The sequence below is a fragment of the Phragmites australis genome, chromosome 18 (assembly GCF_958298935.1).
Source record: "Phragmites australis chromosome 18, lpPhrAust1.1, whole genome shotgun sequence".
NCBI classification, from domain to species: Eukaryota; Viridiplantae; Streptophyta; class Magnoliopsida; order Poales; family Poaceae; genus Phragmites; species Phragmites australis.
The window spans coordinates 18,059,032-18,131,120 of NC_084938.1; the positions used below are offsets into that span (position 1 = coordinate 18,059,032).

Genomic DNA, 72,089 nt, shown 5'->3' on the forward strand with positions numbered 1-72,089 from the left:
GTGTCTATGTGGGCGTCTTACTGACTACTCTTATCTTCGCCTTTTTTGTTGCGTTTGTTACGTTCTTCTTGCCCCCTCATGAGCGTACCAAACTGACTGCTCAATCTGTTGAGTGTTTTTCTAGGTTACAATGCTGAGCATAGGGGTTATCGGTGTTGCGATCCTATTGCTCGTTGGATGCGTATTTCTCAGGATGTTGCTTTTGATGACTCTCGTCCCTTCTATCCCCGTGCATCCCCTTCCACTTCTTCATCCTCCTTGGTTGAACCACTGCCTTTTCCCACTTTTCCTACCACAACCATCATCATTTTGCCTTCTTTTCCCCAGCAACATGTGGCGCCTCCTCTTGTTGCGCCTTCTTAGGTGCCTACATCTTTATGGCCTTAAGCAAGCCCTTCGTGCCTGGTTTGAGGGTTTTTGTTCTGTGATCATCGGTACTAGTTTTTCTGATAGTGCTCATGATCCTGGACTCTTTTTCCACACTTCGTCTCGTGGTCGGATTCTTCTCTTATATGTTAAGGATATGATCATTACAAGAGATAATTCTGAGTATATTGCCTTTATGAAGGCTCGCCTCAATGAGCAATTCCTTATGTTTGATCTAGGTCCTCTTCGTTACTTTCTTGGGATTGAGATTTTTTTCTACACCTAAGGGTTTCTTTCTATCCTAAGAGAAATATATTCATGATCTTCTTTATCGTGCTACTCTCACTGATGAGCACACTATTGAGACTCTCATGGAGCTGAACATTAATCTTCAGTCCACTGATGGTGAGTTTTGCGGATCCCACACGCTATCATCATCTTGTTAGGAGTTTTTTTTTTATCTTGGTGTCACTCGTCCTGACATTTCTCATGTAGTGCACATTCTTAGTCAGTTCGTCTCTACTCCCACTCAATCCTATTATAGTCATCTTCTTGGCGTTTTGCGCTATCTTCGTGGGACTATCTCTCGCCGTCTTTTCTTTTCACGTTCTAGCTCTTTACAGCTTTGTGCATATTCTAATTCTACTTAGGCTAATAATCCCTTTGATCGCCAGTCTCTTTCTGCCTATAGTGTTTTCCTTGGTGGTTCTCTCATTGCTTGGAAGATTAAGAAGCAGATCGCAGTTTCTTGTTCCAGTGTAGAGGCTGAGTTGCGAGTCATGGCTTTGTTGACAACGGAGCTTGGTTACGGTGGTTACTTGAGGATTTTGGCATTTCATCTTCTGCACCTACTCCTCTTTTCTCCAACAATACATGTGCTATCAGTATTGCTCGAGATTCGGTGAAGCATGAGCTCACCAAGCAATTGGAGTTGATGCTTCTTACACACACAGACATAGGTACAGGATGAGGTTATTGATCTTTAGTATGTTCATTCAGAGCTTCGGTTGGCTGATTTCTTCACAAAGGAAAAGAGTACAACTAAGCATAGGTTATATCTCTCCAAACTTAGTATTGTTGATCCCCTATGAGTTTAGGGGGGGCGTTAGAGATATATATTGCATTCTTTTATAATATTCCCATGCTATAAGGAGTTTTTTGCATATTACTCACATGTACATGTATATATACTAGCCTATTGCCTCTAGGAAATACAGGTTGATATTCTTAATAGTACAATGTTCCATTCTCAGATAATTGATGCCAAACTCCAATATACAATGTTCACTAGTATTTACTATGATGTGAAAAATAGAACGGAAATAACCATGCCAACAAATCTACTAATGTCCTTTTCAGATGACCATCCTAGATATTAGAAGTGTAGTTTTGTGACACGTTATGCAAATGGAAGTCTGCTATTCTGAATCTTTTGTTTAAACGTTGGTTTTGTGATAGTTTTGGCTAAGGTGGTGTAGTTTTGTGGAAATTACTCTTTTTAATATGTCGGTGACCAAATTTGAATATGTTTGTCTGCACAGCCACAAGGCCACAGTCATGAGTTTAATGGAGGTAGTTTTATATCCATGTATAATTGCAAACAACGTCAAGACATTATAGTATTAACTCCAAAACAAATGATTTCTTATGTTTTTTCAAGATTGTATAAGTTGCCAGAAGAAATTTCTTGAGTATAGCAAGTGTTGTCATTAGATTAAACATGCCAAGGCCAATTGAACTGCATCTCTGTTTATGATCATCCATGCAGCATAGTTAGAATCTATCAGGCTAGAGGTATAAAGCATCACAGAAGTACTTTTGTAGGCATTTCAACAGAAAATCTTTGGCTTCTGGAGAGAGATGTTCTGGTATAGGTGGGTGTGAGTTTGTTGTCCCAACATAATACAGAACAGAAACCTGAAAAGATTTAGTGACTATTAAGAATAAGTAATGTCTATAACTTAGGATAAACAGATGCTGCAATTTACCTCTTGATATTCTTGGCCCCACGGGGGTTTGCCCGTTGCCATTTCAATTACAGTGCACCCAACACTCCAGATATCAGCAGAACTGCAACAATGGATAGTAAGTATCGACTAAAAAGATAAAAAAAAAGTTGGGGATGCAGCATGAAGTGTCCTGAGATATTGTTCACAATTTGCCTTAACTATCACCATGCATGGAAGAAATTAGCAGGAGACATATCTACTGAAAACCGTTGGCTAGGTGTAATCATGCAAATACTTTTAAGCAACAAACTAACATGGAAAAATACAGACAACATAAATATTCATGGAAATGTTTCCTTTACATCAAGGAAACTACAAGTGTAGTTCAAATACAAAGAAAACATCTTGGTAAATAGTAGTCTGTTAGTAAGAAACAGTACTTCTGATTGCTGCTTTTCTGTTTGTCAAATACCTCTCAAATTTTTAAAAAACAGATATTTGATTAACACAATGCAATGCCCACAGATTGCCTTTCATCGTCTGTGCAGCGGTTGCAGTTGTCTAAGGGTCTGTTTGTTTTTTATTATGATTGTGGATTATAGCTTTTAAAAGTTAGAATAAAAAACAAACAGTTAGATTCCATAATCGGTAATGCTCTGCTCCAAACGTCCGAAGGATAAACAAAAAATCTGACACCGGATGTTAAATGCAACATACAAAAATAACTGTGGCAACAAATTTCCATAACGTCTGAAATATTACATTTGAACATATGAAACATTAGAGATGCGAAAATATAGGAATTAACTCAAATAGATTTTTTTTGGGTCTGAATTTGTGTGCTATTTTGATGCATGAATTGAGTGCAACAAACAAAAATAACTTCTTCAACAAATTTCTATTACGTCTAAAACATTAAATTTGAACATCTGAAACATTGGAGATACAAAATATAGGAATTAACTCAATTGATAATTTTTTCGGGTCCAGATCTGTGTGTTATTTTGGTGCATTTTTTGATGTTGCAAACATTGATTTTAGATGTTGCATACGTCAGTTTTCGATGCTGCAACGGGTAGTTGAAGCGTCCGATCTATCAGATGTTCGGGTGCTAGAATCGCCCTTCCATAATTATAATCCACAATCACAATCAAGATTGTGGAATAATCCAGAATCAAGAGAAAAGGTGCTATTTTGGATTGTGAGGGCTATAGATATGAGAATGGCCTACAATTATAGCAAAATTACCCGCAAATGCCACTGGGTACAAAAGCGCCTACCTTCCACCCGATCCCCGCCCCCCTCGGCCCATTCGGCTCTCAGGCGATTCCCATCGCAGGCAGCCACGTCTCTTAGGGTTCGCCCCGCCGGTCCTCCTTCCCGTCGCCGTCTAGCAGTCCACACCGTCAAGCCTAGTCATCCAACAGACCATGCCATTGTAGCATCTAGGCCTCTAGATAACTGATAAGTGTTTCGATGATTAATGACAACCATATCATTGTGACTAACAATTTGTTTTGAAGAGAATAAAAAATTTAGTATATAATGATTTTTGGGTACTCTTGGTCTCTAAAGCGATAAAATGGTCGATCAAAGGACATGTGCATCAACATTAAGGATCTTCTAGTTCTAAGTGTCATAAAGAAGATGAAGGACACTTAGAGTAGTATAGGTTTCCTTTCTTAGTCTTTTGACCATACTATAAAGAAGGGCTAAGAGTAGTAGCTTGACCTAGTTGAGTCTAGACTTGGTTTGATGCACATTTGTGAAATTCTGGCACTATGTAGCTTATAGAAGTCCATGGTTAAGATGTTGAGAAATTAGAGCTCAAGGGAAAGTTTGAGTTGGAGGAGCTTAGAAAAACTTGTCTCACCGGATGATCTGGTGGTTGTGTTGTTGATCTCATTGGAGCATTATTTGCACAAGTCAGAAAAACACTTCTATGTTCACCGGATGCTCCGATGATCAAGGCCAGGGTTTCACCGGATAATTTTTTAGTTGACACGTGTACAAAATTTTTAGAAGTGTTACACCAAATGGTCCAGTGTTAGTGTGTTTAAACCACCAGACTAATTTCAGAACAAAAAAAATTTTCAGGGAAAATGAAGTTGAACTCACCGGATTATCCGGTGATGTGAAGATGTACTCACCGGACTAATTCTTGCAGAGAAGCTTTTCCGGTGACCAAAGAGATTTGTACTCACAGATTATCTAGTGATTAAAGGTTGAGATCACCGGACTAATTTCTGCAGAGAGGTTTCTTCGGGCAGTTTGAAGTGGTCTACTCACCAGATGGTCCGGTAATAGATATGTATGAGCACCAGAGTATTTTCAGCAGAGAGGCTTGCAAAGTGAAGTTTGGCTTGGTTCAACTGACAGGATGGTCCAGTGTCAGTGTATTGATCACAGGATGCTTGTTGCCGGACTAATTCTTAGCAGTAATGGCTAATGGCAGCTGGCACTTGGGTATGAAAATTGTACTCATCGGATTGTCCGGTATAAGTAATTATATACTCACTGGACCATCCAGTGATAACAGAAAAAGTTGGTGGTTAAGCAACGACTATAATTTGGATCTCTAGCCTATTTATACCCCTCCAATTGGTTTCATTCCCGGCTCTTACGACCCAAAGAAGTTCATACACTATGTGTGTCATCAAGAAGCAAGAGAGAGCACTTGAGTTGATTTCTAGGTCCCTAATTGAAGATTAAGGACACCGTTAGTAATTGGAGAGTAGCAAGTGTGCATCTAGCTATAGTTTAGGCTTGATCTTGGTCAAGTGAAGCTATTGGCTTGTTACTCTTTGTGGTTGGTAACATCTAGCCGGTCTTGGTGATTGGAGGTGTTCTCGGTGAGCTCTTGGAGTTCTTGTGGGAGACCCGAGAAGAGCTTGCACTTGGTTTGATGCCCGCTAATTCGGAGATGGAGAAGTGGCAATCATGAGGGAGCACTTGAGTCTTAGTGACTCGAGGGGGAGCGATATCCTTAGTGGATGCTCCAACGAGGACTAGGGGGAGTGCCAACTCCTCGATACTTCAAAAAAAATCCGGTGTTCTCTTGTCCATCTCTTTACATTCCCGTATTTACTTTGAGCATTTACTTTCGCACATGCCTTTGTTTCCGTATTTCTCCTTGTGTTTTTTTATTGTTTGCTTTGGTTCCCTTTCCTTAGCTTGATCGTGTAGTTGCATCTCTTTGCTTCTAGGTTAAGGTTGCTTCTTGTTCTAAAAATCAGAAGAAGTTGTTTTTAATTGCCCAATTCAACTCCCCTCTTGGACCATTCGATTATTTCAATTGGTATCAGAGCCTTATGCTCTTGATAGGCTTAAAATCCTAGAGCAATAGCCCCGGAGAGCGGAAGTAGCATACCAAAGTTCGAGGGAAAGAACTTCGCCTATTTGAAAGTTCGCATGGCGAGCTATCTTAAGGCTATTTCCCCTTAAGTTTGGCTAGCTGCCTCCATTAGGTTTGATCAACCTTTTACCGAACAACAAGTTAGATGGAATGCTAAGGCTAAAAATGCTATATTTGAGGGAATTAGTGAAGAGGTTTTCTCTGGAGTTAGGAGCAATGAATTCGCTCATAAAATTTGGACCGCTCTTTGTGAAATTCATAAGGGTTCTAGGAGAATTCATGAAGAAAGATATCATGTGCATATGAATGCTCTTAATCAATTCAAGATGCTTCTAAATGATTTATGCAATGATATGTATTCTCGCATGAATATGCTTATTGAAGAAATTAATTCTCTTGAACTCACTCAATTGTCCGAAGGAGATGTTCTTCGTAGGACCTTGATGGTGCTTCCAAAGCCACAATACAATATTGTCATCTCTCTTCTTCATGTAAGGGACATCAATGACATGACCGTCACTGACGCCATTGGGAAAATATGTGCTCATGAGATGTTCTTGTTTGGAGAACAAGAATCCTCATCCAAGAAGAATCTTGCTCTCAAGGCAAAGATGGTTGACAAGAAGAAGAATAAGATGAAGCTTCCATCATCAAGTGAAGGCGATGAAGATGATTATGATGATGAAGATGATGATGATGACTCCGACACCGAGTTGCTCTTCTCATGAGAAGAACCACAAGAAAATGATATCTAAGTTCAACAAGAAGGGCTTCAACTATGATTCCAAGAAAAACAAATCTCATCCAAGAAAATTTGACAAGTTCGATGGCGGAGAAAAGAAGAAGTGCTACAATTGTGGTAATCTTAGCCACATATCATATGATTGCTCTCATCCCGACAAGAGAAACAAGAACAAGTCCAAAAAGATCGATGCAATTGAGGATGGGGACAAGCACAAGAAGAAGGATCAAGACAAGAGGAAGAAAAAGCTCTTCAACAAGAAGGTTGTAGTCCGCAAGGCCTACATTGTTGGTGAATGGGTCTCTGGCGAAAGCTCAAGTGATGATTCAAGTGATGATGAATACAACAACTTGGCAGGCCTCACCATCACCAATGATGATCCACCTCTACCTCCACCACCTATGTGCCTCATGGTAAAAAGTAACAACAAGGTGAGTAGTGAGGAAGATGATAGTAGTGATAATGATGGTCTTTCTTCTAATGATCTATCTAAGCTCATGAATGACTATGCTACTATCATTAAGAAACAAAAGGCTAAACTAAAGGCTCTTTAAAATGCTAATTCTATGCTTAGTTCTAGCCATGATGAGTTGCTTGCTAAATACAATGAAGTTTTTAAGAAACATGATGAAGTAGTTGCATCTAGTAAGTCTCTTAAGGCTAGTAACAAGAAGTTAAAACTTGAGTAAGTTGACTTGAAATGCAAATATCAAGAACTTGAGTTAGCTTATGATGCCATTGATCCTAGCATGAATGAATTGACTACTATTGATGTTGTTAAGGTCAATGCATCTACTTCTTGTGATGATCTTCTTGATATAGCTTGCTCCTCTTCATGTGATAATATATCATCTTCTAAGACTAACCATGCAAGGGAGCAAGAGCTTGAAAATGAGATTGCAAATCTCAAGTCATGTGTGACCCAGTTGACTAAGGAGGAGTACAAGCACAAGGAAATTCTCATGAAGAATGCATTGTAATACAACAAGAGAGGCCTTGGATACTTCCCCAACCCGGTGGAAAAGGTCATCAAGACACCAGAGATCAAGAATTGCTTCATCAAGGAAGTTGGTTCATATTGCCAACATTGCCAAGTCACCGGTCACCACACGAGGGAGTGTCCAATTCCTACTAAACCCTTTCCTACTTTGCCTTCTGCATACAAGTTTACTTTTAATAATCATCATTTCTTATTGCATAAGCTTAAGAGTGGTAAAATTATGGCAAAATTCATTGGAACTCAAGCTAAGGGCAAGCTTCCTAGGCAACTTTAGGTGCCTAAAGCTCTTGTGTCTCACATGAAAGGTACCAAACTTGGTTGGGTACCTAAACAAAAAGCTTGATCCATGTGTGTAGGTGAACTACAAAGTCAGTGGAAAGCATTTGGTGCTTGACAGTGGATGTACACAATATATGACCAGTAATATAAAGATATTCACCTCAATAGAAGATGGTGTGGGCGATTATGACAAAGTCACATTTGGTGAGAATTCTAAGGCAAATATGGTAGATTTTGGTAAGATAGCTATCTCCAATGATCTCTCTATTCCCAATATTCTTTTAGTAGAGTCGCTTAGCTTTAATTTGCTTTCCGTAGCTCAACTATGTGATTTAGGCTTCACATGCTTATTTAGTGATGTTGATGTTATCATAACTAGCAAGAAGCATACTGATCTAATCTTTAAGGACTTTAGACATGGATATATCTATCTTGTGGACTTCTCCTCTAATGAAGCAAGCTTGACTACATGCCTCTTCATCAAGACATCTATGGGTTGGCTTTAGCATCGTCGACTTGCACACATTGGAATGAGCTAACTCAAGAAGGTGTTCAAGAATGGAATGGTAGTTAGTTTGAAGGATGTTGTATTCGAGAAAGACAAGTTGTGTAGCGCTTACCAAGCGGGGAAACAAGCTGCAAGCTCTCATCCATACAAGTCCATGATGTCTACATCAAGACCCTTAGAGCTACTACACATGGACCTTTTCGGGTCAACTACCTACAAAAGTCTTGGTGGTAATTTCTATTACCTTGTCATTGTTGATGATTATACAAGATACACTTGGACTTTCTTTCTAGATGACAAGAGCAAGACCGTTAGGATCTTCAAGAAGTTCGCAAAGAGAGTTCAAAATGAGTTTGAGGCCACAATTGTGAAGATCCGGAGTGACAACGGAACGGAGTTCAAGAATACTCAAGTGGATGACTATTGTGATGATAGAGGCATCAAGTATGAGTTCTCATCAACCTACACTCCTCAACAAAATGGCATGGTGGAGAGGAAAAATAAGACCTTGATCACTCTTGCAAGAGCAATGTTGGATAAGTATGGTACGCCGGAAAAGTTTTGGACGGAAGTAATCAACACAGCGTGTCATACATCAAATAGATTATATCTCCACCGACTATTGAAGAAGACACCATATGAGATTCTCATTGGGAGGAAACCCAATATCTCCTACTTCCGGGTGTTCGGGTATAAGTGTTTTATCTACAAGAAAAGAGAATGCCTAGGCAAGTTTGAAAAACGTTGTGATATTGATTTTCTTGTTGGTTATGCATCTAACTCCAAAGCATATCGACTATTCAACAATACCACCAGTTTTGTTGAAGAAACATGTGATGTGGAGTTTGATAAATCTAATGGCTCCCAAGGGGAAGGTGTTTCTTGTAATGATGTAAGTGATGAACACTTGAGAGATGCAATGAAGAATATGGCAATTGGGGATATCAAGCCTAAGGAGGAGGATGAAGATATACCTTACACTTCCAATCCACACATCTCCATGGCACCCCAAGATGATGTAGATGAGGACAAGGATGATCAACTACTTCCATCACATGATGTCCATATCTCTTAAGAGGAAGCTCAAGATGTTGCACCGCTACAAGATACACCTCAAGAACCACAAGTGAAGCATACGTATATTTCCAAGGATCACCCCATTAACTTGATCATTGAGAGTCCATCTAGGGGAGTACAAACTCGCTCTCATCAATATGCTTCATTTTGTGAACATTACTCGTTTATCTCTTGTTTAGAACCCACACACATAGATGAGGCTCTTAAGGATCCGGATTAGGTGATAGCAATGCAAGAAGAACTCAACAATTTCACCCGCAATGAAGTATGGGTTCTTGAAGAGAGGCCTCAAGACAAGAATGTGATTGGAACCAAGTGGGTGTTCCGCAACAAGCAAGATGAACATGGTATGGTGGTACGCAACAAGGCAAGACTCGTCGCTTAAGGATTTGCACAAGTAGAAGGTTTGGATTTTGGCGAAACATTCGCTCCCGTGGCAAGGCTTCAGGCCATCCGTATCCTTCTTGCATTTGCTTCACATCATAACATCAAGCTTTATCTAATAGATGTGAAGAGTGCATTCTTAAATGGCTTTATTAATGAACTTATTTATGTTGAACAACCCCCAGTTTTGAAGATCTTAGATATTCTAATCATGTATATAGGTTGCACAAGGCACTTTATGGACACAAGCAAACCCCAAGAGCTTGGTATGAACGCCTACATGACTTCCTCATCAATCAAGGATTCAAGATCAGAAGGGTGGACACTACATTGTTCACAAAGATCATTGACAAAGAGATTTTCTTATGTCAAATTTATGTTGATGATATAATTTTTGGTTCAACTAACAAAGAGTTTTGCATGAAATTTGGTGACATGATATCTAGTGAGTTCGAGATGTCGATGATTGGCGAGCTCAACTACTTCCTTAGATTTCAAATCAAGCAATTGAAGGAATGGACGTTCATCCATCAAGAGAAGCACACGAGGTACATCCTCAAGAAGTTCAAGATGGGTGATTGCAAGCCAATCAAGACTCCAATGCCTACGAATAGACATCTCGACTTGGATGAAATGGGTAAACCAGTTGACCAAAAGCTTTACCGTTCTATGATTGGGTCACTTCTTTACCTCATCGCATCTAGGCCCGATATTATGTTTAGTGTATGCACGTGTGCTCTCTTTCAAGCTAATCCTAAGGAATAGCATCTTAGCGTAGTTAAAAGAATCCTTAGATAGCAAAAGTATACACCTAGCATAGGCTTGTGGTACCCAAAAGGTGCTAGTTTCCTACTCTTGGATTACTCGGATTCGGACTTTGCCGGATGCCGTGTGGATCTTAAGAGTACTTCGGGTGGGTGCCACTTGCTAGGACGATCCCTAGTTTCATGGAGTTCTAAAAAGCAAAACTCGGTAGCTTTGTCCACCGCGGAAGCTGAATACATAGCCGCCGGAGAATGTTGTGCTCAAATCTTTTATATGAAGCAAACCTTGTTAGACTTTGGTGTTCATCTAGAGAAGGTTCCACTCCTTTGTGATAATGAGAGTGCCATAAAAATTGCAAACAATCTCGTTCAACACTCTCGCACAAAGCACATTGATATTTGCCATCACTTCCTTAGAGACAATGTAGCTAATGGTGATATCTCTCTTAGTGGTGTAAGATCAGAAGATCAATTGGCGGATCTTCACAAAACCTCTAGATGAAGCCACCTTTTGTAGATTGCGAAGTGAGTTGAACGTGATAGATGCTTCTAACATCATGTGATGCCTTGTCATATAGATGCATTCACAATAGGTGCTTGTCTAACCTTCTCAAGATAGTGGTAAACATGAGTTTTACTTGAGATTATGGTCCCCTAGTTTCTCTCAAGGCATGTTGATGGGTTTACCATGAAGAAGCTTGAGAAGAGAAGTAATATGACAAGATAGATTTATCTTATGCTATGCATTCACATGTCATATAGCATGCACTCATGTTTACTTTCATGCATATGTTTTGCATTGTATGAGTTTTGGCAGTAGAGAGATCACAAAGGAGGATATCACTATTTGATATTGTTGTTTGCTCTCGATGTGAACACACATATCTGTAAGTGTGATTAGAAAGATATAAGTGTTCAATGCCTATTGAGTCATGTCCTAGAGAATTTAAAGTCTTAATTTTGGCAAATATTTGAAAATGAACACCGCTCTTCTTCCTGGTCTACACTATGCTGACAGTAAGAAAATTACTTAGTTAGACCCATCTCATACTAGACTTGTGGTTGTACTATAAACACAGAAAGGTCACCTCACGAACTGATCCTTAGATTTGAGCAAGGCTACCACTTTCCAAACCATACATCCCATCATACCACATGCTCAAATCCCTATACCATGTTGCTACAAAAATTATTCCATCATATTTTATCATTATTGCATAGGACCATTATCAAGTTTGTGGAACAGTTATCACGATTACCGTCCAAAGCAAAGCTAAGCATCATCTACATATTCATAACCCAAAACCATACTATGGCGACAAGGATGATAAGGGAAAAACTATGTTAAAGACTAACACTTAGGATTCCTAACATATTATGAGCATGCATATTTATTAAACAATTTTTTTGTAAAACTGGGATAAAAATGATCAAGAACACAACTTGTCTTCACTGAACTCAGTTGGGTCTTCAAAATCTTGATCCTGCAGACCTTCTAGCTCCTCATAAACGTTGGTGTCTACTCGCAACATACGCAAAAAAAAAAAAACAACATATAACCACCAAGATCCAAGAAAAACCAAATATCACACAACAAACATCATCATCATAAGATTACACTATTATGGACAATTAGGTGAAAGAACAGGTCAGAACGGAGCTACAATTTACAAGTTATGATGTTCTAAAGATTAAAATAGGACTAAAAATTATCTATAGATGAAATTATGTTGCTAAGAATTTTCTAGGATTTTTCCAAAGCCATCTATGATTTTCTGAGATTTTTCTGGAATTTTCTAGCATTTATTTGAATTATAAAACTATTTAAAACTATTAAACAGAATTAAATAAACCTATAAAACATTATTAAACATTTTCAAAAATCAATTACCTAATTATTATTATTTTTTTAGAATTATTTTTCTACTAAAAACTATTACTTGCGTAATATTTAAGCTTTATGACATTGGCAAAATAGATAAAAAAAAAGAATTAAAAAGAATAACAAAAGCTGATTGGGTTGCTGACTGGGCTGCTAATGCTGATGTGGCTTGACACATAAGCAAAAAAGGCTGACGTGGCCGGGTGATTGGGCAAGTGAGGTGGTGGACCGGCTGACTGAGTTTATGTAAGCCATGTGTCGCGCTTGGGGTGTCCGACGAAGGGGTATGAGAGGGTTCTAATCTGCACCGTTGGCTATAGATCGAACGGCTCACCTTGCTTCGTCTTCTCCCGATCGAAGATGACAACATCGACGGTTTCCCAGGCAGCGGCAACTCGTTGGAAAACTGTCGGAGTCACGTTGCCAGCCTCCTGCAACTCCAGCGAGCGGTGGAACCCAGACTCCGACACCTTACGAACTCGGTTAGGCTACGTGTAGTCGGTGGTGGTGCGCGGTTGAAGCTAGCGACGGTGGACAGTGGCTTGGAGCTTCAGCTCTCGTCGGCAAGGGGCTCTGGGCGTCGATTTCTCAGCAAAAAGCTATGAAAAAGGCTCTGGATGATCTGAGGGGACGTCTAGGGGCACACATATATAAGCAGATGGCTCTCTCATCTCCTATTCAAGTTGGATTTTAAAAGGGGTGACAATAGCAGTCTAAACTCGATTCTGACGTTCCAAACTAGCTCGAGCTTCCATCTTTTGGGCAAAACCTCGCGGAAGGCTTCAGGATTCTTCCTTCCTTTGATCTGTGGCTCATCTCTATCTCTATCTCGCGGATTGGATTGAGATTTCGAGCGACCGGTGGTTGAACGGAAGTGTCCACGTCGGTTTTGTCTCAGGCGCTGGCAAAAATGGCTCGGGCTTTAGCTTCTAGATCCTTCGGTGATCTCATCTGGCAATTGGGTGGTTGTTCTTCGGCTTGGACATGGCGGCATTGACGCGCACGGCGGCCGGTGGCTTGCTGCTGTGTTACGCTGAGCTGAAACCGAGAGGGAGAGAATATAAGAGAGAGCGGGTTGGGCCTTGTCAGGTGAGCTGGGCTGCGGACAAGAAAAAGGAGAAGAGAGGGAAGGGAGATGGTGGTGGGCTGGGTTGGCTGGATCAGGCCAAAACTGATAGAGGGAGAGAAAGAGAGATGGCTTCAAAACTATTTTCTCTCATGTATATACACATGTATATATATAATACAATGCATATATACTACTTATACAAATACATTAGCTCACATAATCAAGCAATCAAAAATATATGCATATATATATATTATTTTTATTTGAATTTTTTTTTATTTCTATGGTTTTAAGAACTTGGGCTGTTACAAAACCTACCCCCCCCCCCCCTTTCAAGGAATCTCGTCCTCGAGATTCAGGCTGATCTCCAAACAAGTAAGGAAACTCTACCTTTAGCTCTTCCTCTTGTTCCTAGGTTGCTTCGTCTTCAGTATGCTGATTCACTGAACTTTGCACATACGTATAACCTTCCTCCGAGTCACACGCTCTGCCGTTTCCAGAATCTTAACCGGGTATTCCAAATATGTCAAATCCTCTTGTGGTTCCACTTCTTCCAAAGGTAAATGTTCCTCTGGTGCTCGCAAACACTTCTTCAGTTGCGATATGTGGAACACATTGTGCACATCTTCCAGCTTAGGTGGCAACTCCAACTGGTAGGCCACTTCTCCACGTCTGGCAGTCACTCTAAACGGTCCAATGTACCTGGGTGCAAACTTACCTCTAACCTTAAAACGATGAAGTCTTCTTAAAGGCGAGACCTTGAGATACACATAATCTCCAACCTTGAAGGTTAACTCTCGGTGTCGATTGTCCGCATAACTCTTCTATCTGGATTGGGCTGTCTTTAACTTTTCTCGTATTGCCCTGACTTGTTCCTCAGCTTCCTTGAGTATTTTTGGTCCAAACACTTGACCTTCTCCAGTTTCACTCCAATGTAGAGGTGTTCTACACTTCCTTCCATATAATACCTCGAACGAGGTCATCTGTAAACTGGACTGATAACTATTGTTATACGAAAACTCTGCATATTACAAGTTCTTATCCCAACTGTTGTGATCCTGAAGAGCACATGCTCGCAACATATCCTCAAGTATCTGATTTATTCTTTCTGTCTGTCCATCCTGTTTGATGAATATTTTTACTCATGTCTAGTGAGATGAGCACATTTGTGCTACTCAGGAAGCAAGGAAGAGGAAGAGAAAATTGTTTCATACATGTGACGTGCAATACTTAGCAAGTTGAACTAGTTGGAGTCCTGCATGTACATGAGCTCATCAAATACTCATTTACAACGGACTGTCTATGAAGAAAACGAATACGCAGCCAACTCCGGGTCATCTGGACCGTGTACGTCGACTAAAACGAATACATGGCCAACTCCCAAAAGATAAGAAGGCCTGGGGATAAAGCGAGCGCAATAGCAGTGGAGGTTGATCTTGGACCCGCATAGCAGAGCTAGATCACGTATGGATACGCTGCACGTATACACCGGGGACTTCAAGTTGTACATGCATGTGGCCAAACAACAGGACCATGCATACTCGGGAAGCAAGGAAGAGGAAGAGAAAATTGTTTCGTACTTGTGACATACAGTACTTAGCAAGTTGAGCTAGTTAGAGTACTGCATGTACATGAGCTCACCAAATACTCGTTTACAACGGACTGTCTACGAAGAAATGAATACACAGCCAACCTCCGCATCGTCTGGATTGTGTACGTCGACTAAAACGAATATGCAGCCAACTCCCAAAAGATAAGAAGGCCTGGGGATCAAGCGAGCGTAACAGCAGCAGACGTCGATCTTGGACCCGCACAGCACCAGGAGAGCTAGCTCACATATGGATACGCTGCACATATACACCGGGGACTTCAAGTTGTACATGCATGTGGCCAAACAACATGACCATGCATACTCGGGAAGCAAGGAAGAGGAAGAGAAAATTGTTTCATACTTGTGACGTGCAGCACTTAGCAAGTTGAGCTAGTTGGAGTCCTGTATGTACATGAGCTCACCAAATACTCGTTTACAACGGACTGTCTATGAAGAAAATGAATACACGGCCAACCTCCGCGTCGTCTGGATCGTGTACGTTGACTAAAATGAATACGCGACCAACTCCCAAAAGATAAGAAGGACTGGGGATCAAGCGAGCGCAACAGTAGCGGAGGTCGATCTTGGACCCGCACAGCACCAGGGGAGCTAACTCACGTATGGATACGTTGCATGTATACACCAGGGACTTCAAGTTGTACATGCATGTGGCCAAACAACAGGACTGTGCATACGTATTCAGGCACTTAATCAAATGCCTGTTGTTAACAGCTTGGTTACTAGAGATAAGGATCACGTTGTTGGAGATAAACTCAAATCGATTTAAGCAAGCCTTCACGTACGTGTCTATCTGAACCGATGTGGAGCTGCCTTGGCCTATATAAAGGACCGAACACATACGCAGAGGGGATGCAATCATCCCAGCTGCCGGAGGCCCTGCTGCCTTTCTCATCCACACGCAGACGCAAACTCAATCATCCCAGCTGTCGGCAGGGTTCACGTTACCGACCGGAACCGCGATAACCGAAAAACCGCGGTAACCGCGATAACCGGTCAAAAATTCAAAAAAAATCAGAGAAAATTCATTCGGCAAATTTTGAATTTTTGCGAAAAAATCGTGTTTTTGCCCTCTCGGTAACCGCTCGGTTTTGGTCGGTTACCAAGCGATTTTGTCGCATTTTTGATTTGGTCGGTTACCGAGCGGTTTGGGTCGGTAACCGCTCGGTTTTCTTGATTTATCGAGCGGTTTTATCGAATTTCAGCGCAGTTCAACAAAAAACCTAAAAAAGGGTTCAATCTTGTAAAATCAATAACTAATTCATCTGAGCTTCAAATCAAGTGAAACAAATTTTTTTGGCTTCCTTGTAACATGATCTACATGATAAAAGTATTTATACTCATAAAAAAGTTCAAAATTTTCTATGAGAAATTTTATTTGTTAAACCAAGTTAAGTGCATAGTTTACTCTTTTCTAATCCAAAAATCATGAAACTAATTTTGTTAGTCTTCTTACATGATCCTATATCTTTTAAAAATATATGAACTCATGAATTAGTTATTGTAACATGCATGATTGTGTAAATGTGTTACGACTAGATTAATTCATAACTGACCCATCACACCTCAAAAATTAGTGAAACCACTTTCATTAGCTTATTTATATTATGATTTACGTAGAAAAAATAATAGTAGACATGAAAAATTTAATTACAGTGCTATTTCTTAACATATTCACTTTATGCTTGTGAACTTTGTAAAAATCATAGAGAATTTAATAAAACTCTAAATAAAGTGAAATCAATTTTAAAGATTCTCTTAAAATACGTTTTATACAAGAAAAATATGTGTTTGCATGTTACACTTTTTTTTAACGTGAGTTAATAATTGAGCCGCACGCTTCAATTTTTTTCATTTTTTTCAAACTTTCTCCCTATAGAATATGATGCAACGACATTATTTTTGAAAAAAAAATTTCACAGAAGGTCTTAGAATTGTGTCTAGTTGTTTTTAAGATTTTTTTTGAATTTGTTTTAAATATTTTATTTTTTCGAATTTTTTGAATTCAAATTTCGGTTACCGTTCGGTTTCTGAAACCTGACCGGACCGGGAAGGTCGGTAACCGCGATTTTTGAGCGGTTACCGACGGTTTTTTGAACCCTGGCTGTCGGAGGCCCTGCTGCCTTTCCCATCCACACGTAGACGCAAACGCCGACGCCCAGCCACTGGATGCCTTGCTGCTCTTCCCATCTACACGCGCACAAGCACATCCTCTCCCTCACGCCATACACACATGTCCATCCATCCATATGAGAGAAGCACATCCATATTGAAAGGAAGATCCCACACGAGTTCATCGACTGGAAATCGTCATTTCCAAGAGGAACACCGTCGGCAACACCAACTCAGCTTCGTCAAGCCACCGTCACCAACGATGATGTCCTCCGTGAAAACCATGATTTATGGTGAGTAGAAATCATCGAGATAAAAAACAACGGTACTTGCATGCACAGTGATGGGATCTACGGATCACCTGAGCCATTTAATTACTGCAAGGATGAGATCCCACTGCCATCGATGACATACCATCCGATATTTTTGCTAGTGTAAAGATACAGTTTGGCCTTGTGCATGTGCGTGGGAGCGATATTTCCTATAAAGCAAGCATCATCTATGTGAGAGTGCTAGCCGCAAGGCTGAGGCATGCAGATTCAAAATATATACATCGACATCGTGGCCGGGTGTCGAGGTGATCAAGTAGACCTGAAACACCATCATCTATACAAGCGTCCGCGACCAATGAGGCCGGACAACACTATGGCTAAATGCCGATGAGGCTGCAGCCACCCTCATTGATTCACACATCTATGACCGACGAGGCTAGACGAAATTATGGCCAAGTGCCGACGAGGCAAGGTCACTATAGTATCAACACATTCAAAACGGACAGGAACAGATGCACCATTGTTGGGCACCGACGAGGCAAAAGCAACCATACATCCATGTCCGATGATGGAGGCATACATGACTGGGAACCAACGAGGCAAAAGTCATCCCCTTCATCGTGACACCCGCTCCATATAGCAAACGTGACAGTTGTATACCATGACCGGGTTTCGGCGAAACAAAAGCCACCCGTACCACATCCGCAAACACCAATTATTGAATCTGCATCAACCTCTATTCCTATGGCGAGCGATACAAATTCAAAGACGACGGCCCCAGCGCAGCTTAATCGGAGGTGTTCTGCAGGCTTGCCCTGCAGATGTAATTAACCAGACGTGCCTAACCAGGCCCCGGGAATCGGCGAACTACATAATCTCTCCAATCAGATGATCTCCATAAGCATCGACGTAGAAGATAGGATAGGCAAACTGTCGCGGACTCATGTACTCTATATATTCAAAAAAAGAATTAATGAAATACATGTTCCGTGTACACTTTTGTTCCTTGTCTTTTTTTTTTGTTTCCATGAACACTCAAAGAGAAACCAATGGCAGAAAGTTAGTATTTATATGTCATGTATATGTTGTGTATGTGATGAGCAAGAGATAGAGGTTAGATAGGTTAGCATTCTACCTAAAGAGCTGCAACGAGCTTACGACTACCATTCAACGCGAAAAGCATGATATATATACATATATATGTACACATATAGGGTTGAAAATGGTAACGAAAATTTCCGATTTACCGGGGGCCGTTTTCGAAAACTGCCGACCGTATATTTTGAAATCGGTAATTTTCGGAATCGGTATCGGTATCGGTAAAATGTTCCGGAAACGATAGCGGAATCGGTTTGAGTCAATTCCGACCGTTTAGTCGGTTTTCCGATTTTTACCGGAAATTACCGGTATGGGCTTTCGGTATTTACCGAAATATATTAGCCCATCAGCAGCCCACTTCACTTCAGTATATGGGTCTTCGGTTCTTAGATCCAGGCGTCACCAAACGGGCTCACGGCCACGGCCCACAGTCTGACACCCTCAGTCCCTCACGGGCTCACGGCCTCATGGGCTCACGGCCTCACGGAGTCACGGTCACGCACCTTGCACTCACGCAGTCACGCAGCGCCGGCTCAGGCTCAGGTCTCTGGAGGATTCACGATTCAGCGTGCGCCGCACCGCCGCCAGCCGCCAGCCGCCAACTCCCGACGCCGGCGACGCAACCTCCTCCGGCCGGCGCAACTTCCAGCCGGCGTCTCCTCCGCCCAGCAGATCTTCCAGCCAGCGTCGAGTCCACCCGGCACATCTTCTCCGCCCGGACCCAGCACTGGATCTAGCCTCTAGCGTCGAGTCCACCCGGCAAGTCTTCTCCGCCCGCCGGCCGACGTCTTCTCCGGCCATCGCCCGATGTCTTCTCCACCCGGCATGTCTTCTCTGCGCCGACACGTCTTCTCTGCTCGCCGGCCGATGTAGTCTCCGCCAGCCGACCGACATCTACTCCACCCGGCAGGTCGTCTCCGCCCGCCGGCCGACGTCTTCTCTGGGCTGGCCGTCGCCCGGCGTCTCCTCCGCGCGGACGTCTTCTCCGCCCGTCACCCGGCGTCTCCTCTGCGCTGAGTCGCCGACATCTTCTCCGCCCGCAGCCTGTTCCAGCTAGCGCCGCTTCCAGCCGGTGCTGCCACCTGCGCACAGAGCCACAAACCGACACACAGACCGGCGCTTCGACCAGTGCGCAGACGGGCTCTGTGACCGGGTGTCTCTCCCTCAGGCCGGTGTCTCCGCAGAGGCGCAGACCGGTGCCCAGCACAGTAGGCAGCACACCTTCTCCTCCATATCATATCTGCGATGAAACCACCTACCGGAGAAGTAACTTCTCGACAGCGCACGGTTATGGATCCGCCCCCATCTCGTGATGCTACCGCCACTTCGTCTCAGAATTCGCTTGTAGGTAATAATCATTTTAGCATTTACAAGCACAATTGCAGTTTCATTTTATAGTTCTAGTGTGATGAGAACAAGCTAAATTGCAAAGGGTATTTGACAAATTGTGAAACTAGGCTGATAATAGGTATTTGACAAATTATGAAATAATTTTGTTGAAATACAAATGTGATAGCTATGTGATGACATTCTCCGTGTAAAATTTTGTTTTATCAACTCAAATGTTTGGTTGTGATAGGATAAAATAACATAGTGCATTTTATAGTTCATATGCTTTGCTGATTTTCATTTGTCTATCAATGAATGATAGGAACTCAAAACAAAGTGGTGTCAGCTACAAGTGCAAGTGCGAGTACAAGTGCAGTGGGTGCAAGTGCTGATGATATCATTGATGTGGACCATGAGGATGATGGACAACCTCCTTTGAAATAGCAAAAGAAGAGCACATCAGATGTATGGCAGTATTTCACCAAGTACACAGTGACAGTGGAGGAGAATGGCAAGCAGGTTGATCAGTTGTGGGCACAATGTAAGTTCAAAGGGTGTAATAACAAAACCAGCAAAGGTAGAGCTGAGAGTAATCGAGGAACCACAGGGTTTTGGAGTCATCTAAAGCATTATCACAGTATTGTTAAAGGCCAGCAACTACTCAAATCAGAAACTGATCATGAGAAAGGTATGACAGTTATTGAACCATACAAGTATGATCAAGAAGTTAGTTTGAGAAAGTTATACATTGCAATAATCATGCATGAGTATCCTTTTAACATAGTTGAACATGAATATTTTGTTGAGTTTATAAAATCCCTGCGTCCTAACTTTCCTATCAAGTCTCGTATCACTATTAGGAAGGATATAATGGACCTCTATTTGCAAGAAAAGGATAAGATGTATGCTTATTTTAAAACCCTTCAATGCCGCTTGAGTGCAACTATGGATATGTGGACATCAAATCAGAACAAGGGGTATATGTGTGTGACTGTCCATTGGGTAGATGATGATTGGCGTATTCAGAAGAGGATTATCAATTTCTTCCATGTGCCAGGACGACATACTGGTGAGAATATGTCTCATACCTTAAGTTCATGTATGTTGAAATGGAACATCGAGAAGAAAATATTTTCTTTGACTCTGGACAATGCTGCTGCAAATGAAGTTGCTGTTAAGGATGTCATCTTAGGACTCAAGAAGTATTGTCCATTAATCTGTGATGGTCTCTTTTTTCATGTCAGATGTGCTAATCACATTCTTAATTTGGTTGCTAAAGATGGTATGAGTGCGATTGCATCTTCAATTCAGAATATTAGAGCATTTGTGGTGGCTGTGAAGGGTTCTCCATTGCAGTGAGAGGAGTTCCTAAAGTGTGCTACTGGGTGTGGATTGGACACAAAGTCGGGCCTCTCACTTGATGTTTCTACTAGGTGGAATTCAACGTATACCATGTTGAGGGATGCTTTATATTACAGGGCTGCTTTTGAGAGGCTCATGTCTTGTGAACGTGGCAGGTATGAGAAAATTGCTCCTTCTTCTGCAGAATGGGAAAAGGCAAAATCTCTTTTACCATGCTTGAAAAAGTTCTTTGATCTCACTGAGTTATTTTCTGGTACATTATATCCAACTGCAAACTTATTTTTCAAAGGCTTCTGTGAGATTAGGTTCTTGTTAACTGATTGGTCTCATAGTGATGATCCTACTATTAGTAGCATGGCAACTTCTATGAGTTTTAAATTTGAGAAGTATTGGAAGAAGTCCAATGTTGCTCTTGCTATTGCAAGTGTTCTTGACCCTAGGTTCAAGAGGAAAATTGTAGAATTTTACTTAAGGAGGGTGTACCAAAATTCCTATCAAGATGAACTTAACAAATTTAATTGTGTTATGAGGAACATGTATGAATGCTATGCTGCTAGTAATCCTTCATCTTCAAAGAGTAAAGCACCTGCACCTTCAACAGAGTCAGATTTGTTTATGGACACGGTAGATGAGGAACTTGATAGCTACCTATATGACACACATGACCTGGATGATGATGCAAACGACTTGGATAAGTACTTGGCAGAACCACCATTAAAGGTTACCAAAGCCAATTATCATACATTTGATATTTTAGCATGGTGGAAGGGTCAGAGGGATGAGTATCCTATTCTATGGTTGCTTGCTCGTGATGTGCTTGCCATGCAAGTGTCAACGGTAGCTTCTGAATCGGCTTTTAGTGCTGGTGGCCGTGTTGTTGATCCATATCGTTCTCGTCTTGATCCTGAGATGGTACAAGCACTGATTTGCACTAAAGATTGGATAGCTGCAGCAAAAAAAGGTGACAATTTAAACTTCTACTCATGTAAAGTCTTCACATTTTTACTAATGTACATGCCTTGACATTTCAGGTTCTAAGAATGTTTCGTCATTGGTCGTTGATCTTGATATTCTTGAGGCTGTTGCTAATAATCTGATGTTTGAGGTATAAAATATAAATTGTACAACTACTTCTATTTTCTGTTCTCATTTGTGCAAAAAGACTTGCTGGAGATTAATTGAATAATTTTCCTACATAACAACAGGACGAAGACTTAGCAAGTGATGATGATGAGCTTGAGGTTGAGCTGTAGGCCGCCAAAAAAGTGAAGAAAGAGGAAGTTCAAAAGTGATGAGTTTGTGTTGTGCTTGGTCAAATAATATTTGTATGGACAAAACTTGTATGGAGACTTAGTGTTATGCTTGTATGGAGACTTTAATCCTTGTGACGAGGTTGTGTTGTGCTTGACTGCTTGTATGGAAACTTAAATTCTTATGCTAAACATTTGCGCTTATATGGAGATTTTTATCCTTTTGCTTGTCAATTAACAATTGTCTTATCATAAAAGATGTATCGATATACTATATACTCATGTCGATTATAGTCATGTCATGTATGACTTCATTAAACTTGTCGTATGTGATGTATAACTTGTGAGCTATGTTTTGGTGTTTCCGTTCAGAATTATCGATCCCCGATCGAAATCGACATATTATCGATCCGATAATATCGTTTTCGATTTTCCGATACAACCGATACCGTATTCGTTTTCGGCATTACCGCTACCGATTCCGTTTCCGAGAAAAAATACGGAAATGAAAACGGTTTTAGCATATTCCGACCGTTTCCGACCGTTTTCAACCCTATACACATATATATACATATATGTATATATGTATATATATGTGTGTGTCTATGTATATAAATGACATTCTACATCCTAGGTGTAGCATATTATTCTACACTTACCGGATAAAATTTCAGTACTACCGAACACAATTTCAGTAGTAAAACGCAATTCAGTAGTTACTACTGAAGTTTTGTTCAGTAGGTGTAGAATAATATGCTACCATATATATATATATATATATAGGAAAACTAGTATGTACTCCTGGGTGTATGTACTCCCACCTCTCATATATCACTTTTACACGTGTGTTATACTTTTTTATCACTTTAAATATACTTCATTAGTAATTATAAGATACTACAATACAAATCCCACGAAAAATTTTATGAAATTCCATGATTTTTATCATAATTTGCGTATATACTTCTTTTATGTATAAAAAAGAGTATATAGCAAAAATGAAAGGCTAACATTGAATTTTTTTTCATACAACTCATATTGGAGTATCTTAGAATTAGTATTAGAGTATACTAAAAATGATAAAAGAGTATAAAGTGTTTGTTTAGGTGGTATATTGCATGTGGGAGTACATACTCCTAGGAGTATAAAATAGGTGTCCTATATATATATATATATATATATATATATATATATATATATATATATATATATATATATATATATATATATATAGACACACGCGCGCACACATGTGCTATACTGCACCTATAGTGTAGAATATTATTCTACACCCTAGACCCAATCCAACCAACCACCTAGCCAGCCAACCCAAATCTGGTTTGGCCTAACCAACTCAGCCCACCCCACCCCACCCATCGTACGCAAGCCCAAACCAACCATTCTTCTCTCTTCTCCCCAGCTTACTCCCTTCATGACTCGTGAACAAAGGCAGACCAACGAGCAGAGGCAGGGCAACGGGCAGAATAGGAGCAACACTGACGACCTGCGTGCCACCTCCATCTGCAACGCTCCAACCCCGGTGACCAAGCTCTCCTCCGCGATGGCGCGATCTCTGAGATTATTTCCTTGATTAGCTAGATATTGTTTCCATGATTATGTGATTAGTTTACTTGTTTAGAGAGGAAATCTTGTATGCTATTATTGTCTACTAAATTAGTGGAGATTATTTCCTTGGTTAATTAGGGATTGCTCCCATGGTTACGTGATTAGTTTCCTATTTTAGAAAGAAAATCTTGCATGTTGTTATTGCCTATGTACTCCATATATGGTGTAATATTGTCAAATGAATCAATAAGTGTAAATTTTTAGTTTTCTTCTATGTAATATATATTTTTCGGTCACACAACAAATATTTTCAAGTATTTTCTGGTTACACCAACATATGTTTTCCGATCACGTAAACAAATACTTTCCGGTTTCTTAGTAAATTTTTCTTGTTTTATATAACGTGTGTTTTCCGGTTTTCCTATTTTATAATGTGTATTCTTATATTATAAGGTGTGTTTTTGACTTTTTGGTTTTTTAATAGGTGTTTTTGTATTTTATAATGTGTGTTTCTATGCTTTATTACGTGTGTTTCACAGCGTTTCTATTTTATAATGAGGATTTTTTGGATTTGGGATGAAAATTTACTGCTTCCCCACCCGCGGGCCTGTTTGGTCACTCCGGCTATGTTGGATTGGTCCAAACGCCGACGTGTGAAATAATATTTAACATGCAACGTATTAAATAGCGTGATCATATGTATATATATATGTATTTATATATACCTGCCAGACCCTATTCCCTGCCTTAACGACCCGCTCAACTAATTATCCACCAAAATGGCCTGCCCTCCACCCAAAAGGCCCACAACATGTTTCATTCTGTTGCTCCCACGTGATCCCGTGTTCTCTCCATATTCTTTGTGATTTTGATCCCCTACGTACAGACAACCTAGTCCCCTCCATATTTTGGCGCGATTTTAATCTTCCACCGACAACTATTAGAATTCACCATATCTAGTCCCTCATTCCTTTCAAATCCAGATTCCCTAACTTCAGGGGTTTGAAGTCACGGTTCAACAGTTAAACACGTGGTGATGAACAACAACATAACTCCAAAATTCTGTAGTAACAGTAATATAACAATTCCATTACCGTACTGTTTCAATTTACTGTTTACCTTGCACTGTATCATTAAATCTAGTTCATGGTTTGTAGGGTTTTGAAGGACTGAACCCGAATCCTCTTACTTCACCGGTGACTTCAACCTCAGGTGACTTCAAAGCCCACGCTACCGTGACCGGCGGCTCGGGAAGTGTATGGCGCGCGCACCTGCTCCACGCACCCCGCACGCTCCCTCCTCCTCCTTGCCGGACGCCTCCTCACCGCGCCGCCCCAATTGCGCCCCCACCACTACGCGCTCTCCCTCTCCTTCTCCCTCAAGGCCACTGCCCGAAGCTCCGACGCGGCCGTCACGGTCCAGCTCCACGCGCTCCTCATCCGCCTCGGTGTGGCTTCCGACGTCCGCCTGATGACCACGCTGCTCGACTCTTACCGTCCTACGAGTGCGGCGGCCTCGCGTTCGCGCGTAAGGTGTTTGATGAAATGTCCGTCCGGGATGTGGGCACATGGAATGCGCTGCTCGCGGGGCTGGCGCAAGGGACGGACCAGAACCTCGCGCTCGCGCTGTGCCACAGGTTGGCAGGGAGCTTCTGGGGGTTGCCGCCAAGGGAACTTTCTGCTTGTGCGCAGATTGGAGCGTTACAGGATGGGTTGGTTGTGCATGAGTTTGCTCGTGCACTTGGCGTGGAAGACAACGTTTGTCTGCAATGCGCTTATTGACATGTACTCCAAGTGTGGCTCGCTGAGCTGGGCACTAGAAGTGTTCTATTCCATCAAGCTAGAAGACAGCACACTTGTGTCCTACAATGCCATGCATGGGCACGGGGCTGATGCACTGAGGTTGTTTGATGAAATGGCACTTTGGATGCATGGGCACGGGGCTGATGCACTGAGGTTGTTTGATGAAATGCCGACATGGATTGAGCCAGATGAAGTAACTTACCTTGCCGTATTGTGTGGGTGCAACCATATTGAGTTTGTAGATGATGGGCACAGGGTTTTCAATGCCATGCGGGTTTCTCCAAATGTGAAGCACTATGGCACCATTGTGGACCTCCTTGGTTGTGCAGGCTGCCTTGCTGAGGCATATGACACAGTTATGTCTATGCCATTTCCAGCAGATATTGTCCTCTGGCAGACACTTCTTGGTGCTGCCAAAATGCATGGGGATGTTGAGCTCTCAGAGTTGGCTGTGACGAAGCTCGCTGAATTTGGTATTAGCCAAATGTATTGGCGGTAGATATGAGATTTCCTATGCAAAGTGGAGGTATCATTGCAGCTCTGAAGATTCTAGGTTGTCCAGGGAACATTGCAGATATCTCCTTGTCATATTTTCCAACAGCATTCGGTATGCACTTAAGAGTAAATATCCTTAACTTCCAAGTGTGAACAGATTGTCATTCATACTTGGAATCATGATATTTGCACTGCTTGTTCTCTAGGTCTACTGTCACATCAAGAAACAATATGCTCTAACTGGATGACTAGTCCAATTGCAAGGTGCTGATGGCGAAGCAGTTCATGTTGTATCATTGTCTGCATGGGAAATGATCTTAGGAAGCATGGGATAAATGAGACCAAAATTCTAATAAAGCAGTGTAAATAATTTATAGTTTCATTTGTCATGTGAAACAGGATTGAGTCCATGCTTTATGGTAAATAAATGAACAATATCATGCATCTGAGTTTTCTAGGTACTATAAAAGCATCATCACTTAAGTATTCAACTAGGAAGTTATTTCTGCCAAATTGTGTAGTACTAAATTGCAGAATTGCTGACTTACTGTATGATGGGTCCACCTATGCAAATTCAGATAGTGTTTGGAAAATTGAAGTTTGTTAGACATGGCGCCGGAGATAAATGCAGAATTGCAGCTGGCCAACATTGTCAAGAAGGGACCAAAGGAGCAAGAAATGAAAGAAATACCAGAGAGAACGACCATACTTTGTAAACATTCAATATTCAGAGTTCTTGCATTAGTTCAGTGCTTACAGAAGATGAATCTTATGTTTCTAGACTACATTTATGGGGAACAGTTGTATGTTTGAAAGATATTTTTCTCTGCTTCATGGAAGAGAGCAAGAAGCATGTGAGTTGAGACTTGAGGGTATCTGAGCTAGAGGATAATGCGCCCATGCCTCGGATACAAGCTGCGCTGTGTAGGAAGTTCGAGTTCATTGTTCCGCAGTCTCTGTATTCTTAAAGAATATTTCTCCTAGTTCTACGAAGCTGGAAAAAACTGTTCAAGCAATCACATAATAAACACACGTTACATATTTAGATGGTAATTTAGCTCATGAAAACAAACATACATACATATTTTTCCATGTCACTTGGGATTCACAGTTTGATGAGGCAAATATAAACAAACTAAAGTGGAGATATATATGTGCTTTATTATGAAGGGAACACAGAACACTATTCGCAAACTACATGACACAGATGAAAATGAGAAAATCCACACTCATGAATATATACACATACCACGGCACATTCAACGCGTTCACAGCACGGAGTGAATGTCCTGATCAGCATTAGTAATTAGCTAAAAACCTGGGCTATTACAATTTTGATGTTTACAATTGAAATATATAAAAAATGATACTGATAATTAAAGCTTGTATGTGTGTCCAAATGGACATGTATTTCTGAGCTGAGTTAGTAAATATAGAAATAGCATTGATTATTTCAATGTGACCTTTTTTTGTAAGCATAAGCACATTTTATCCATTAGACCAAAGTCTAATCAAACAGGACACTGGCCTCTGTACGTCTGATTGCAAATATAAGTTGTCCTTGACCCTTCCGCCTGCCGGTTATTAACCATGCGAAAGTTGATCGTTAGATTCACCATGAAAAACTTTCGTAACCAGGTTCAAAATGTCGTCGGTAACGATTATTACGGTTATTGAATGATTTGGTCCGAATCACATTTATAAACCGAGCGGTTACTGATCAAACTTAAATTTAAAATTAATATGCGGTTACTATGTGGCTACCGCGGTTACCGCCATCAAACAGTTTTCGGAGGTAAAACACATTTGTAAACCTTCTTCGTAACATATGTAACATTCACAATAGTAGTATAATGCAAATAACCAAAAAAAAAAAGGGTAAGCACTAACTTGCAAGCAACGACTTGTTTGGCTGGCATGACCAGAACAAGTGCAAAAAGGATAGTGTCTCCGAAACAAGCCTTCCATGATTGCAACCACGGCATATTTCTTTGAATTTTTTTCACATTTCTGTGCTTCTATATTTCCCCTTGCCGTAATCATGAAATCTCCATAAACAAAGGTAGCTGAGACTGCTCCCTTGCTTTAGGATAGGAAACTTCCTATTTACCCAATATTTATAAATTTGATTAGGTGTACATGCATAAATAACTATTTTACAGGAATTTCAAGCTTTCTATGAAAATGATCTGAAAAGAACATTATCTCCCTCTTGCTTTTCTTTTTTCTTTTTTTGTAAAAATAAGTGAAATCCGTCAGGTTGGCCAAACAAAAGTGTTCAGGGCAGCTGATCCTCCTTTAATAGCATGGAAATTTGGTCGCTGGTGCTCACTAATTTAATTTTTTCCATGTAAGGATTAGCTGCCCCGGACACTGAACACGTTTTCGAATGATGAACACTTCAGCTATATAATTAACCTTGCAAATACTTTTCTTTAGGGTTATTATATCGAATGCGTTGGCTGCGAGATTTTGAGTAATCGCTGGTAACTGAAAGGAAGCTGCAACAACGGCCGTGTCTTGCATCCTAAACAAAGCAATGCTGGCACAACGGGTCCAGCCATCCCACGGTTTCTCAAAGCAAAGCTCACGGTTGGAGACTTGGAGTGTGTTCAGCAGCCGAGCAAGATAGACAAACATGTTCTTTAAGTGATAAGCCCTCATTCAGATATTCAATTCACCAACCTTGATCTCTGGACCTCACACCAACCTGAAAAGCTTCGACATTATCGAGTAGACATTATAATTTAGGGAGCGGCTATACAACATCCGGGTGTCTTAGGTGCTCCAAACATCCGATTTTTCAAACATTCAATTTAAGATCTTTAGCTCAGATTAGATCTAACTTTGTACTAATAAAAAAATCAAGTGTTATTAGGGGCTTTAAAACCCGAATTTTTATTACACTATCATTCTAAAAAATTAGAAAAAAGTAATTGTAACTCATGTGTAAACTGTCAAGTAACTGTAATTCTAAAATAAACTAACTATAACAAGGTATAAATAAAAATTTAGGTGTACGAGGCCTTAAAACACTTGAATTTTTCTTACCTCGTACACGCGCCATCACTAACTAACAAATCTTGATACAAATCTGAGGCATCAAATTTCAGGTGTTGGAGCCTTCTAAAACGCTCAGGTGAGATTTAGCATTTTCCTATAATTTATCTTGAATAAAGGCTTATGCTTTGATATAATATTGCTACGGCCTGTCTGATTACAAATATAAGCCGTCCTTGAAATCCCTGTGGTCATTAACCATATGAATATGCTGATTGCTAAATTTACCCAAAAAAACACTTATCATATTTAGAGTAAATTTCAGAGACCCATCAATACTTTATCTTAACTATCACAAACCCACTAACTATTGCGCCTATTTCAAAAACTTACCAATACTTATGGCGGTTGTCTGGTAGGACTCTGAGACAACCGTCATAAGTAATGGTAGGTTTCTGAAATAGGCACAATAGTTGGTAGGTTTGTGATAGTTAAGATAAAATATTGGTGGGTTTGTGATAGTTAAGATAAAATATTGGTGGGTTTTAAAATTTACTCTCATATTTACCGTTGCAATTAGTTGTATAATGCAATTAACATTCATGTTTCATGTTTTAACAAGCTATATACAATTTGGCTGGTGTGACAAGAACACGGTGGCAGTACAGTACAAAGTACAAACACACATGCACTAGTTTCATCGCCGATTCACTGCACCATCCATCCAAAATGGCAGACCAAGTACGCGAGAAGAAACCACAGCAAGATTTCAATCCGATGAGCAGGCAACAATGCACGCATCATCTAGGCAGATGAATCTAAACTAATCAATGAATACGGATCGCCAGTGATGAGAGCTTGGCGGTGTAGCGGCAGACGCCCAGCTCGCCGCGCGCCGGCGGTGGGAGTGGGAGGGCGCCGATGCGAAGCTGCCGCCGCCATAGTTGCCCTCGCTGTTCCTGCAGTCCGACAGGTCGCCGTCGCTATTGTCACCCAGGTCCAGCATTGCGCGCAGCGCCATCTGCGCCATCTCCTTGTGAACGCCGGCGTGCGCGTGCTCGGCGATGAGGATGAGCGGGCGGTCCGCGCCGGCCGCTCTGGCGAGCCCCCGGAACCGCGGGCTACCCCTGCTCATGGCGTACAGTGCGGCCACACACCATTCCTGGAGGTCCGAGTTGCGAGCGTCGTCGGACAGGATGGCGGACACCGTCGCCACAGCGCCCGCGTCCATTAGAGCGGTGCGGCCCTCCACGCAGGCGGCCACGTTGCAGATTACCATGAGCGCCAGCCTGCGGATGGGCGACGGCTCGGCGACGTTGGACGCGACGGAGAGCAGGCTCCTGCCCGCGCCCGGGGCACGCGCGAGCTTGGATTGGTTCACGGCAGCGAGGGAGAGGTGGTACAGCGCCATCCCGGCGTCGCGGCGCGCGCGCAGGGCATGGTCGCAGGTGGTGAGGACGGCGAGGAGCAGCGGCACAGCCCCGAGCACGCCGATGGCGGCGCGGTTCTCCTCGTGGAGGGCGAGGCCAAAGAGCGCGCCGGCCGCGTGCTCGCGCGCCTCCGGCGGCGCGGCGGCAGAGGCGAGCACCTCGATGAGTGCCGGCACCGCGCCCGCGCGCACGATGGGCACCGTATTCTCCGGCTCGAGCGAAAGGTTCGCCAGCGCCGCGGCGGCGTCGGCGCGCGCCGAGGCGGTGTGGCGCGAGGAAAGCAGGACGCGCCTGAGCGCCGCGAGCAGCCGCGACCCGCAGAGCTCGCGCCGCCTGGCCTTGCCATCCCGCGTCGCCCGACGCAGCGCGGCCATCGCCGCCTCTACCTCCCCCTCGTCCCCGGCCTCCACCGCCTTCGCCAACACCTCCTCCTCCGCCTCTTCAATTCTAATAAACTCCTCTTCTCTCTCTTTCATCGCCTCCTTCCCGCGCACCACCTCCCCCGCAGCCATCTCCGTTGACGACCCAGCCGACGACGACGATGGCGTCGACGCAGCGGACGCCCCCTCCGACGAGCACGACAGATTCGACGCCGACCTCGCCGGCGGCACCCGCGCCGCGCGGAGCACGGCCTTCCGCGCCTCCTCGGCGAAAGGCGCCACGGGCGCCGCGCGTCCAGACCGCGCGCACCACGTCCTGACGGCCGCCCGGAGCGCGTTGTTGGGTATGGCCACGGCACCAGCACCACCCGGCTCCTCCCCGACCACTCCGTTCGTGCCGAGCGAGAGGCCCAGCTCCGCGCAGGCCTGGACGCACGCGCGTTCGTACGTCCGCCCCGACGGGAGGATCACGGGGTCTGCCATGGGTGCGCCCAAGATCGGGCACAGGAACTCCCCCGGCACCTCTTCCTCCTCCTCCTTCCTCGTCGGGGCCGAAAGAACAAGAACGTCTGGCGCCCTGTGCTTCGGCTTGGCCGCTGCCGGCGCAAAGCGGAAAGGAAGCAGCTTCCAGCGCTGCGCGCGCTCGGCACCCATCCGCGTCGCCGGCGCCGATGCTTATCAGCTCGGCCGGCAGCAGCAATGCAGCTGCTTTTGGTGGTGCAATGCCAATAATGGTGGCTGCTTTTGGCTGGCTGGGGAGTGGACACTCCTTTGGCGGGCTAACTGGTTAAGTATCGCGGGGAGAGGTGACTTAGCTGTGAAGAGATCAGCGATTAGTTACGCTACCCCGCGTGCGCGCATGGCTGCGGGCTCCGGCGGCCGGGTCCGGGCTGCGGTGGGGTAATAGAACCAAGGAGTGTTGCGGTTGGACGCACGTAGTCGGGTCGCCGTCGCCGCGTCGCGCGCGGGGGAGAGAGGAAAGCTGGCGCCGGTCGTTTACCCGGCGTCTTCTTGTCGGGGGCAGGAGCGGGAGCGGGTCCGGCTAAAAGCATTAGTTTCCTTTAAGGTCTGTTTAGTTCGCACACTAGTGCTTAGATAATGAATAAATTTACTAAAAAACATAATGAAATAAATCATATTCTGGCATCTGTAGCGAAGATGCACGTAACTAATCATTATTAAAAAGTTTGAGCTATAAGTTAGACAAAGTAAATCTAAGAAATAGTCATTGTTCACCACAACTAACAAAGGTTAAGTAGCATCAAATACAAAGCCTATCGCTGAACTTTTCCGGTGCTTGGCAATGTCTATAATAGTAGAGTAAATTTCGTAAAATTATATACTTTAATAAAATTATATATTTAAGTAATATAAAACTATAGATTTAGTGTCAATTTTATCGCAAAATTATAAATATTTTAGTAAAATTATTGCAAAACTACATATTTAAATAATAATTTTACAAAATTACAGATTTTGCACTGATTTTATAGCAAAACTACAGATTCTAGCAGAGCTATCCCTAGCCCTGTTACCATGACGGCAGGTCCCGCTTGCACTCTCACAATAGTTGCTAGCTCATGAAACGGACTGTCCAGGTGTTCATGTGACTGCAAGCGGGAGCTATTCGTCAGGTTAATAGGTCTGCGATAGAATCTATAGTTTTACGATAAAATCAGAGCTAAATTTGTAGTTTTGTGAAACTGTTATTTAAATTTGTAATTTTGCGATAATTTTGTCAAAGTATCTGTAGTTCCATGAGCTCCTGAACGGTCCATTTCATAAACTGTTAGCTGCTGTGAGACTGTAAGTAGGGCCCGATCGTCATGGTAACGGGCTAGGAACAACTCCTCTAGAATCTGTAGTTTTGTGATAAAATCGACGTTAAATCTATAGTTTTATGAAATTATTGTTTTAATATGTAGTTTTGCGATAATTTTACTAAAAATCTATAGTTTTACAATAAAATTAACACTAAGGGCTCGTTTGGTTTGATGCTGATGCTCGCCCCGCCAATCATTGGCGCACCCAAGCAGCATGAGCCATCGTTTGCTTCAGCGCCCAGGATTTGGTTCGTCAACACCCACGTGAGCTCCATAGTTCATTTTTTCGCCTATGCGTGGGCGTGGAGTGGGTGGTAGATTCCTTCGCCAATATTATTTGGCGCACCTACATGCTGGTCAAGCGATGCTAGGCACGAACCAAACAACCCTTAAATCTATAGTTTTGTAAAATTATTATTTAAATTTATAGTTTTACGATAATTTTATTAAAATATCTATAGTTCTATAAAATTTACTCCAATATCCAAAATGTGCCAAGCTTACCACATTCTATTACGTTTCTCCTCCTGATGTAACAACACCCAGAAGCAAATCTAATATATTCCCTGAAGAGTCAACATTTGTTTTATAAAAGATAATATTATTTTGACTGGGCTATAGTGCCCAACAAAGAACCCTGTATCTGTTTAGATCACAGCTCAGGGTTCATAGTCTGCCATCAGACCATCGTGATCGCCATCTAGATCGACCCACACATGATCAGTCCATGCATGACTTGCACCCAAAAACTTGTACTGATGATGATTCGGTCCAGCATGCTACCGAGTTATACAAATCATTCCGCGCAGCCAGTGGCCTTTACTTTAAACATGGTAATATCCCGAGCGATCATTTCAAGTGTGGGAACCCATCCCAGAACGAAAAACGCTGCTGAAAAAGCCGACAGACAAAAGCAGCAAGCTTTACCAGCTACCCCAGACGGGATCCATGCCCAAGCCCAACAATGTGCTTGCATGAAAAAGTTTCAGTTGTGCACAACAACAGTGGCAAGCAGGGTTTTATTTATCGGTAGCAAAAATTTATCAGGAATCACCGATAAATAGGATTTTCGAATTTATTGGTATTCTATCGGCGTTAGACAAATTGTTTGGTCAAAATTTTGAAAGAAAGCTCAATTTCTCTAGAAAATAACACCGATTGTCTCCAAACTATTTAATATAAAAAACTACACATAATAATATAAAAAATAAGATAATATCACTAATTCAAAGATACAACAATAGTGGTGTACTGGTGTGCTGCTAGACGAAAATTAAAAAAATAAAAATTTCGGGCGATAAAAGAAATTTATCGGGCCCAATTGATAAAACAGAAATACCGGAATTCTATCGCTGATAAATTTTTCCCTGGTGGCAAGAACATGATGCACAAGGTCAATGGTAAAAATATGTGAGAAACAAAACCACCCGATCTATGCATATTTGCGCCGAAACCACAAATTTGCATCTAACATGTCATGCAATTAAGCTAATCTTGATCCATCAGAAGAACAGAACTGCAGGAGTGTTGCACAGCAGTTAGGTCCAGCAGCCAAGCACAGGGTTGGCCTCCAGTTCCCAAATAACTGGAACAGGTAAAAGACCAACAAAAGGTAGAAGGGTGCAGACTCTACATCCAGAAAATAAGGTTGAAAGCAACTAGCCTTTTGATGCTGCTTCAAGTTGTATCTGATTCTAAAGCATGTTACATACAATATAGCTCGCCCATCACTGGATTTCAGGGTTAAGCTCAACTTGGCAAAGAGTATGTCCTAAGTTTTCTACAGTGGAATGAACTAAAGCCTAAGCAAGTAACAGCACTATCCCACAGAACCTTACCAAGGCATGTATGATATTTCCGTTCGCTGATTTCATCAACGCAAAATGTCCTACTATTTTCACTTCTTACAAAAATCTCCAACTGAGTACATGTCGCAACAACTTGAAGCCCTGCAATTACTCAGCCGAAGCAGCAAAAATGGAGTGCTTCAAGAATCTACGCTAGAATGTACAGCGAGTGGGTCCTTGTCCATTCAAAGAATGCCAAGACATGTCTTAGCCTTTCATTCTCTCATAGAAAAGCATGTAAGCCTAGCACCTGAGAACATCTTCTAGAGAGACTTTTCAACGATGCTACCATGTGCACAAAACCACGAGGAAGAGACACTTCTCTGCTGCTTGTGACTTCCAGTCCTTCTTGCTCTCACATAAGCAACAAAGTGCCCTTCTTCCCAGGAGGTGGTGGCACTACGGACTACGGTGCTCAATGACGCCAACTAGATGATAGCTGGAGTTATCTTTGTCCTTGAATCTGAAGATTAGATACATATAGAACAGTCAAACCAAAGGTAATGCTGCATATTTTTATAATTAGTTATCTATTTATCAACAATGTCATGTCTTATTTGATCTCACAAGTCACAACCTTGTATTGGTAACAAGAAACACATCATAAATGACTAATCATCTAATAATCCAATTTTTAACAAACGAAGGAAACTAGCAAATGCTAGTTTGTTCATATCCATGTAACACTGAAATACTAAAACCCAAGCATTTGAAGCCACCTTTGGACAAAACTTTAATGAGCTCTAAGATATAAATTCTGATTTTCTTTTCAATAATATGATACTTTTTTAAATGTCCACAGCGTAGTCAGTTATGTTTATTGCTAAAGGAAACAGAGTTTGGCGATGACCTGTGCATTCTGTACATATTTGAACAGGTGACATCGTATAAACAAAGGTGGACTTTTAATCAAAGACCATATTAAGAAAGGTAGATAGCAAAGTGTAGGAACGAGATTGATGACTAAGGGATGGTGAATAGACGTCTCAATAAATTTTTTGCGAAATCGATACTTTCTTCTATTTAGATCACCCAACGTACCTCAAAATTCAAGTGGAAGCAATAATAGAGATAAGTTTTAACAAGAGAAAATCGAGATAACACGACTCTATGGATGGCATATGAACCCTAAATTCCATTTAAGATCAATCCATATGTCTTAACACTCGAAAGATCACAACTTGTAAAAAAACAAGAAAAAATGAACACGCAGCAACGAAACTCTTCAAGTTGATTGTCTAGAGGCAAGAGAATTCAAGACCCATCACATAAACATGTATATGTGAATTTTATGCCTCTAACAACTAGAAGAATGACATCACAAGGTGCTGAAATTTCAGCCTAAAAATCAAAACAAAAATCAAAATCGAAAACCGAAAAACTTGCTTGCAAGGGAACCAATAGAAGGAAACTAGAAGGAGGTAAATTCAAACATATGCAAAAACATAAACTTTATTACTCAAATAGGTCAGCCCTATTTTAGACAGATTATAAAGATTTATCTCTAAAAAAACTCTCACCTATTGTACTTCATCTCCATCACCGGACTATTCGGTGAGTCATTCTGAGCCATCCAAGTATTTTCTTCTTCTCTGTGTATGCATCCGGTGCACATCACTTCAACACAGACTATCCTGTGAGTTGATTTTAGCCAACTAAGCCAATGCAACTGTCTCTGGAAATAATGCTCCGGTGTTACACAGCCTTCATCACTGGACCATTCGATGACTTAAACTTCGTTCTGCTTCTTTTCATTCACACCGGACCATCCGATGGGTTGAACCTTCGATTTTCACAAGCTGCATCCTTCTTTGGTAATAATACTCCAGTGGATTCATCCTTCTCAACACCAGATCATCCAGTTGGATGAGCATTCTCTTCTTTTCTCTGGAAATGATCCGGTACAACTCCCACTGATCACCAGACTATCCGGTGAGGCTTAACCTTCATTTTTCAGAACAACACCTTCTCTGAAAGAACTGCTCTGATGAGCACTCTGCTCAGACACCGGACATTCCGATGAGGTCTTCAGGCCTCTCTCTCATTTGACAAATATACTCCGGTGAGTTTAAACACCCAGAGTACCGGACCATCTGGTAAGGCAAATCTTCCCGAGACTTCTCCAATTTAGTCCAACTTTGTTCCGGTTGTAGTGACTTCTTCATATGTTGCATCTATGAGATCTATTAACATATATTCTTGATGAACATGTTAGTCCTATTAACTATGTTGTCATTAATCACCAAAGTTACAATCATGATCTAATGGGGCCATTTTCGCTACACCGAAGCTACCCCACCTCATCGTCCGGCCACCATCGCCCAACCATCATCACCAAGCCGCTGTTGCCCCGCCCTGCGCCCAGCCCCCTCGCCCCTCCACTTCCCGGCCCTTTTGCCACCGCCGCTTCCTAGCAACCGCCACGCGCCCACATAGGACAACGCGGTATGCGCCCAATGGGCTCGGGTTCAGGTTTGAGATTTCACCCGATTAGTAAATCGAGTATGAGTCGGGTTGGGCTTGTCGGGTTTGGGTCGGGTACAATTTTGCTCAACCAAACCCGATCTGACCCATTACCAGTCCTATTCCCGCTGGTTCGATTTGTGCAGCTAAGCGCTTGGCATCTTTAGTTTTGGATTCCACATAATCCGCCAGTTTGGTTTGTGTGATGATGTGCTGAAAAATCTTCAATTGCGGCTTTATGTGTTTAGGGTCCAAAACTGCTGTAAAACAGGGAATGATGTGCTAAATTGAAAGGTCATTTTCTCTATCCAAAAAAAGGAGCAGGCAGCTCTAAAAAAAGAGCAACCATCTCTAAAAAAAAAAAATAACAACCATGGATTCTTACCTTAAAAAGCTCAAGCATTTAACTACACACGAATGATGCGTTTTTTTTTCCATCATCAAAGAAAAAGCGTGGGTCCAAACTGCAAACAACTAAAAATCAAAAAAAAAAAAACTAATCTCAGCTCATCCCCACCCCACGGCTGTCACTGAAGCACTACACCAAAATACCTCATCAGTACCGGTTCAAAATTGCCATCAGTGACGGGTTTTAAACTGACACTAATTACTCGGCACCGATAGTGTGACGATAGTGAACCGGGTATGGAACAGATACTGATAGTCCACTATCAGTGTCGGTTGGCGGCTACAACCGGCACCGATAGTGAACTATCAGTGTTGATTGGAGCTACCAACCAACACTGATAGTCGGTCTCGATTCAACGTTTTTGGGTCGAAAAAAGGTTCAAATTTTTTTTCGCAACCAGAGGCACTCGATCAGAGGTCGCCCACCCGACCGCGCCTAATATTCACAAAGTCATATGATATTCGCTCGCATGAGGTAATCAAGACTCGAACTCAAGACCTCACAGGCAGTGCGCACGCATGACTCTTCTAACCATCTCAGCTATCGTCTGTTCGTAAGTATAGTAGTAAAATAAATTATTTTGATATCTTCTGACCGAATATTTGAATAGCTATTTGGATATTTAAATGATCTCAAATAAAAAAGTGATGAACTACAAAGTTGTAGATCTCGTTGAGAGTTACAATTTTCATATAAAGTTTTTCCCCATTCGACTTCGTGTGAAAAAGTTATGAATTTTTTAATGTGAGCTGTCATCGACCACTGCTGCAACTTTATTATAATTATTTGGGCATTTAAATGACCTCAAATTAAAAAGTTTTTAACTACAAAGTTGTAGATCTCATTGAGAGGTATAATTTCCATATAAAGTTTTTCCCCATCAGATTTCGTGTGAAAAAGTTATGAATTTTTTAAGATGAGCTATAACAGTAGCAATCATCAGTGCTGGTTCGTGGCTAGAATCGGCACTGATACTGATTATCAGTGGTGGTTCGTGGCTAGAATCGGCACTGATAATCATCAGTACCGGTTTGTGATTAGAACCGGTACTGATGTATCAGTACCAGTTCGTGTCTAAAATCGGCACTGATGCAGTTACTATCAGTGCCGGTTCCAGCCAAAAACCGACACTAATCGTTACTATCAGTGCCGGTTCTTATCTCCTCAGATGTTGTTCGCGCGCGGGAGTTTAATAACCGGCACTGATACGTTTTCAGTACCGATTACTATTGAATCGGTACTGATGGGACGTTACATATATGATATTTTTAGTAGTGAAGATCTCTCCTCACGCACGCGTCTCCTCCCATTCCCACACTCACTAAGTGAGTCTTCCACTGCCTTGCTGGCTTCCCACCAGACTAGGCATGCCAACAATATCATTTCTCTTTATGTCGCCGCATGCTCTCTCTCTTACACCTGCCCACCTCGCTCGCTCACCAGTCCCTTTCTCCTCTAGTCTTTGAGGCATCCACACCGTTGAATCGAGCCCACTACCTACCGCCTCGCTAACCCTACTTTATGGGGCTACTTTTTTGCCTCCCATCACCCATTGGTCATCTGCCACTACCTGCGGCCAACAGCGCTCGCCTCACCACCCCACCCGACTTAGGGCCTGTTTGTTTCAGCTAGAGATTCTGAAAAGCAGCTTATAAAAGCTGGATTGTTAAAAGCTGGATTATGAAAAGCTTTTAGACTGTAGATTCTAAAAAAGTTTAATGGACAGTTTAATAAAATGGACTTTCACAATCTATCAAAAGCTGAGGAAAACCAGCTTCTCAGATTCTCACAATCCAACCAGCAGATTTTAAAAAGTTATAACTAAAAGTTGCCTGCTTGTTTCAGCTTTGGATTATAAAAGCTGAAAGCCAGAATCCGAAGCTGAAATAAACAGGATCTTATATCGCCTCTGCCAAAGGGCCTGTATCCCAAGGTCAATTTTTCTAAACCTGGCAACAGATTAAACCCTCCCAACCTAATCCGCAGCGGTGGTGGCGACGGGTGACTTGTTGGTCGACAGAGAGGACGAACAAATCCAAGTGAAGGTCGAGTGTAACTTTTGTTGTTTCGGGTTGCTGGTAGAATAGCAAAAGTGGAACAAAAATGCATGCGTTTTGGCGCTAGCTTGCATGTACGTAGATAGATGTCAGATAGGGTCTGACAGCTAAACATGGGATGTTTTAAGTAGGTGATTGTATTCTCAGCATAAAAGGTGCATTTATCTAACTAACCATCCATGCGTTTTGGCGCTAGTGAATATATACCATCAAATAGCTAGGGTTTGATAGCCTGAAATGGTATGTTTTCAGTAGGAGGTACTTTGCATTGATAAGCTAATAGTTAATTGCTACCATGATATTCCTTTCCAGTGATCATTTGAGCGGGAAAACTTCCCAAAACATTGCAGATGTAGCTGCCTTATCATATGCCATTGTACATAATTCCAAGTCCAAACTTCAGCGATGCAAAAGACAAAAATCGGAGATGGCATTGCCTAAGACATCAAATATTAGGCAAATTGCTCAATGACACCGGAGAAGTGTGGAAATTGAAAAATAACATCCAGTGTGTCCCTGGCATGTGACCCTAGATCTCAGGTGTCATCTTCATGTTGGATGTTACTTCCGATTTCCATTATTTCATTCCCTGATACTACTAGAGAAATTTTTTTCCAAAGACCCGGAAATCTTCGTTCACAAATTAATATTTTAATTTTTTACTGGTAATACACATAAAGATATTAAGGATTGCCGTATGGAATGTACAATCAGTACATATTTCTATCAAAAAATACTCTTATAATTTTTTTGTCCAGTTTACATATATAATATAATGAAGCTTGCGCATTCGAGATGATGCTAACATCGAAAATGATGAGTAAAAGAGAATGAAAGAGGTGAAAAGCACTAGGCCTAATGCTAGCACAGAAAGTCGATGAAGGCGCACAGAGAAGCCATAACCTACACACAATTTACTAACCATCCACTTATGTTTGGAGAGAATAGCCCGCAAAGTTGGACTTATGCTTCTTGGGCCGCACCTAGTACTGTCTAAGCCCAAGTTCCTTGGCCCGAATAAAACTATTGTTATGTGCAACTATTTTATCAAATGTTTTCTTGCGGATGATTGTGTCACGTATCCACATGACTCTATTGCCAAAATTATGCTCTCATGCCATATGTTCGAATGCGGTTTTCCGGTCCACCCCTGGTTTGATTTGTGCAACTAAGTGCTTGTACGTTTGATTTCTATCTATGGTTTAGTTTATGCAGTTATATGCAACCAAAATGCGGACGAGTATGGAGCTTTATGGTAATGCTTTTAGATGGAGCCGAGTCAACTGGGTTCGAGCCCCCGATCCACACCCCTCATGTCTCCAACGAAGATCGCGTCATGGGAAAGCGCCGTTCAAAAAAATATACAACCAAGATTTCCATAACAGTTTGCATATACCCTTGGTGCGGTTGATCCACACATATCATAACCCTCTATTGTAGGATCAATGATCCTCCCAGTATAGTATTGAGTCCCTAAGCAGATGTGGTTCTTTTTTTCGAGCAATTCGGGTGTGGTGTGATATACTGATCGAAAGAGTTCAGTACATATCAGAGTACATAGAGGCATCTCGGTATACCGAGTCAAAATTACAGGATGAGCAACATAGTCTCGCCAAATCCACATATATTGGTGGCCTTCCTTGTAGCGATGGCTCCATAAGTCGATGCCATGCGTTGCAGCGCGCAACGTATCTGCAGTGGAGCCATCGCACGAATTGAAGACGAGATTATTCCTGGAGATCCGAACGTACGTGCCATAGCAGGATGAGAAGAACATCCAGCCAGACGTCGGTGGGTAGAAAATGCGAGTATCTGAGATTCCAGCATGGTATTAGTGGAACGTTCGCATGCAAAAGGATTTCTCTGGCTCATGAATGTTTTTGTGAAGAAGGTTTGCACGGGAGTTCAGCCTACCATTAATTGCAGAGTAACCAAGTGAAAAAATTAATCTTGGTAGGGACCTTGGTGGCCCAGATGCGAACGGCATTCGCATCCGTCAAGCCGGTCCCTTGAAGCAGGCGTAAGCTGGCTGGAGTAGACTTGTAGGCGCAGGGAGGGTTGCAGGCAAGGAATCGCTCATCCGGCAAGGTGGAGAGGGAAACATGCTGAAGAATGGCGTGCAGATCGGGGAGCTCACGCATTGCTGCCGTGGTGAGATGAAGGCGTAGGGAGAGGTCAAGGGTCAAGATGACCATCGAACACAGGGCAGACAGAAGCGTGCGGACGTGTGTTGTGAGAGAAAAGAGCAGGGAAAGCAAGGAAGAGGGAACGGTAATGTTGGAGTTCGTCGTGGATGAGGCGCCCAGGAAAGAGTCAAGGACACTGTCGCTGAGGTCGTCGCGCATACCGCGGAGGAGCTATTTTTTCTAGGGGGGACGGATCAGGCCGATGCATCTTATGGATGAACTTCATCAATATGCAGTGGTTTTGGGTGTCCAAATCCTTGACACCCAGGCCGTCCTCAGCTTGGTGAGACAAACCTTATCCCACACTATTGAGACACTGGGAACCATTGCACTTGTCATCGCCCATCCAAAGGGAGGCTAGCTCGGCGACACTGATCGAGTGCCTCAATCATAGTGCGGGGAGGAGGAGGGAAGACATGTAGTAAACAGAAAGATTGCTAAGAATGGAGTTCGCGAGGGTGATTCATCCGCCAGAGTTCAGAAGACGTGCATACCAACTAGACAAGTACCAATCGAAGGAGGCGAAGAGTGGTTGGCAGTCAGCAACTCAAAGCTTGGCATAGGAGAGAGGGAGACCAAGATAGGGCTGCGGGAAAGTGGAGATAGCGCATCCAAGGGTTGACACCATGGCAAAGGAGAGGGAGTCATCAAGGTTCATGGGGATAAAAAGTCGACTTGTGAAATTAATGGTTAGACCGCTGACCGAGGAGAAATCATCTCGAGCAGTCGTTTGAGCAGCTGAACGGAAGCCATATCGCCATGAGCAAGAACGAGCGCATCGTCTGCATACTGCAGAACAGGACACGTCGAAGTGTTGTCAATTGGGCGGGCGAGTAAACTGGAGTCGGAGGCTTGACGGATGAGCCTCTAAAGACTGCAGCTCGTTCCGGCAAGTGATCTAGTGGCCGAGGACACCATTTAGTAGGACAACGGTTTTCCCTGTGGATAGAACACCATCTAAACTCTGCCAATTAACTGAGTCATCCGATCAAAATCCAACTGCCTAAGGTTAATAAAATCTTCTGTAAAATTACTAACAGCAATAGGCACTGTAACTCGGTAAAAAGTGTCAGTAATTGGTCATGGCGTCCCCAAAAAAAAAAAAAAAAAAAAAAAAAATCGTCACGGCACATGGGTTGCTGCACAGAATCCGTGTGGTTCCCAAACTGCCCTTTTCCCCACGCTCCTCTCCAGCACAGAACAGAACACTCTCCGCGACGCTCCCATTCCTCCCCGCGGCCACGCCTAGGGTTTCTCCCCTCCCAAACCCTCGCTCCCCGGCGATGGCGAAGACCAAGCAGGGCAAGAAGGACGTCGACTCGTACACCATCCGTGGCACCAACAAGGTCGTCCGAGGTACGTGCCCCCCGCTCCCGTCACCGCCGCGTGCGTGCGTGCGTGTGTTTCCGGCGAGGAATCTGATGCTGACGCAATGTCCGTGCTGGGAAGTGGGCGACTGCGTGCTGATGCGGCCGTCGGACACGGACAAGCAACCGTACGTGGCGCGGGTGGAGAAGATGGAGGCCGACGGGCGCGGCAGCGTGCGGGTGCGGGTGCGCTGGTACTACCGCCCTGAGGAGTCCAAGGGAGGGCGCCGGCAGTTCCACGGTGCCAAGGAGCTGTTCCTATCGGACCACTTTGACCTGCAGAGCGCCCACACCATCGAGGGGAAGTGTGTCGTCCACTCCTTCAAGAACTACACCAAGCTCGACAATGTCGGGCCTGAGGACTTCTTCTGCCGCTTTGAGTACAAGGCAGCAACCGGCTCGTTCACCCCTGACCGCGTCGCAGTGTACGGAGTTCCTCCAGCCATTCCTCGTTGATTGTTCCTTTCTGTGAGTACATTGTGAGCTTGCTTGCCTGATAATTTGAATGTGTGCTTTTCTGTTTCAAGGTATTGCAAGTGTGAGATGCCGTACAACCCCGATGATCTTATGGTACAGTGCGACGTCTGCAAGGACTGGTAATTTTGTTTCAAATATTTGCAATTTACATTTTACTGATGATTGCCTGTGTTAGTGCTTGTAGAATGCAGTAGTTTCGCATTAGTTTTGCAGAGATTGGTTTCAAACACATATGTGATATAGGCACAGGGCTATCTTTTTTGGGAATCCATGCCATCGCTGCTTAGTCGTAAAGTTAAAATGGATAATGATCATAAAATGTTTCATTATCATTCATATGTCTTCAGAAAGCAAGTACTAAGATGGATTATGATTTGAGTCGCCAAGGATGTTTTGAAAGGTTTCTCTTGCCCTGCATGGTCTACTGGTTTCAAATTGGACACAATGTAGGAAGTGAACTTTTCTTATATCAAAAGATAACACTTTTTATCTAAACTGCATTGACACTGTATTCAAAGTGATGTTAGGATTCAGGATTGCATGCTGGAATATTTAGTCTTTTAGCTGTACCAAGGAATTGTTATAGTCTATAGCTAAGCCTGCTTTGATCCTGACAGCTTCTTCATCTGTGCATGTCATAGTCTGTTTCCATGGTCACAATATTCATACCCCATTTTGTTTGGAACCTTCGTTTCACGAAGGACAATGTTCAATTTATCTAGTGCTTCAAGAGTTTTAAGTGCCATTAACTTGCATAAAAAACCTACTGAGATCTTATGGGAATTTTGTACGCTCATTGCCATAGAAGTGCAAAATGTGGATGCGTGCTTCTGAGGTTGTATGCGCTCATATTGCTTGTTATGTCACCTGCATTTTTCAAACAAAATTTGAGATATATACAGATTCCCTTCCATGGTATTTTTTTGTATCAGGACTCAGGACCTTGAAAATTTTGTCAATCATTTTTATGCTACCATTGTTCTTTGATAAACATATGTTACTGGGCTCCTGCCTGTGCCTTATTTGGATCCTATAATACACAGGTTCCATCCATCTTGCATGGGTATGACCATTGAACAAGCCAAAAAGCTAGATCACTTTGTTTGCTCAGACTGTGCAAAGGAAAATGGTTCAAAGAGGCATTCAAATGCATATGCTATTTCACCAAATTCTGAGCCTAAGGTAAGCTAATTGTTTGTCCTTTATATATTATTGGGTGATTGTTTATTTTCCTTTTCCAGATAGTTTATCATTGGACCTTTTAGGTTATATATGATCCTTTTCTGAGGTATTACATTTGTGGAATTGTTTTCTGAGCTCTTGGCATTGTTTGTCAACAATTCCATGTTCATCATGTAGCACTTGGCAAAAGTTCAGAAAGCATTTTTTTTTAATGAAATCCCTTGAAACATATGCTTTGAGTTTGCACCATGTTTAGAGTGACACCAAGGTTTTAGTGCCTTGACTGGTATCCTAAATTTTTATAGTTTTGCACTTCTGTTCTAAAGCTCATATTTCTTTGGTGAGCCATTTGTTTTCTACCCCTCTCTCAGATATGCCAGATATTAGTTATTATCATATGCTTTATATCTAAGCCTCCATGGACCAGAGCTGTATGTAGTTTGTTGAAGCTGCATTAAGTTGCTTTTGCTTGTGACTCACCAATTTTGTTGTATTCAAACTATCCAAGTTAACTCCATAATTTCAATCATTTTTCCATGCATAGTTTGTATATTTTTCCATGGATAGTTGACATTGGTGTGGTTGATTCTTGGACTGGTACTTCTGCAGAACTTTTTTTATCTTTACATGTCTCTTAATGCTTTCTTTTAGCTATAGCATGCACATGTTAAGTTGTAAGAAACAAAGTGTATGGAAAAAATAAAGGTTGCAAATCTATAATTTGCTTTGACTGCTACCAGCCAATTGCCCAGATTAATACAATAATCTGAACCTATCTTATTTATTATGATTTTGGTAGCCACGGGATATACTGTTTTACCCTTAATCCTTGCATTTTAATAGCAATTCATCCACATAAATACTTGGTCTTGTACTACCTTTCGCTAATGTACGCTTGTTCTCTCTTGGCTCATCAATTGTAGGCTGAATCAAAAAGGCAGAGGAGGTAACAACTCTGAGTACAAACATCCATCTCTGGGGAGATGAGCTGCATTTGCGGTGAAACAGCCCTTCATAGCTGTTGCAAAAGTGGAGGTGTACAGTGCAGTAGAACAAGTGTTTGCAGAACCTGGACTCCGTTGTCTATTTACTCGTCAAACATGTTGTGCTGTTGGGGAACGGTTTTGTTCGTTTTAGTTGGTGTGGTGTGGTGTGCTATTCTACGGTGTGCCGTCATTGGGTGGGGGAAAGAACAGTCGTGGCGATGACTTGCCAACCTAGTAGCAGTTTGTGCATTGTGTTAACTCAATTCCTGTCAACAATTCCCTCTTTGGCTGATAAATCAATTCATGTAGGTTCCTAGATCTGCTTATTTCATAGTCAATCATGAAGAAATGTTGCCTGCGACCCTTTTAGCTGCTGTCGTGCTGGGGTTCTTTGCTTTTGCTTGCTATTGATTGTTTACCAGAAACCGAGTTTCTTACCCTGCAGTGCTTTCGCCAACCTGCCATTTGTTTGAGCTAATGACAGGCGGCATCAGGAGTTCTCCAGTTCTGCTATATTAAGCTGTATCATGAGGCTCTTGGCACATTTGTCTTTGCAGATTGCAGTGAAAAAAAAGGAGAGGACGCAGCTTGCTGTCCAGTTGGAAAGTACACTCTACACACACCAAGGTACTCCTTTACACACGTGTGCATGAACCACACCTATATCTGTGGTTGGATTGTTCACATGAAAATAGGTGTGCTGTAACTCTTTTCAGTAGTATAATTGGTTAAGTAGCTCTATCTAATCCTCTTAACAAAGGAAGCACTGGGGAGCCTTGGAAGATTTATATTTTGGGTATACTTTGCTAGTATGTTTTTTGATACGCTTTTTGCGAGCAACCTTTTTTATACGCTTTGACTCGTGTACGTCCTCGCAGAATTTTTTTAATAATATTATTTTATTAGAAAATTGTAAAAATAATAGTTAGAATAACAAAATTGTAAGAATAGATACTTGTCAGTATGCGGAGTACCAATAAGAGATCTGTCGGTATTTCGAATGCCAATTTTTTACGTGGTAGTGGGTTTGGAGATCTATCAGCATGCCGAATGCTAATAGGTGATGGGCCTTGGTAAAGAGGTGTCATGTAGGTTGTTGCTGTAGTCTAGCTTCGTGTTGGCATTCCGCGCTCCGACAGGTGATACTGTCGGTATGAGTAATACCGGCATGCCTTTAATAATAGCCCAGTCGTTGATTCCTCATCTGTTCTTTGTCTTTCACGCGTGATAGACGAGCAGAGAGTGGTGGCGATGATGACGAGTACAAGCGCGCGACGGGCTGTAGCCGACCGATAAGTGGCAGTGAGTGGGTGGTCAGTGGTGTGCGGCGGTCACAAACACCTGGCGTGGGTGGTCAGTGCCGAATGCTAATAGTTACTTTTCCAACTATTACAAATTTCTGAACTAGATCTACTCTATTCTAAATTTTCTATCCTAACTTATCTAATTTTTCTACTCTATTTCAAATTTTTCCTACTCTATTCTAAATATTGTATCATAATGTTTCTAGCCATTCTAATTTTTCTACGTATTCTACCCGTTCCTACTCTATTATAACTATGCTCTATTGTTTCTAATAAAAAAAAATATTCCTCAAAGTCCATGTTAGATTGCTAAGTTAGTGTAGTAAGATAGAAAATTTAGGTTAGAATAGTATGAGGTAATTCGGTAATGTAGAATAATTAGAAAAGTTTAAATATTTACAAAATTTAGAGTTAGAAATACTAAGAAAAATAGTTAGAAAATATTAGAGAAATATTGAGTAGAGTAGATAATTTAGAAAATTTATAGTAGAGTATGTCTGCGCGAACTATATGTAGAAAATATAGTATAGTTAGTTAAGTAATGTAGAATAGTTGTAAAAGTTTAAATATTTTGGTAATGTAGAGTTAAAATAGGTTATTTAATATGATTTGAAAATTTGATATTATTAGACGTACATATTTTTTGTTGATGTAGGATTTTCATAGTATTGTATTTAGAATGAAATTAGGAAAATATGATTTATTTAGAATTTAGAGTAGGAAAATTTAGATACGTGTAGAATAGATGGTCTAGCATGGAGCATAGATACTTTGGAATTTTTCAATAGTTAGATAATTGTTATGAACATGTAGTACAAATATTTCATAGTTGTAGGATATTTAGAATAGAAATAGAATAATTTTTTTGATAGCAATATATTTAGAATGGTATAGTGTAAATTGAAAGAGTATGTTAGGTGTGATATTTGATGGTTATGTAGAATACAATTGATAAGGTTGAATAGATTTTATGGTCATAGCTGTTGTATGTTGATTACAATTATTTAATATGATGGAGTATAGTATGGTTGTTGAATTATGTATCGACTATAGTGGGGTTTATGATTTTTTACGGCCCTAGATATGTCATACATTGTGATAATAAGGTGGATTTAAGTATCTTTCAGTATGTGGACACAAAATTGCATAGTGCGAGAGGGATTTGATGGTCCCAAGTGTTAGGTTGGCTGTATAATCTGTTGTAACTTAGTCCGACACATTAGTGGTTGATGATGAAGGTTTTGATTCCTAGACGTCGAGAAATCGGCTAGCAGTGGGAGCTCTTGGAGGTTACATGTTCGAAGCAATGACAGCAATTTGTGTCACTAGGGTTGAGACAAGGTTTTTCCCACTGTATCCTTGTAGAAGCGAGTGATGTTGGGTCTACAGAAGTCGGACCTAGCACCGTAGAAGTTGTTGGTGAAAATGTTGTCCATAAGGAGGTGCAGTAGAGTATGGTTCGAGAGGTATCCCTGCAGACTAATACATCGGTTGAGCTATAGACTGCAAGAGAAGAACGTAACGATAGGGAAGAAAATTAGATCACGATGCGTGCTGATCAGGGAGAGTGGACGAAGCACTAGTGGACCAAATGAGACAGATAATGACGAGTTCCGCACATTTGTGGACTTAGGTGTAGGTATCCCGAAAGAATGGACGGAATTTGGAGAAGTCGACAGTGAACAATGGATACGAGTTGGCATGGGAGTATGATTCTATCGTGGTGACTAAAGACCAGATGTTTCATGACAAAGTGTATCTATAGCATGCAGTGAAAAGATGGTGTTTCTCAGAGGCGAGGGAGTTCAAGGTGGTAAAATGTTTAGCCGAAGGTTGCACTTGGTGAGTTCATTGATTCTTGCTGAGGTGTGACACTGTATGGTTAGCGTCTATTGTTGAGCCACATACTTGCAACTTGAGTCGACCTTTGTGTGCGCACAGGAACATGAGCACCTATTATGTTGGAAATGTAATGTACCTAGAGATTGTGAAGAAGACTAGTATATCTTCATTTGGAGTTATGCATGCTATTAACATCAGATTTGGGTGATTTTATATGACATGGCATAGAGAGCGAAATAGAAGATGTTAGAGAAGAGGCTTGTCACATATAAGGATCTATACCACAACTTACCTTCACTGCTAGAGGTTATTCGGAGCAGGAATCCGAGCACCTGTATTGCTACTCATGATTTTGTCAATTAGGATGGAGATTGAGTCCTTCAGCGGGCCTTCTGCTCGTTCGGTTGTATGATCGAGGTATTCCGACATTGTTGGCCGGTGATGTGCGTGGACAGGACATTCCTCACAGGCAAATACAGGGGGCAAATACTCACAGGTATCGGGTTGATGGTGAGAACCAGGTTGTGCCTTTGGCTTTTGCATTCGTTGAATGTGAGTCTATGAATAGTTGATTGTGGTTTTTGTAGTGGGTTAAGAGAGGTGTTGTTGATAACAGGCCTAACATGTGTACTCTACGATCGTTATGCAGGCTTGTTGAATGCTATAAACACATTGCAGAGTGGTGCAGGTGGGTATTACCATGGTCAGATTTGCATAGCCGTTGATGCATGCAGCATCTCAAAGCAAACTTCTATAAACAATTTATGAGCAAAAGGTTGATGGATCTATTTAAGAAGCTGTGCAAATAGAATCAAAGGAGGAAGTTTGATGCACTGTGGGAAGAGCTGGATAAACTAATTGGTAAGCACATGGATGAAGTTTTGAAGAAGCCAATTGTACCGAGGGAGGAGCCCGAGGGCCTTGAGCCTTTACCACTTTAGCTGCAAAGTGTGACCAGGAGAAGGAAGGGTGGAAGGAGGGTTAAATGTTTCTCTGGCTGGATCAAACACGAACAACTAGAGAAATGTGCACTCATTGCGGATACTGATGGTTCACGTTATGGAATTGTGACAACTAATCTCACCAAGGTTTACAATTGAGTAATGAAGGGGAATAGGTCATTGCCATTAGTGGTAATTGTGGAGGGAGTTAATCGTGGAACGCAGCGGTATCTCTGAGAGCATTACAGTAAGGTCGTGCTACATATGGGCAACCCGCAAAGGCTATACAAGAAGAAGATAACGTCTTACATGGAAGAGAAGAGCAGAAAGGGGTAGACACACAGAGTTCATATTGTTGGTAACCGTCGGCACGTCTTTGAGGTGATGTTGCGTGACAAGGACGGACTGGGTATCGAAAGGCAGGAAATAACAATGGAATGCAGGTTGTGGCCAGCGGACAATAAGTGCGAGTGCACTTGCAACAAACCATCACTAATGCATTTGTCTTGCTCTCATGTGCTAGCTTATTGCGCGAAGGGCAACATTGAGTCGTAGTATTTCATGTCACCGTACTACCGCAAGGAGGCCATAGAAAGTACTTGGTCCAGCGAGTTGATTAGGTGACCGGCGGTGCAAGACTTCACGAAGCCACCTGAAAATAGTCCGTATTGGATTCCAAATCCAAACAGCAAGGTCGACACAAAGGGGCGACGCAAGACTCGACGTATTAGGAACGATATGGACGATGTTGAGGGAGCACGTGCACGCAAGAGTGTCTGGTATGCAGAGGTCTGCATTCGAGGGGGCAGTGCGAGCAGTATTTGGTGGACACTTTGGTATCAGACGAGAAGGTTAGGCATGTCTCGATACACCAGCCGAGGAAGAAGAAAAATCCTTCGAACGAGACTATTATTTGAAGCAAGTTGTGACTGCTTTCATGTTGTATTACTAGTAATTGTGCATGTTCATGTTATTTCTATTATATGATTGTCATGCTATGTAGGATATTTATGTCGATACTATGTTATTAGCTATAGTTTTATTACCTATGTTCTCCTTCCATCCTAAAGCGTAGCATTGTGCAATCTTATCCACTTTCGAACGTATCTGCGTGTCGTCCTGTCATGCAATAAATCGTTGACTTGCAACTTTCAAAATCAAAATTATGTGCATTATGAACCCTACTACAATTACGTGTGCAAATAAAATCCAACGTTACATGACAGGGTACAAAATCCAATGTTACAAACAACACATTACATTGAAGTAGTACATAAGGCTAAGGCAGTACATCGGGATACATTACTTCTAGTCATACTGACTAAGAATGAACACATCTATAATACTCCCTGTTGTTCCTTCGACCTGCAATGCGAGGCAGGATATAACGCCTTCTGACGTTGCTGGATTTCTCTTAGTGCAATTGTTCCTGCAGTTCCTCGATAACGATATGATGTGATGGATGTATTCTTGGATATGTGGTTCTATCCATGGGTCAATCTTGTACCGAAACCCACAATCATCCTTCTGGAAAAAAGTGGTACATGAGGTAAGTAAATGGTGTTGACAAAATATGAAAGAAAGTGAGTATTATATGTTTGTACCTTAAAATATGGACAACAGAAGAATCGACGGCCTGCATCACCGAAATGCTCATAAACTTGGACTACAACATCATCTTCATGTCAACATGGCGGCTAAAACGAGCAAGGAAGAGCATTGTGGTTTCCGTTAGAAATCTCTACCATAGACATCTAAATGGGGGTATGGAGGTGGTGGATCGATTGGGCCATCAAGAGGATGAGGATACGCCATTGTCTTGATGCAATTCGAGGTCACAAAATGTGTGAGTAGAGAATCGATTGAGTTTTTTTCATATACAAGAAGTCCTAGTGGTAGTGGATAGATGCAGTAGCACTGAAAAGCCTATTGCTAAGATTGCGCTGGCCTATTAGGGGTAACACTGAAAAGTCTTTTCACTAGACTGCACCACACTGTAGCATTGAATAAAACAACGTATGCTAATGATCTTACCTGTCATTGCAGCAACGTATGCTAATGATCTTACCAGAGTATCCGATGCCCCTTCATCAATATAACACACTACAGTATTGACTAATGCATGTCGTGACCACATGAAAAAACATCAATACCATAACTTTTTCAGCTTTTACGTGGAATCATATGCTCCAGCCCGTAGCCAAGCCCACGCACTCAGTCTATGCACTAGCTCGTAGCCACCATAAATAACGCCATCCCCATCCATGGATACACCACTTCTCTCAGCTCTCTAACTTGTAATGTCTTCCTCAGCTTCACCTAACTCACCCAAGAAACATTGGGGGATTTTCATCCCCTAGGGGGTCAAACCGCTGATGTGCTTCTATGACGATCTTTGTAGGCTTCGCGAGTCCCAGAACATATCCTACATCTATAGCCTATGCTTCTTCATGTGTGCTAACTACTAGTACAACCTGCCTCGACATGAATCATATGAGTACCCACCGGTATAGCGACATAGATCACTCATATGACACTTTTCCATACGATTTCGTTCACTGTCTTACTATTCTCTCCTTTTGTTTCATTGGTCTAGTCTCCTCCACCTATCAGTGACCTCATAGAATAGTTGGATATGGAGCTAAATGAGCACCAGGAGTAGTGGGTCGACATGGAGATGTGGGGGAGGAAGGAAGCTTACAAACGCCGCGAGTACGAGCAACATCAGGAGGAACGACGGATGAAGCGGTAGAGGAGGAACGCATCAGGATGGCCGCAAAGGAGCGTGCCGCGGCTGAAGCACGTGAAGCAGAGAGGGAAAGGAAGCGGGAGAGAGCCTGTCACGCTAAGAGGTAGGGCAACGATGTCCTGAGAAAGGTCAAATATCCTAGATGCACTCAATAGAGAGTATCTATTATAACCGATATATTTTCATTTCCTAAGGCTTGTTAGGATTAGCAGCAGCATGCTATTAGGTTAGTCTTTAGACGTACTGTACATGCCAACGTTTGTTATCATCGTCTCTTTATGGTTATTAGTGTATGTAACCTCCATATCGGGTTCTATGATAATTGTGATTCATAACTTACTATTGTTTGCAAAATTAGATTTTGTATCCTCCCAATATTACTTCACTAAAAAAATTACTCACACAAATTTAGATCAACTAAATAAATAAAAGTAGATAAAATCACATCGAACCAAAATTAGGAAAGAATGAACTACTCCGAGATGTCGTTAGCCTCAGCCTCATTACAAAACATTTGCGTGCCTCCTTGCCTCAGCCTCTGTGTAACTGTAGTTGCTATTTTTGAATGAGTGTGACTTCTTCTATAGGATGTACACTGAATTCTGGTTGTACCTCATTAATATTTCCCAAATTTTTATTAAAAAATAAATAAAAACAAACGTAACCTGTTGGCATGTGGAATACCAACAAACATGTCGGTACTCCAATTACTGATAGGCCTGTTGATTTCCACGTGCTGACAGGCCTGTCAGCTGTCAAACTGGATCGACACCCATATCAATGTCTACCCGGGGGTCTATCGGCATGCGGAATGCCGACTGGCCTTTTCTTCGCATTCTGCGTGCCAACAGGCCTTCAGGCCTAGTGCCACGTAGCATCTTGGCATGCGGAACACCGATAGGTCTCTTGTCAATACTCTACTTGCTGGTAGGTAGCTAGTCTTGCAATTTTGTTTTTCTAGCTATCATTTTTGCATTTTTCCAACAAAATAATATTATTAAAGAAACCTTCGTCCTTGCATGCATGTTGTGTAGAATCGGATGGGTCAGCATGCAACATTGTTTGTGTTGCATTCCAAGTTCATGGTACCATTTGGAGAGCCCCGTACCCCCCGGCGTAGTCTCACGGGCGATGCGGGGCCACCCAAAACCGTAGCTGTTAGAACCGGAGTCTTCAGAGTTCATATTCTAGGCAAGGTTCAGTTTGAATGTTCAGAAGGTTCAGTAAGTTCAGAAGTTCAGAGAGGCACGGTAGTAAGTCTGAGTGGGAGATGGAAATCGTCATTGAGGATACTGCTTCGGTGGTTTTCATTTGCACCAGCTCAGCTCAAAGGTGGAGCGTGGATGGTTGATCCAATGGCTTATATTGGAGATGATGTTTACTTTTTCAAATTAACATTTAATTATCATTTCTCGCTGTTAAATTGTGCTTACTTTCTGCTTAAGACTTGTAATCACTCTGTTAAGCATGTTTAGCTTAATTGTCCTGTAATTAACTCGGGTAGGTTTATAAGAAGCCTATTGGTATGCTAAGCACATTGAGCAAGCAAATACCTACAAGAAGCCTTTCATGAACACCAAACCAACTCAACCCACTAGCTGGATAAACAGACAGTCCAATTTAAAACAAGGTATACAAGTTTAGGACAAGGACAATAGAGAAAAGGGTAAGTGTAGGTATTGTGAAGAACCTTGGAATCCCCAGCACAAATGCAAAGTCAAAAATAGATTGCATGCCATTTTGCTAGAAGGAGATCAAGAGAATGCAAGTCTGGAGAGCAGTGAAGATAACACTGAGGTGGGTTATCAGACAACTCCTGGTAGTCCTACTCACACTAAACAGAAACCAGTTGAAGAAAAGGAGCAAGTTCTTATGATCTCAACTCATGCTGTTTCTGGAACTACTAGCTCCACAACTTTCTCTCTGGTAGTTCATATCAATGGTAGAAAAAGAAATTGCCCCGGTTGACAGTGGCAGTACTCACTCCTTTATGGATTATTAGTTTGCCATCAAAGGTGATTTCTCACTAACATATGTGAAATTTGAGAAGGTAACTGTAGCAGGGGAGGTAAACTAGTGACATATGATCTAGTGTATCAGGTTCCTTATGTCATACAAGGGAATCACTTCAAAGACACATTCAAGTTACTTCAGTTGGGAAGTTACAACATCATCTTGGGGGCAGACTGGATTTGTCAACACAGTCCTATCGGTTTGGATTGGCAAAAGAGATATCTGACTAGAACAAAGGAGAATGCTATAGTGAAATTAACAGATCATACTGTGCCTGGGCATCAGTTCATGATCATTGTAGCTCAGTTGGAACAAATGCTCAACAAAAAGGCTCTTTGATGCTGCTTGCAGATCAAAATGCTGTGTGAAGAGGAAAAACAACCAAACCCTATATTACCTCCTAAAATTGCAGCAGTGCTAGATGAGTACAGTGAGGTATTCAAAGAACCTGAAGGTCTACCCACACCAAAAAGTTGTGATCACACTATACCTCTGAAGGCTGGTTCAGAACCTCCAAATGTGAGACCTTACAAGGTACCACATTACAAAAGAGAAGTTATGAAATTAAGCAACTAATTGAAAATCAAGCAATTAGGCCCAACTTCAGTCCATATGCTTCACCAGCTGTCTTGGTCAGGAAAAAAGATGGATCATGGAGGCTTTGTGTGGATCATAGAGAACTAAACTCTATGATGGTAAAGAACAAATTTCCAATGCCCATTACTGAAGATCTTTTGGATGTATTAGATGGAGCTACCATATTTTCAAAAATTGATTTAAGATCAAGTTATCATCAAATAAGAATTCAAGAGGAGGACATCATCAATACAGCGTTCAAAACTCATTTGGGGCATTATGAGTATTCGGTCATGCCTTTTGGGCTTACTAATGCACCAGGTACTTTCCAAGCTTTAATGAACAATATCTTTGCTAATCATCTATGCAAGTTCATAATGGTCTTCTTTGATGATATCTTGGTTTTCAGCAAGAAGAGTAAGTGTCAATTTGCCATGGGACAAGTAGAATATCTAGGTCATATCATTGATAAAGGAGTTTCAACTGATCCTGGTAAAATATTGGATATTGTGAAATGGCCAAAACCTTCTGACCTCCCTCAATTGAGGGGTTTCTTGGGCCTAACAGGATATTATAGAGGTTTATGCAAGGTTATGGAGTCATTCGCAGACCACTGTTTGATATGTTGAAGAAGAACTCTTTTCAATGGGGAGAAGAACAAATTGAAGCTTTTGAAAGGCTGAAAAAAAATCATGACAAGTTGTCCCGTACTAGCCCTTCCAAACTTCTCCAAACCCTTTATATTATAAATTGATGCATGCAAAACTGGTATTGGGGCTGTGTTGATGCAAGAAGGGAGACCAATAGCTTTCTTTAGTAAAACATTGGGTCCAAGAACTCAATCCCAATATGTGTATGATAAAGAAGCCATTGCCATATTAGAGGCTCTAATGAAATGGAAGCCTTATCTCTTAGGAGGAAAGGTCATTATAAAGACCGATAAGCAAAGTCTTAAGTTCACTTCTCAGAGACTAATTGATAGTGTGCAACACAAGCTACTTCTCAAATTGTTGGAGTTTGACTTTTCTATAGAATACAAGAAGGGAAAAGAGAATATTGTGGCTGATGCACTCTCTAGGAAGGATAACAAGGGAAATGCTTCGGAAATCAACTGCCAGGCAATCTATTATTTAGAACCTCAGTGGGTGGTGGACATAAAAAGGAGTTACATACAAGATGAGAAAAGCCAAGAGCTGCTGGAAATGGCCCTGAACCAACCTGATTTGAATAGATGCTATTCAACTGAGACTGGAATCTTATATTACAAAGGAAGAATATATATGGGTGCAAACAATGAATTAAGAGTTCAACTGATTGAGAACTTTCACTCCTTGGCATTTGGAGGACATTCAAGGATGAGAGCCACTTATCATAGGATTAAAAAGGTGTTTACTGGCCTAGAATGAAAAAGGAGGTAGAGAAGCTGATATCAGAATGCCCTATTTGTCAAGTAACAACAGATGAACATGTTGAAACCCTGGATTAGTATATCCATTAGAGATCCCTGATATGGCATGTACTCATCTCACCATGGATTTTGTTGAAGGATTGCCTAAATCCAAAGGTAAAGATGTGATATTAGTAGTGGTAGACAGACTTACAAAATATGCACATTTCATTGCTCTTTCTCACCCATACACAGTCCAACAAGTTGTGAAATTGTTTATGGAAAAACATATGCAAACTACATGGGATGTCTCTTTCCATCATTAGTGATAAAGATAGGGTATTTACAAGCAAGCTCTTCTCTGAAATTTTTAAGGCACTCAAGGTGACACTGAAGTTTAGTACAACCTACCACCCTCAGTCTAATGGATAGACTGAGAGAGTAAATCAGTGCTTAAAAAGTTACTTAAGAAGCATGACATTCCAAGAACCAAAAGATTGGTATACCTGGCTACCTACAGCAGAGTGGTGGTACAAAATATCTTACCACACTTCACTCAAGATCACACCTTTTCGAGCCCTCTATGGATATCCTCCTCCTCAAGTGGGAGAGTTATCCCTCCCTTGCAACCTGTCAGAAGAAGCTAAGGTGACTATAGAGCAAAAGAAAAATATGCTACAAGGACTCAAACATAATCTTCTATAGGCTCAAGATAGAATGAAGATATATGCTAATAAAGGCATAACTGAGAGGAATTTTGAAGTTGGAGACCGAGTTTACTTAAAGATGCAACCATATAGGCAAAATGCCTTTGGATTGAGAGGGACACTCAAATTAAGGTCAAAATTCTATAGTCCTTTTAGGGTGATTGAAAGGATCGGGAGAACATACAAGCTACTATTACCAGAGGGAGCAGAGATACATCCTATGTTTCATATGAGTCAACTCAAGAAGCACCATGGAAGCCATGCAGTACCTTTTCTAGGAGTACCTCTTGTTGATGCTATGGGAAAAATCTTGACTAAACCAGAGAAGTGTTAGAGAGGAGGATTGTTCCAAGAAGGGGGAATCCAATTGCTCAATGGAGAATCAAATGGGCTAATCTACCCATGGAAGATGCTATGGGAGGATGTGACTTTCATCACCAAGACATTCAGGACTTCAAACCTTGAGGATGAGGTTTGGCTCAGCGGGAGCCAAGTCAAAACTGAAGTCTTCAGAGTTCAAATTCTAGGCAAGGTTTCAGTCTGAATGTTCAGAAGGTTTAGTAAGTTTAGAAGTTCAGAGAGGCACGGGAACAAGTCTGACTGGGAGATGGAAATCATCGTTGAGGATATCGCTTCGCCAGTTTTCATTTGCGCCAGCTCAGCTCAGCTCAAATATTGGATATGATGTTTACTTTTTCAAATTACCGTTTAACTGTGGTTTCCTGATGTTAAATTGTGTTTACTTTCCATTTAAGACTTGTAATCACTTTATTAAGCATGTTTAGCTTAATTGTCCTGTAACAAACTCGGGCAGGCTTATAAGCCCTCAAAATGGAAAAGAGAGAGAACTCTCCCGATAAGCATATTCTAGAATATTCGTAGTTTAGGGTTCTAGCAACTTTCCCCATTTGTTGTGTCATTAATGAATCCAAATCCATCTGTTGTACCTTTGTTCATCTCTGAATCTTGGAGATCTGACACTAGCCCAACCTCCACACCGCTATGCCCATACAGGCTGCCGCCGCCATGCCCTTCCTGGCCACCGGTGTCTTTCTCCTCCCTCCCTCCTTCCCTCAACCTCGCATTCTTCGTGTCGGCCATCAAGATCTGCTTCATCTGATCCTGCACTCCGCTCGATCGACACGCCCTACATGCCCTATTATAGGCCCTGCTCTTGTAACTAGTTGGCGGATGTGTGGCGTCACCATGCTCTCGCGGCTCGTCGATGTTTGCTCGCATCGCCCTACTCCCCTTCGTTGTGTCATGCCATTCGGCTTTGTGGTCGCGTTCCTCTGCTCTCACGTCCATGCAATGTTGCCCTGCTTAGCTTTGTTGTGGCCACATCGCTCGCCATTGTTGGGATCCGCATGGTGGCAACCTAGATCGACTGGATCCATACGATGGCGCCTAGTTTCTCATGGTTCGTCCATCGGCGGCTGGGATCCATGTGGAGGCTATGGGGTTCGCGCGATGACAGGCCGGGATCCACAGGATTCGAGCGGTAGTGTCCTGGATTCGCGTGGATCGCATGATGGCGGTCGGGATCCCATGTGGATGCTACGGGATTCGTGAGGTGACAGGATGAGATCCACGGGATCCGAGCGATGGCGGATTGCCTCCTAGCGGTCGAGATCCTCCCGGTGGTGGTAGGATCCATGTGATTTGCTGTCGTGTTGCACTGTTTAAGCTTCAGTTGCCATGCTCACTCATGGTGCTATGCGTCGGCCATGGCGCTTGTTCTAGCCGCCATGGTCATTGGCGCCATGGGGTTCTTCCTATCCTAGTGCAGTTTGGACTACTTCCCACTAGATTCTGCCCGTAGTGAGCTCAGTGGCTAGTGGTGGCCCGGTGGGCGGCGCACTTGCAAGGCGTCAGCTGCAGCTCCATTAAAAAATGAGCATCAAGGGGGAGAACGTCACTCTGGGATTTAATTAAGAGGATGTCGCGCCTCGAACCTAGATTGGCTCAGTGAGACCTTGCTCGACTGAGCGTTAGCACCGTGAGAGACTTGGCGCAGCATCTCCATTGGTAGCGTGGCTTGGGTGGTTACATATGTGGTTCGAATGTGCGGCTAGTGTGGTGAGGGGGCTATGGGCAAAAGCCTATCTCGACTTGCTACAGTATGATGACGATGACACCTGCGGGCGTCTCTCTCCTCTCTTGAGGCGATGTCGTGGTGCCTTCCATCCCATGTGAGACTCCGGGTGTGAGAGGAACCGTCCAAATAGTATTCAAGCTAATCATTAGGATGATCATTTTCTATAATCACACCCACAATGATTAATCGAAATACCATTCCAGTAGTCCTAGCATATGTTTACTTCCAGTATTAGAACACACGCCTTTACAACAAGCACATCATCACAAGACATAATAAAGAGCAAGTAATTAAATTAAGTTATAAGTCTTTAAGTAGATTAAACTTTACAACAAAATATATAACCTGGATATTTGTTAGAGTAGTTACGCAGCGGAATAAGTTACATGACGATAAAAGTTGGGTACATGACATAGCAGAATAAGTTACCCCCTTGAAGCGTGACAATTCGAATTGATCTTACACCCTGCAGGGGTACATCTTTACCCACACGACACAAGGACCATTCGGCTTGTGTCACCCGCTAAAGTGTACACAAGGGGGTACCTGTGTCAACCTCTTCCAATTGAACCCCGACCGTTTGAACATGCAACTATAGGTGCGGAGGTCCACTAGGGCTACTCCCGGAGCACCCTAGTTACGCCTAAAGGTGTGGAGGTAGCTAGAACTACTCATCAAGCAAACTAGATACCTATACAAGCTTATTATGCCCACAACACCTTTACGATGTTACCTCTACAAGCCTATTATGCCCACAACACCATAGGCCCATAAGCCAAAAGGTCACAGCTATAAAAGGTATTCGACTTATCTACCATTATATCGACATGTGGTAAATACAGAAAGTGCTAAATCTAACTACAATAACGGACGGTGCTTAATCGATTCAAGCGAGCATATAGCATCCGAGACTCCCTTCTCGAGCCATCCTTATTGCTCGTCCGAATCTCGTCTCATCTTCACTGACTTACACATCCTATCACTAAGAGTAAGTCCTAAGTTCGCGAACGATGGTCGAACAACCACTTGATTTCTACCGATGACCTAAGCCTTGCTAAGCATGACATATTTATTTTAAGTTAGACCTTTGAGTGCTATACCCAGGGTTGCAATGGATCAAGAGATAACAATACCAAGGAATGGTAATGCAACAATTAAGATCTACTCTCAAAATCCACTATTTAACTAGCCATCATGTAATACATGCATATAACATAACTTATCAATTTGACACAACATATGATCCAAAGTCATGGGATGAGTATGCTTAGATGCTCAGCTTGATCACAATTCACAGCAATGAAATCCGGATCACCCTCAATCACGCCCGTATCACCCTCCGATACTTCGTTCACTAAAGAAGAAAGTGTGCAATGATGAGCATGGAAGAGATGCAATGAAATATGCTACAAGATGCATAACAGTAGTGGATGCATCATAACATCAAGCTAAGAGTGCAAGACATACGAAGGAACAATGGTAGCTTATGAAATAACTACATTGGAAGTTCTGTTAGGCATCCAGATAATCCGGGTCTAGCCGAAACCTCCGGGTGAGGTCCCTAGTGGGGTTCTCGGTTAATTCTAAATGATTTAATTTCGAATATCCAAGTTGTACCCATAACATAGGGGTTGCTAGAATATTCCAAGTTTCACTCCGAGCGATGTGCTCAGTTAATTTTTAAAATGAGTTACTCGAAACCTCCGGTTGGTACCCGGATAGTCCGGGTTCTTGCAGACTAGAACTACACGGCGATTTCCTCGGTCGATTCAACGTGCATGTAACAACTTATCCCACCTAAACATGTATAAGGACCAATGTAAGGATTCTAAAGCCAATTTACACGCTAAACAATACAAAAACTCGAGTGGATTTGAAATGGCTCACCTGGAACCTTTGGGTTTAACCTGGAATCTTTAGGTTCCTGCAGAACTCGAGTTCACGATGATTCGTCGATCGATTCAACTTGCATGTTGAAATCTATACCGTATAAACATGCAATGGCACTAAGGCATTGGTGAAAGTGCATCTAGTCCCTATGTGTGGTTTTGGTAATTAATTACAATACCTATGAACTAAATGGTGTTGAGTTTGTTAGTAGGTTGTTCCATAGGTGATGCATGGATGAGAGATATGTATGAGCTCTAGGTGAATGGGGAGATTGAAAATGCATCAAGATGAATGAGCTCTAGGTGATGCTCAGGTAAGTGATGACAATGCCTATGGACTAACAATCATATTGAGAATTGCTATTAGGTTATTCTATAGGAGATGCATAAATGATGAAGCATGGATTCTTTGAGAAATGCCATGAGTTCAAAGAATTGCATCAAAAGTCATTGAGATTTTAGTGATGCTCATAAGAAGAAGAAGAAGCTCAATAAGATTAGCAATAAGCTTGAAGGCTAAGTTACTTGTGGAGATCAAGTAACTAAATGTATGACTTGTTAATAGAGTTGTATGGACTAAACCGTGTGCTATGTGCTTAAGAATGAGTGGGGTTAGGTTCTATATGAAGATTGATAATATGCATGAAGGCTAATAAGTTAATTGTGGAGATCAAGTAACTTAAGGTATAAAAGTTATCATTTAGATTTTATGGACTAACCCATGTTCTTTGTGCTTGAGAGTGAGTTGGGGTTATGATCCATAAGAAGGCATAAGTTGAATTGAAATCATATGTGCCAAGAGTGAAGAACAAGAGTGGACTCCATATTTGATAAAATGAATTCCTTAAAGATGTCGAATACAAAGTAGTTTTTATGGCAAGACGGTGAAGGGCAAGCAAGACTCGGCTACGATGGACCATCCGTGGTGAAGGGCAAGCAAATAGCTTGGCGGTGAAGGACCAAGGTGGTAGTGAAGAGTGAGTGAAGGCTTTACACCGATGGACCGTGCGAGGCCATAGGAAGCTGTGGATGATTCATATCAATCAAGTGAAGAATATATGGAAGTTAGCAACCCTCAAGGTTTAAAAGAAAAAAATGGCACTTAAAAGTTTTCAAATGCTCAAAGTGGTTCAAACAAGTTTTATTTTTGAAATTGAGTATAGGTATGCTGCACTATTAAGAGGGATGCAACGTGAGCTAATTGTCGTGTCTCAGTGCTCAAGAGTTTCTAACCAAACCCATGTAAGAGTCTCTGTTTAGAAATCCCGGTGTGGAAAGTGTGGAAGTGTCTGAATTGGGTTTCAGAGTGTTTCTAATTTTATCCTATATGTTTTAGGTCATGAATTCAGTTGGGATGTGTAGCCCTCTGAATAAACTTTTCATAGAGTCCAAAATCGTCGAAATCAGACTCCGGGATCAAAAGTTATCGCCATTTTTCATAGGTTAGCTGTGCTGAACCCGGATACTTCGAGGTAGGCCAGATACTTCGGGTTGTCCGGAGTCTACGGGTGAGGCTCCACCAAAGAGTCTCGGGTTGGGCTGTTTCAATTGACCCAAAGACTCCGGAGTACCCCGGATACTTCGGATGAACAGTATTTTCAGCCTAACGGCTAGTTTTTTTGAGGTAGGCTATTTATAGCCCCTCACCCTCTCCTTTTGTTTTTGCTGGTGCTCCCATGAAATACCTTAAAGCCAAAGCTATTTGTGCTCTTCCACTCCATTCTAGTATGTGATTTGAGAAGAAAAGTGAGTTAGGTTGGGAGATTGGAAGATTGAGTGCAAGTGAGCTAAAGTCCAATCTTGAGCACATGAGTTCTCGGTAAGAAGTTTGATTGCATTTGTTACTCTTGGAGGTGAAGCCTCCTAGCCGGCTAGGTGTTGCCGGCGAGCACCCAAGGTTATGGTGTGCTGCGGAAGTTTGTGAATGTTTTGATTTTGCCTCCGCAAGGGAAGAAATCAAGACTGAATCGAGGAAAGTGGTTGAAAGAGATCTGGCTCGTTGGAGCTTCCTCAACGGTGACGTAAGATTCACGGTGGTGAATCCGAACTTCGGGAAACAAATCTTTGTGTCTCATCTCTTGTTCCCTTATTTTTAAGTTCTTGTTCAAATCTTTGTGCATATTGCTCGATCTACTTGTTTGTGTGTATTTGAGTGTAGGTTCTTCGTGGATCTACTTGGAATTATCTCTTGGAACACACGACATCACTTGGTCTGAGCTAGAACTCTTTAGACATTCTTTTATTTCAATTTCGAGCCCTATTATGTACAGAATCCGTAGATTCTGGATTTTCCCGGAGACTCCGGACCTGTACAACCCGGAGTATCCAGACTACCCCGGATACTCTGGATGAATAGTTATTTCAGGCGTGCGAACAGTGTTTTCAGTCTTTTTCAATTTAAGTTTTATTGCATATCTCTCGCTAGATTAGAGTAATTCTTGTCACTCTAGGATTGTAACTTTCACATTTATTTAGGGTGTTTGTGCACTAGTTGAACCTAGCATATTTAGGTTTTTCACTTGTGAAAAATTCATTAGTTTATATTCCATTGCAAGTTTAGGCCAACGGTAAAAGGGGACGAATTTTTGCAAAAACGCCTATTCACCCCTCTAGGCAACATCATTGTCCTTTCAATTGGTTCTAAACCTAATTTACTCACTCTATACACTCAATTCACTAGCTATCTCATCCATTCTCCTCCTACCATATCCATTTCATCAAGAACATAAGGTGCGTTGCAACCCCCGATTTGCAGCCCCTAAACTCGAATTCATCCAACCTAAAACGTGTATTCCAACCAAAGAAACCTAGGAGAACTCACCCAAGGTTCTTGTTGTAGTAAGAGACCTTCGGTGTCGAAGAAAACAAAGGGAAATACTCGGAGAAGAGAAAACCCCGCTGCTGAAATTTCAGTGAGGAAAGGCGACGAATTTGAGTTGCCAAACCTTCAAATCTTCATGCATGTGAACAAGAGTTAAATGGATAGGAAGCTAAGGAGGAAAGGAATGCAGTTGTATAATATGCAAACCTCGAATCCTTGTTCTTGAGTGTGATTTTAGTGAAGAAAGGAGAAGTTTAGGGGAGGAAGAAGGAGCAACAGCCCTGCTACTGTGTTAGCCAGTTGGAGTGAGGGGGAGAGTGTGTGAGGGGGAGATAGGGAGGTGGGGCTTTTGGTGGGGAAGGAGAGGAAAGATGGGGTCAGCCTAAGGTGGGTCCCATGAGCTAGAGACAAGCTAAACTACTATAAAAACATGTGTAACGATTATAACTTTCAAGCAAGACTCAACTAACAACAATTCTATCATATGTTATTTTCAAAAAGCAAAGCAATTAACAAGCACCATATAAAATAACAAAAAATCCACAATGCTCAACAATTAAATATAATGCTTATGATGCTTAATAATGTATGATTAGGCTTAATGACATGATTAAGGTATTGAGACCTGACATGGTGAACCCATATCCGGGCTTCTAGATGGGCGATGATGACATCTTTGACGTTGCGCCCTCCTTAGAGGCATCGCCTTGGAAGTCCCTCCCCACATTTGAGTCACTGGTTTGGGTTGGCGTTGGACAGCTTGGCATCGACGATGACCACAATAGGCCTAGTTTAGCGTCACATACTATGGTGCCTTGAGTCTAGTTTAGCTAGGGTGTTAGCTTACAATTCTAGGAGTTTTAGTCCGGTTTTCCCTAATTAACCATGTTTGTACAGTTTAACATCATTTCCTTAATATGGGACACATTTTTCTTATATGAAATGACAATGCTCCTACCTCTTATTAAAAAAAATCAGCCTAGCATGGATGGAATCCTGGATACAGCTAGCTTAAATGATTTTAATGCTATACATGACTTCTACTACATTTTTATAGGGTACTTCATCCGTTCAAGAATATAAGGTGTATTTTATTTTAAAAAGTCAAACTTTATATATTTTAACTAATAATTAGTCAAATTATAAATATATTTAGTGTATAAAAAATTATACAACCAGATTCATATTTCGAAATGCTTTCACACTATATTTTGTAGCTATAAATTATATATTTTATGAAAAAATAATGGTCAAAATATAAGATTTTTTTAAAATAAAATATACCTTATATTCTAGAACGGAGGAAGTAAAAGACAAAGAAGCCGTGTGTGCTACAAAGACTGCGCTACGCACACACTATCATCCAGTCCAACACATACCATGCATACATGTTGTACAAGTAACTGAAATTCCCCATTTGTTCTCATGACCATGGAGAACACCGCATCATGCAGTGGATTATCATGAGCAATCTCGAGTCCGACAACACGGTTGCCATTTGCCAATGTTGCCACTATGAGTCGTGCCTCGGCGTTGAGAGCTGGAGGTAAGCTCCCTGATCCCGTGCTCCTACGCCACCTGATCATTGGCGCCTCCAAGAGCTTGTGAAGTTCTTCCAAGGACACTCCGGCATGTCAGGTCATCGTCGGTGTGATATAAGTCGTCCTGTAGCACCGGTATTTTTTTTCATGGAATATCATTGCATTCCATTTAACCGATAGGCCAGCCAAAAATCGCTTAGCACCAACGACTGAACTTCATAAGGAACCAAATCGTGCCACGACATGGCGGCATTCGGATCCATCAGTAAGCCTAGACGAGCAAGCTCATGGGCTACATTGTTACAGCTTCTCTCGGATCCATCATCGAGCCTAGACGAGCAAGTTCATGGGCTACTTTATTATAGCTTCTAGGCCTATGCATGACTTGGAAAGTTTGAACTCAATGAAATTTGCGAAGAGCAGGAATTTTGCATCCCTAAACAGAACACCTGACAAGGCTGACATAGCTAAATCAAAGACGTCGCTCTCGAGGGCGGTTTTCAGACTCTGTGCATCAGTTTCCATGACGATCCGACCCATGCCAGCGTTTGATGCAAATTGGATGGCCTGTAGGCAAGCTTTTGCTTCTGCATATAGGGCGTCTTGTGCATACACAATGCGAGCAGCAACAGCGCCACAGCAATGACCACCATGGTCTCCGATAATGAAACCCCATCCACCCAATAGATGCTCTGGTAAGAAGGAGCCGTCTATGTTGATTTTCAGAAAGCCATCCTGTGGAGGGAGGAATCCATGTAAGGCTAGAGGTCGACCTTTCCTATGGCACCTTCCCGAGAAATTGGATGTATTCAACTACATAACCATAACCAGCATTTGTTATCGCACTCAACTTGCACGCATATGTACTCTACATTTAAGTCTTGAGGTGCCATTTGGATGTAGGTTGGAATAGGAAAGAGAAAGAACGTGATCAATGAAATTCAATCTTAGTTATTCATCTCTCTATCAGTTTCTATTCTAACCCTTCATTATTTCTCTTTTTCTATCGCACTCCTCTTTTTGCAGTTGCCAAACGCCACATGAGAGTGAGCGAGAGAGAGAGAGAGAGACACGCGGGCCGATTTCCAGGTGGTCGTCGCTACGCCCTCCCTGTTGTTTGGCGCCAAGGAGGACCACGTCGCCGGGAGGGAAGCCCAACCGTTCCTCGCCGAATCGGCGCGACGAGAGGGCGCAAGTGGCTGGCGCGCGCGCCACCAGCGAGCCATCATCCCTCCTCGCTCCTCACCACCACCAGTTTCCCACTCCCAACTCCAAGAAAAGAGAAACGAAAACCCACAAAATCCTCGCCCCGCGCCCGCGCTCGCCGCCCACCCCTTTCCCGCCATGCCGCCCCCGGTTCTCCCCGTGGTCTCCGCCGCCGCTGCTCCACCATGTGTTCGCGGCGGCCGCCTCGGGGCGCGGCGTGCTAGCGGCAGGCGCGTGCGCGCCAGCGCAGCGGCTGGGGAGGCAGCGCCGGCGCCCTCCAGGACCCAGGTGAGCCGTCGAGCGTCCCGAGCCGGGGCGAGAAATGCGGGGATTTAATTAGAACTCACCCTCTGGAATTGTGGCTACGGGCTACGGCTATTGCACTTGTTAGGGGCAGATTAATCACTCCAATGGGAGCAGTCTTACGGTTAATATGATGAAGTGACTCATTAAATAAGTAACAAAGAACGCCCCTTGACTCCAAGGATGCCAATCTATGGTTAACATAATTGTGTAGTTTTTCGCACATATGGCTCCGTATGATTTAACTCAGTCTTATGTGAGTGTCCTGCATTTAGCTGTTGCCAGGGCATTGTACCTACAGTAGCTTGCGAATTATTATCGCTTTGATCCTGCTCTAGTTTTCCTTCTGTTCCTCCTTTGATTTTACGTTATGATGGATTAACATCGCTAAACCATGTAGATGATAATGGAGAAAATCTCAAGTGGTGAAGAAGTTGGGGGCGCTGGAGGGGCTTACTCGTATAGTGCACTGAAAAGATTGGATCAAATATGGTCTAGCATTTGTGAAGCACAAGGAGGTATGCCCCCAGACCGTCAAAACATTATATGTAACAGTTCATCTGAGTTCATTGTTACTGAGATGGTAAGAGTACGCCATTTTGACCACACTTGGTCTAGTTATGTTATGATACTAGTAGCTAGGTCCCTGATCTGAAACAAAAGATAGGTTTTTGAAGAATGAAATTGTACGATAAGATGTTTAGAAAGTAAGAGGGCACAAAATTCAAAGATGTCATTGTATCTCTATCTCTTTTACTCCATTTTCAACAGACGCAATGCCACAAAGGTCCAATTTGGCGCATCATGTGAAGAGCTTTCTTAATGCATGAAAATTAGGAAACTTCAACATGCTTCACAAAACACCACTACTTCCTACGTATGCCTAGAAAATTCTTGTTCAAAAAAGCATGAGATTTGAATGTGCTAGATGTATTTTGTTTGTTTGGAGAACCACTTGACATCATTGCCAAATGCTGGTCTTCAACACTTAGCTTCTGAAGCTGTATAAGTTTCCAGTTTAATAACGATTAGGAATTTCAACTTTATTTGATGGATAAGTTAAACAATTGTAACTCACGCCTGGATATATCTTTGATTGTTTTCATTGTGATGGAAATGCATGCATGCAGTTTCCAAAGTCCCTGAAGTTGTTACTCGGGTTCAAGGGCCATTGGTTGATTATGATCTTGGTGCTGGCTTAGAGATCTTTGATGTACTAGTGTGTGGTGGGACATTAGGTATATTTGTGGCTACTGCTCTCAGTTCTAAAGGCCTTCGGGTTGGAATTATCGAAAGAAACATAATCAAAGGGGTAATGCAACCCTATATGGCTATTCTTGAATTATGCCAAGAACATGTTACTGAATCATGAAATGTATACCTATATCTGCTAAACAGAGGGAACAAGAGTGGAATATTTCAAGAAAGGAACTTATGGAAATTGTGGAGACTGGCATCCTTTCAGAAGCAGAGGTTGAAAGGATAATTTCAAGTGACTTCAATCCTGTAAGGTCTTTTAGATAACAAATTGATGTCGATTAAAGAACATTTTGCTCTTTAAACATGTCTTCCAGTCAAACAAATTCACATCATTTTTCAATTTGCAGAACAGATGTGGATTTGAGAATAAAGGTGAAATTTGGCTGGAGAACATTCTTAATCTTGGAATTTCGTAAGTTATCTGCTGATACCATATGCAGATCAGCTTTAATTAATTTGTATTCTCATAGCTGTAAGATATGAAAAGCGCACGTGGCCATTTATGATTTTCAAGTTTATTAAATATGCAAGATAATAGGTTAGAAATATGATGGAACAGACATTTACTTTGTAACTTGTGAGGTACAGTGCATTGGACAACAAGACAAGGTACATAGTATCTAAATTGGCAGTGAATAACAAAGGAAAACTAATCTGTATCTAGTATTACTGTACAGGGCTTCACCTATTTTTGTATGGTCAAATCCTCGTCTTTTGAATTATCTGTTAAGTCAATTAATATGTACAAAATCTTCATGGAGGAATTAGGAATACCATTTATTTCGTGATTAAAAGTCACCTTTTGGATAATGAATCATCAGTGAAAGAGAACTCCTGTAAATGGTATGGTGAATGATGATAAGACTGTTAGTGTTCCAACCTATAGTCCAGTTCCCTATGTTGGATATGTACACTGTAATGTACTTCTTGCAGTAAGACAAAGTTCTTAACATAAACAAATCAATAATGTTCGCTTTTGTATCAATCTATTTTACCTGTCCAGGCCTGCTAAACTTGTTGAGATCATGAAAGAGCGCTTCATTTCTTCAGGAGGAGCAATATTTGAGGGGAAAAGTCTATCAAGCATTTCTGTTCATGATGATCTTGCAGTATGCAAATTATGTTTTGTCTCCTTGCCATAGTAAAATTGTTCAATGGAGATTGTTAAATTTATAAGCACTCAGAGGAAGCTACGACATTTAGCAACATTTTGCAGATTTTTTGCGCATAGGAATTTATCTATAACAGATTGGTCAGCATTATATTTACCTGGTTCTAGGAATAAAAATCACTTGACTTGACTAATAAAATGAACACATTTTCTTTTGGAAAATCACCAGTTATTGTTTGTATTCTTTTACACCAATATTTTTTAAGTTCCCTTACTATAGACGAATTAGAAAAAATATTGTGGTGCTAGTTTGGCATTTAATAGTTCATATTTCCAAGCAAGGAGGAATTAATATTCCACTGTTGTTCCACAGGTAGTAAAACTGAGTGATGGTGATTCCTTGTCTTGTCGACTTGTTGTTGATGCTATGGGTAATTTTTCCCCAATCGTGCGGCAGGTACTCCTCTATGTTTATGTATTCGAATCCACACCATAATTTAGACATATTAGAAGCCAAGCTAGTTCTTCATATACCACTAGCCTGATAATGTCGGGTGTTAATTGTTGACATCTTGTTACTACCAATGAGGCAGTGAGTTGTCCTGGTGATTTAGGAGTATGTTGCTAGTGGCAACTGGCAAGTGCAGCTCCCAATACTGGTTTAAGCGGTGCTACAGACACAGTACCCACCACAGGAGCTTCAGTGCATTAAGTTTGCCACTTAGTACAAATTTATGGGAGTTTTGAACAATGTATTACTGCACTTATACAAGTTAGCATGCACTTATACCTATGAAGTGTTTATTTCACCCTATTTCTTTTTTTTCTCGAAATGGCAAGAGAGCTACCCGTCATTGAATTAAGAAGGAATAAAAGAAGTACATGGTGTACCCCATAGCCAAAGACCAACAGAAATAAAAACACAAAAACACAAAGAGGCTGTGGGGATCAAAAAACTCAAAAACAACCAGCCAATAGCTTATGATAGTAGGATGGCCAACCCTTTTGCTCCAGCAGCACACCACGCTGAGGCCTCATCCCATATATCACGCTCTATCCTAGAGAGGCTTGGGGAGAGGCCATCGAAGACACATGCGTTCCTATGCTTCCAGAGCAACCAAGTCACTAACATAACCAAGGAATTGAAACCCCCATGACCTGCTGCCACCACCCGAGAGCAAGCATCTCCCCACCAATCCACAAAGGAGACCCCCTGCGACTAGGGAGCCAAGTGCACTAAACCCAATCTGCTCAAAATGGAGTACCACGTTTGCCGAGAGAAAACACAATCCAGAAGAAGATGATGCATCCTCTCCTCAGATTGATCGCAAAGAGGACACTGTTGCGGATGTGGGAGACTGCGCCGAGCCAATCTATCCGCTGTCAAACAACGGTTGAGAACCACCAGCCATAAAAAGAATCTGTAATGGTTAGGGGTCCAAGACTTCCAAATTCACTTCCAGGGCTCAAAACTTGTGCACCCCATGAAAAATCTTCTGTATGCCGAAGAAGCCGAATAGAAACCTGAGGCTGTTGGGGTCCAAGTATGCGAGTCATGTATGTCCAGTTGGAGAGACACTCCTTCCAAAACATCCCACAGTCTGAGATATACAGAGATTGCCAGAACATTGAACGAGCCCTTGATATCCCTCACCCACCGTCTGTCACAGAGAGCCTCAGCCACATTACACCGAGATGAGAGGCATTTGCTGACCAACTTCACAAGATTAGGCGCCAATTCCGACAGTGAATGTCCATGAAGCCAACGGTCAAACCAGAATAGGGTGTTCCTACCATCTCCAACCACCGAGACGATAGAAACAGAGAACATAGCCCTAGAATTTTGATGTACTTGCAGATCAAAACATACCCAAGGCCTAGATGGATCCGTTTTCTTAAGCCACAACCATCTCATGCGAAGAGCCCATCCCAACAGTTTGAGATCATGAAAACCAAGGCCACTGCAATCAATAGGATGGCAAACCTTTGCCCAAGCAACCGCACAATGACCGTCCTTGATGTCAGCCCTTCCTTTCCAAAGGAATGCCCTTCGAATCTTGTCAATGGCTTTGATTACCCATTTTGGAACATTGAGAGCCATAAGATGGTATAATGGGATGGCTATCAACATAGCTTTAACTAAGACCGTCCTTCCTGCAGGATGTAAGAGACTGGCTTTCCACCCTGGCAATCTGTCCGCTACCTTATCAATCAAGGGTTGCAGCTGAGATTTAGTGAACTTTTTAATCGATAGGGGCAGACCTAAATAAGTACAGAGCAAATCCTTCACAGCACAAGGCAGAGCAGCAAGCACCATGTTAATATCAACTTGCTGACATTGGATAGGAGAGACCGAACTCTTTGCGATGTTGGTCCTCAATCCCGCCGCATCCCCAAAAAGCTCCAAAATAGACTCAATCATGTGCATATCTGATTTAAGAGGCTGAATGAATAATGCAACATC

General features: G+C 42.1%; 3 protein-coding genes and 2 pseudogenes across 5 annotated transcripts in view; 3 read left to right on the forward strand and 2 right to left on the reverse strand.

The window, feature by feature from the left end:
- LOC133898586 (mitogen-activated protein kinase kinase kinase NPK1-like) overlaps window positions 1-2,569 on the reverse strand; it is a 7,332-nt pseudogene extending 4,763 nt beyond the window's left edge.
- Window positions 2,570-25,212: 22,643 nt separating this feature from the next.
- On the forward strand, window positions 25,213-27,183 carry LOC133899252 (pentatricopeptide repeat-containing protein OGR1, mitochondrial-like; annotated as a pseudogene).
- Window positions 27,184-29,913: 2,730 nt separating this feature from the next.
- Window positions 29,914-31,824, reverse strand: LOC133899303 (U-box domain-containing protein 39-like). The gene has a single exon (XM_062340281.1). The coding sequence runs from the start codon at window positions 31,732-31,734 to the stop codon at window positions 30,094-30,096; it is 1,641 nt and encodes a 546-aa protein (XP_062196265.1). The 5' UTR covers window positions 31,735-31,824; the 3' UTR covers window positions 29,914-30,093.
- An 11,202-nt stretch (window positions 31,825-43,026) lies between these two features.
- On the forward strand, window positions 43,027-46,193 carry LOC133899810 (chromatin remodeling protein EBS-like). The gene is made up of 5 exons (XM_062340879.1): window positions 43,027-43,221; window positions 43,315-43,657; window positions 43,760-43,828; window positions 44,753-44,891; window positions 45,815-46,193. Exons 1-5 carry the CDS (start codon window positions 43,149-43,151, stop codon window positions 45,839-45,841), a joined length of 651 nt encoding a protein of 216 aa, XP_062196863.1. The 5' UTR covers window positions 43,027-43,148; the 3' UTR covers window positions 45,842-46,193.
- Window positions 46,194-66,815: 20,622 nt separating this feature from the next.
- Window positions 66,816-72,089, forward strand: part of LOC133899239 (uncharacterized) — an 11,485-nt gene continuing 6,211 nt past the window's right edge. The window contains exons 1-7 of one of the 3 annotated variants that reach the window (XM_062340218.1): window positions 66,816-67,239; window positions 67,655-67,772; window positions 68,385-68,566; window positions 68,653-68,760; window positions 68,862-68,926; window positions 69,518-69,623; window positions 69,999-70,082. In XM_062340218.1, coding sequence (XP_062196202.1) covers window positions 67,090-67,239; window positions 67,655-67,772; window positions 68,385-68,566; window positions 68,653-68,760; window positions 68,862-68,926; window positions 69,518-69,623; window positions 69,999-70,082 — 813 coding nt within the window. In that variant the 5' untranslated portion in view covers window positions 66,816-67,089. Of the gene's footprint in view, window positions 67,240-67,654; window positions 67,773-68,384; window positions 68,567-68,652; window positions 68,766-68,861; window positions 68,927-69,517; window positions 69,624-69,998; window positions 70,083-72,089 lie in introns of all 3 variants that reach the window. The other 2 variants (XM_062340216.1, XM_062340217.1) reach the window with 2 other exon arrangements.

What these genes read in the sequence shown, in the direction of transcription:
- LOC133899303 (XM_062340281.1), bottom strand. Translation starts at nt 31,734, where the DNA reads ATGGGTGCCGAGCGCGCGCAGCGCTGGAAGCTGCTTCCTTTCCGCTTT.
- LOC133899810 (XM_062340879.1), top strand. Translation starts at nt 43,149, where the DNA reads ATGGCGAAGACCAAGCAGGGCAAGAAGGACGTCGACTCGTACACCATC. An exon ending in CACCAACAAGGTCGTCCGAG is followed by an intron (nt 43,222 to 43,314) that starts GTACGTGCCCCC and finishes CGTGCTGGGAAG; the next exon opens with TGGGCGACTGCGTGCTGATG. An exon ending in TGCGACGTCTGCAAGGACTG is followed by an intron (nt 43,829 to 44,752) that starts GTAATTTTGTTT and finishes TATAATACACAG; the next exon opens with GTTCCATCCATCTTGCATGG.